The sequence below is a fragment of the Carassius carassius genome, chromosome 14 (assembly GCF_963082965.1).
Source record: "Carassius carassius chromosome 14, fCarCar2.1, whole genome shotgun sequence".
Classification (NCBI taxonomy): Eukaryota; Metazoa; Chordata; class Actinopteri; order Cypriniformes; family Cyprinidae; genus Carassius; species Carassius carassius.
The window spans coordinates 30,131,957-30,204,045 of NC_081768.1; the positions used below are offsets into that span (position 1 = coordinate 30,131,957).

General features: G+C 40.6%; 2 protein-coding genes across 2 annotated transcripts; both read left to right on the top strand.

Annotated features, from left to right (window-relative positions):
• The first annotated feature begins 11,003 nt into the window (after positions 1-11,003).
• LOC132157546 (uncharacterized) lies at positions 11,004-19,162 on the top strand. Its single transcript, XM_059566920.1, has 9 exons — positions 11,004-11,035; positions 13,097-13,277; positions 13,395-13,500; positions 13,589-13,675; positions 13,758-13,907; positions 13,987-14,495; positions 15,721-15,920; positions 17,247-17,406; positions 18,889-19,162. Exons 1-9 carry the CDS (start codon positions 11,027-11,029, stop codon positions 19,038-19,040), a joined length of 1,554 nt encoding a protein of 517 aa, XP_059422903.1. The 5' UTR covers positions 11,004-11,026; the 3' UTR covers positions 19,041-19,162.
• Positions 19,163-23,407: 4,245 nt separating this feature from the next.
• Positions 23,408-35,051, top strand: LOC132157473 (tumor necrosis factor alpha-induced protein 3-like). The gene is made up of 9 exons (XM_059566830.1): positions 23,408-23,649; positions 24,483-24,819; positions 31,189-31,379; positions 31,620-31,761; positions 31,895-32,065; positions 32,155-32,335; positions 32,552-33,435; positions 33,726-33,925; positions 34,004-35,051. Exons 2-9 carry the CDS (start codon positions 24,513-24,515, stop codon positions 34,262-34,264), a joined length of 2,337 nt encoding a protein of 778 aa, XP_059422813.1. The 5' UTR covers positions 23,408-23,649; positions 24,483-24,512; the 3' UTR covers positions 34,265-35,051.
• Positions 35,052-72,089: the final 37,038 nt, after the last annotated feature.

A 72,089-nucleotide genomic window follows, 5' to 3' on the forward strand; every position in this document is an offset into this window, starting at 1 on the left:
AAACGTGTATTCAGTTTTTCCAATGTAGCATGCATTAAGTAAACCAGTTTATAATACAATTACAGTGAATTGTTATGAAGTACATAAATATGTAAATGTATCTGTAGTATACTTAGCACACACAAAAAATTATTTACATTTAAGTATTTATTTTTCACTATAGGGACATTACACTTAGGATTGATAATATAGATTTTGTAATATTTATGTGTTACGTTCATGGACTTTCTGTTCCCTTATTTGGTCATCTTCCTTTTCTTGTTTTGTTAATTGATTGATCCCCACCTGTCTCCAGTTCCCTCATTACCTCCTGTGTGCTTAAATATCCTGTCTGTTTAGTTCTTCTTCGTCCGTGATTAAGTTAAGGTATTGTGATGTAATGATGTTAATGTGTTGTATATTGTCTGTTATCTCCTTCGATGTTCATTAAACTCCTCTTTTTGATTAAGACCCTCTTCGAGTGCTTTATTCCTACGTTAGCATAAACCCTTACTGTAACATTATGCCGTTGTTTGGATATTTGAGGAATTGAATACGACTGGAGTCACAGTGAACTGTATATGCTCTAAAAGATGTTCCTTTAAGGGTTCTTCACAGTTCTGTTCAGAACCACATCATCCTAAAGAACCAGTTTATGATCAGATGGACTTCTGCGTTAGATTTGATGAGGCTCTTTATTTTGTTCTTGAAATCTGAGCGTGTTAAAGCCGCTCCTAACTGGTTTTCTGGAGCACATCGGTCCAGCAGATGCTCCACAGCTAAATCAGTTCAGGCTTAAAATGTCTAGACAGTTTCTCTTCTGAATTTGTGTCTGGTTTCCTATAATAATCATGCCTTTTCTTTGCTCTTTTAAAATATTGGATTTCTAGAAAAGTACTATATTCACATTAGTAACTTGAATTATATAAGAAATAGGCCTACTTACAACAATAAAAACTACTTCTAAAGCATCAATTAATCTTAATGTTAATTTCAACATTTAATAACACATTATTAAAATCATAATATATAATATTAGTTAATGGACATGAGCTAACTACCATTAATAGAATGATTCAAAACTGTAAGAAATGTATACTCATTAGTTAATGCTTTACTGAACTTAAACTAATGGGACCTTACTGTAAAGTGTCACCTGAATTACTGCAGATTCGGTGTATCCTAGAAGTGTGAAGCAGCTACAAATGTTTATACACATATTTCGGTCACACTTTATGCTAAGATCCAATTCTCACCATTAAAGGTTTACTCCACCCCAAAAAGCAAATGTAGTCATTAATCACTTACCCCCATGTCGTTCAAAACTCACAAAAGCTTTGTTCATCTTAGGAACACAATTTAAGATCTGGGAGACTTGTGACTGTCCCATAGACTGCCAAGTAAAATACACTGTCAGGATCCAGGAAAGTATGAAAGACATCGTCAGAATAGTCCATCTGCCATCGGTGGTTCAACAGTAACGTGATGAAGCGACGAGAATACTGTTTGAAATGAGTAAAGAACACAGAAGAGTGTAAGCTGTCTGCTTTTAGCTCAGATTCTCCAAAATGTGGAGAGACACAGAGGAGACAAATTGTTGAATAAAGTTGTTATTTTGTTTTCTACGTGTACAAAAGGTATTGTCATCGGTTCATAACATTACGGTTGAACCACTGATGATGTCTTTCATACTTTTTCATTTTGGGGTCGAGTATCCCTTTAACAAACAATTACTTTTGCCTCATTGAACTCCTAATTTGCTGCTTTTGAATAGTTAGTAGGGTAGTTGTTAAGTTTAGGTACTGAGCAGGATTAGGGATATGGAGAATATGGTCATGCACAATATTTGCTTTATAAACAGACAAAATGTTAATATTAGTAAATAATGAGAATTGGTCCCTATAATTAAAGAGTTAACGTATTTCTACAAAATATGACCAACTCTAAACGAAATGAAGAGGTATCAGTGTGATGAAGACAGCACAAGAGTTTGAGATGATAGGAAGCAAACATCTCAGCAGGGACGCTCGCTCTCGTGTTATGTGTGACCTGTGTTCAACAATCCCTTTCTATACGACAGACAAGAATGAGCAAGGCCAGCTCTGCAACTGAAGCATATGAAATTGCATTATTAAAAACCGTATTCCCAAAGCTTTGAGCGCGCGGCTAAAGAGTGGAGGTCAGCGGAAACTCCAGGAGTGTGGGCTGTATGTGAGGGCAAAACTGGTATTGTTATTCATTCAGGTATTTGGTGGACAAAAAGATCAATTATAATATAATATTCATAACTTATACAAGTCATCTTTGGTGTTGGCATTATTAAATAATGTCATTTTTATTACTGGAGCTACAATTTTCATTATGTGTTGTGTGTGTTATTTACATATATATATATATATATATATATACATACATATATATTTAAACCATTTTATAATTATAATTTCACTGTAAATGCCTGTAAAAAGTATTTTTCTGCTGCTTTTAACTGATGCAGATTTTGAGAATATAGCAAGAATAATGGGAATAACAATATATATATATATATATATATATATATATATATGTATGTATGTATGTATGTATAAAAAAAGTACATTACAATTGTAAGAATTTTTGGGGAAATATGCTTGTCATGAAAATAATGCAAAACAGGCTTGATTTTCAAATAATAAAACTGTGACCAAAACATGTTTTTGTCACACTGATACTTAAAAGTTCATGTTTATGATAAAATCTAACAAAATAACTACCATTTATAATTCATAGTATAAATAATACTTGACGGTCAAGTTTTTCATTTTTTTTCATACTTGATGGTCAACTTTTTTTCTTATTTTTTTTTTTTTTTGTTCTTTGAATATAATTAACTGCAAGCTTGGTTGTAGTTCAGAAACAGAACAAGCCTTTGCTGCCATCCAGTGTTATCTGTCATGAATTAGATCTCTATTGAGCTCCACAGTCCTGTCACTAACCTCAGTGCTCTGGAAACTACTGAAACTAAAGAAGACATGGTTTAATAACTGCAGAAGCATGAAAAGATGCGATGTTTGTTCACAAATCTGAATTCTTAGATGAAGTTTGGAAATGAAAGTGGCCAAACACAAGTAATAACATTTTCTCTCAAGAATTGCTAGTATATCACAACGGCAAGAAATGCATTGATTTTAACTAGAATATTTAAGGACAAAAAACTGAAATAGTATTTTCTTGTAAAACATACTCCAATAACCTGTTTTATTTTGGCCAATTTCCATGATCAGCACTTCCTTCTGTAACTACAAACGACAACAGCTTGGTTAATTACTAATCTACCATGTTTGTTTTCAAGTATCTTTAGCCAAAATTTAAATTGATATAAAATTAAAAATGCTTTCATTATTATTATTTTTTGTTTATGAATAGATTTAATTGTTATACCCTTGCTACAAAATCAATCTTATTCATTTAAATATGACAACACATCATATATATATATATACAGTATATATATATATATATATATATATATATATATATATATATATATATATATATATATATATATATATATATATATATATATATATATATGTGTGTGTGTGTGTGTGTTTTTAACTTAGAAGTTAAATAAAGATAAATCACAACCTTTTATTTATTTACTTTGAAAGAATGAATGAATGAATGAATGAATGAATGAATGAATGAATGAAGTGTGATACATTGCTGAAACTGTTAAAAAAATGTTTAAAGTGTATAAACACACAGTTAAAAAAAATGTATTTACTGGTAATTACTGCCAGAAGTTTTTCCATACATTTTACAGACACATCTGTTAACCCTAAAACACGATGCAATGTAGCGCAGACTAAAAAATACTGGTAAAACACCTGTTAAAAATAAAATAAAATTCCTTATGTGTTAATACAGTATATTGTGCCCTGTTTCTACTCTCGTTTTTCTTTAAACAGTGTTTTTACGTGTATTAAAACTTTATATATATTGCTACTACCTCTGAGCTTCAGTTTTGTCCTGTAAGTATTCCCTTCAAGGCCTGTTCTGAGACTCGGTGTAATACCGCTCTGACCGGGCAGGGGGCGCTCTATCTGTGAATCTCTGAATCAGCTCAGCGGTGAGAGATCCTCCAGATGGAGCCAGACATCTCCTGATCCTTCACTCCAAACTCAACCCTCCTAGATTCTACAACATGCACCTTATTATATTAATGTGTAAGATCGTGGGGAATCTAATGCTCACAATGACCTATGCATCTAGAAAAGTGAACAACAATAATTCTTCCACGCTTTTGTTTTAAAAGATGAATTTGGCTTGTTATCTCAGAATGATCCTGCAGTGAGTCCTGATGTTATGAATATAGCTGATATGCACAGGATATGATGTAGGATATTCATGAGGCCAGAGAGGTGAAGTTTAGCAGTGCTCTGCTGAAGCGTCTCAAAATTAGCACAAATACATGATAGTTACATCACAGTGCTGTAGTTTTGAAGTCAAGTTGATGATTTATGAAGACAAACCAGGAAATATATGTCTCTGTGCTGCTGAAGCCTCTTCTCTGCTCTCTCAGGCTGTAAATAACCTTTGTGGGAGTTTCCGTTGACAGATAAAATGAGTTCATATTAGATTAAAGATTGGGGAAAAAAAAAACTGGGACAGGAAGAGCTCACCGCAAACTTATGTGTGTCATGTTATTAGGCTGTGGGCCAGTCTGTGCTGAATGTGGGATCAGGTGTATTGGAAAAACATCAACATTTTTTGCAGTATTGAAGATTATTCATGGCATATTGATCAGAATATGCCACAGCGCCATGTAGAAACACAACCAATCTTCAGACGCGAGAGATTTAGCTCAGGACTCACAATCAGTGCTGGGAAGGAAACACGTTACTCCATTTAAAATCTAACAAGTAGTGTGACTATTTCAATTACTTTATTAACTGATTACACCAAATATTTTTTACTGTTAATTGTTTTGAAACATTTCAGTGTCTTTCATCATTTGAATTAAGATTATAATCATTCAATTTTAAAGAACAGCCCCCACAAAACCAGACTTTATCTCCTCGTTTTAGTTTGAGATCGTTCTGAGGTTAAATACAGGTTTGAAATCATGCTGTTGTGGATAGAGCTGTGACAGGAAACACTGGAGTCGAACAGTTCATCTTACACATAAACCATAGTTATCACAGAAGCATGTGTCTTATTCAGGTGTTGTTCTCCTCGTCTGTCGCTCTCTGTCTACTGGGAAACTTTTGAGTGATGTAATGATGACATTTCAGTAAGGGAATGCTTCAGGGGCACAGCTGGAAACTTATGGCTTTCCAAAAAGAAAAAGAAAAAGAAAAACAAAAAAAAATCCCTCTATTGTGTAAAATCTACGAAATCCACCTCTGTGTAAAGTCAAACAAAATATTAATTAAACAGATCATTTTTCTATCTATCTATCTATCTATGTATGAATAGATTTCAACATAAATCATTTCAGTTTAACTGATATGTTGAGTTTTAAAGAGTCAAAAGTTGAAAAAAGCCCCAGCTGGTATTTTCAGCAGTGAACAGTTGTGTAACTTCTTTAAATCGAGAGATTACTGTCAATGTAACTGACTGCGCTGATGGAATAACCTTGATTCTTCAGCTTCCTCAGATTCACACACCGAGGAGGGATTTCTGCACCTCAGAACTTTCCTCATTGGGACACATCATGTGCAATTTACACAAACGTATGTTTCGTTCCCGTTAAAGTCGGTTTGAGCCAGACACTGTGAACTTTTCTTCCCTATTGTGACATACAGTAAAATAAAAGCTCCTCGGAGGTTGTTAAATGTGACTGACGGGCTGCGGGATCGAAAACTGTCTGGCCATATGACAAGCATAAAGTCCCACACTTTCGAGAAGACTGAGGACATTTCTTTATACTTTTTATTTGATTCGATTAAAAAAAAACTGGAGTTTGTGCACCGCTGCATGGTGTCAGTGAAATGAAAACACATCAAAAGTCCTTTAAATATGTGAAAAATATATTGGTTATTTCAAGATGCCTTTATTATGTTCTAAAGCTTTTATGGCTGAAAAATTATATTTTATCATTTATAGTTGATGCTGTAGAGGGTATTGTATTACATGAAACGAATATAAATATCTGTCAAACAATAAACGAATTCAGGGAATGTCAAGAGATGGAAAGGTATAGAGAAAGTAGGTCAGTGCTAGTTTAGCATGAACGACCCTCGTAGGAAATGAAATATTAGTCACTCTTCATTGCACTATTGCTGATGGGAACTTCAGATCTTCTTCTCTTGAACGCTGAGTTGAATCTTGAGTTGTAAACTTTACTCCCACATCGTTTTCATCAATCATATGCTCAGGTTTCTGCTCAGGACACACAGTATTTGGGTCATTCTACAAAACAGCTCTCTCATAAAGTGTAAATATATATATAAATGGTTAACATGTTTATTTTTACATTCTCTTTTTGCATTTGTAATTTTTTTTGACCCCTTCTACTCATTTTAGAGAATTCGGTTACAAACTCACCGATGTCCAGTTCATGTGTTTTTTATACATCTATATCTGATACAGCTGTATCTAGTATGTTCATCATCTGTCGTCTTAGAGCTGCAGTGGCACATTCAGAACCTGACTGCGGTTCTTGCCCTAAAGGTGAAAAAATGACAGAGTCACCATAGGAGGGATTCACAGTCCTTAGACGTTTTGGTGAGGGCTCAACAGTAGACATGTCAGCGCAGTACTGCTGAAATTCAGTGTCATTTTCTCTGAGATTTTTCAGTGCACCAAGACATCCCTGCACAACTTCAGCTGCACTGCACAAATCAACATGCTGAGACTGTAGGATGGCATTAGCTGGTTTTAAAATGGCAAGAAGATGTATCAGAAATTTGCCAAGTTTTAAAAAATGGCATCGTTTCAGCTGAGAGAGAAGCCCGGATGATTCTTTTGCAAGGTCAGCTGATGCATTATCATCATTGGAAACCTTAAAAAGAATGTCAAGAATGACTTCCTCATTATCCACCACACATTTTGTGACTTCATAATGACTTGTCAAGCGGATTTCCAACAGTCTTTTGAGATACGGGCAATTGTATCTCTGAGAGACAAAATGATGCCTGAAAAAAGAGTGCAGGGAGCCTGACAAGTCAAAGAATCTTAGCACAAGGTTCACTTTGTATCGCATGTATGACAGTGAGGTGAAGCTGGTGGTTATAGCAGTGGATGTAGGAGATATGCCTGCCCAACCTTTGTTGTAATAAAGCCTGATCACCACCTCGCACCCCACTCATCACTGATGCTCCATCATAACACTGGCTCATTATATTATCAGCACTGTATCCTGATTCAGACAAGTGTTGTAATATTTCAGTAGTGATGTAATCTGCATCAAGCTGCTGGAGTTCTAACAAGCCAATCAGATGTTCCTCTGGCACAGCATTGCACACAAAACAAATTAAAATGGACAAATTTTCAGTGTTGCACCGGTCCCTTGTGCCATCACTTTTCAAACAGAATGCAGCTGAATCAGCAGTGTCATATTTCTGTTTCATATTTCACATTTTGTGGGATACCTGATGTAATGTCAGCCAGGTATTTATCTTTTTCCAACGTGTGTTTAAACAACTTGGCAAAAAGCCCGGCAGCTAGGCAATCTTCCTCACTCTCACATGTTTCACTATCCCCGCGTAGTGGAAGCTCATTGACTGCTAAAAACTTCACAACACCTGCCATGCTTTTTATGTAATAGCGATTCTTTTCTATCTGTTGGGGGCCGAGCAAACCCAGTCAGCAAACAAATTTGGCCCAGATTTGGCATGTGTCTGGCGCAGCTGGCATTCATCCGGCACTGGCATACAGCATGTGGGCCAAACATGGCCCGGATTTGGCAGAGATGGCACTGGATTTAAGACGGCACCCAAGACATGGGCCAGATGTCAAATGGAGTATTTGGCCCAGATGTCAAATATAGATATGTGGGCCATATATGTATGGCCGATTCTGAGCCACATTTAAAATCCTTTTCAAATATTTTTGAGTAAAATCCCAATATTTTCCCATACAGAAAGGTAATATATTCACATATATGTGAAACACTGTAAAATATATTGAAATACATTTTGAAAATATATTTTTAAAATGCATAACATAAGCTCATGTTGCGTATTTAATTATGTGTGTTTATATGTAAAATTATATTGATGCCTCATGACAGGCGATTATATGATGTATGATATTATATCTTATATTGTAGAATAGTATATCCTGATATTATATATGACTGACTTCAAACAATGTTTTGCATTCACTGCTTTCATATTCTCATTCAGTTTACAGTTTGATGTAGCTCAATCCACTTAAACAATACATGATTAGGTTTCAGGACATTTTATTTGACTTTATGTACTACTCAGTAAACAAATTTGGCCCATATTTGGCATGCGTCTGGCACAGCTGGCATTTAACCCGGAACTGGCATACAGCATGTGGGCCAAACATGGCCCGGGTTTGGTAGAGATGGCACTGGGTTTAAAACGGCACCCAAGACATGGGCCAGATGTCAAATATAGATATGTGGGCCACATAAGTATAGCCGATCTTGACCCACATTTAAAATCCTTGATTTCCTGCACATTGCTAAATAACTACTTAGACCACATTTTTTTTATGCCATGTCCTGTACAACAGTGGACTTTTCATAATTTAACATTTTCCCACTGTCAATTCTATGAGATATATGATTAAATCCTGCATTCAATATTATATTATATTATAATATTCAAAGTTACTCTATGATAATTTCTGTTACCAGTTGGTTAATTAAGATGATCACAAATTGAACATATATGTGATTGAAAGAGATTAAATATATTTGAGAAATGATAGAAACGTGTTGCCATTTATGACAGATATTTCTCGAAACACAGCTTCCGCATGAATCAGTGGATTAGTGTCAGTTAGCCCAACTTGCGCCAATCAGGATTTCAAAACCCCGGAAATGCGAAGCTGACCTATCAGAGCAAAATTGGCCGAAAGGCGCAATTATCAAATGCAGTGCTTCATGGGATTGTAGTTTTATTTACCCATTTGGCTTTAACACATAGTCTCGTACTTTTGTATTTTTTACAAATTTTCTAATATTTTTATTTCGGATCGAATATTGTACACGTTGTGATTCAAGTTTTAGCGGGTTGTTATGATTCATGGCTTATAACGCTTTAAAGCAACAAATCTCCAAAGAGGAAAAGTGAATGAAAATACTCCAGGAACCAGTACGTCGAAAAAGTGGGCGGGCGCTGCAGTCTTGCACACTGCACAGACTTCAGAAACGGTCAAGCACTGAACCGGGGGAAAAAAAACGGGAACCGCTGTGTCCATTTCTATGGGAAAAAGCCAGCAGAGTTGGTAAGTGAAAACTTGTATCATTAAAGTTTAATTAAGCCCGTAATAGGACTTAAGTAAAGTTTTAATTAATTGATGTGTGAACATGCTATCGAAATTGTAGTAAACTGTTTTTGCACGCCAATTGTTTAAACGCAGTTTTAAATACAATAAACTAACATGTCCATAAAGTCAGTCATTATGTTATGTCACTTAAATGTAATCATCTTTGGTAGATGATGCAAGTTAGGGTTGCATGTTATGGTATTTGTGGTTGGAAAAAATTTCTGTAAAACTATACAGTATGGCCCAAAAGTTTGGAAACATTGCTATTTTTAATGTTTTTGAAAGAAGTTTTTTCTGCTCATCAAGCCTGCATTTATTTGATGAAAAATACAGAACATTTTTTAAATATTTAATACTTTAATATATTATTACAATTTAAACTTATTGGTTTTCAATTTATTATACTTTAAATTATCATTTATTTCTGTGATGCAAAGCGGAATTTTCACGATCATTACTCAAGTCTATCACATGATCTTTTAAAAATCATTCTAATATTCTGATTTATTATGAGTGCTGGGAACAGTTCTGCTGCCTAATATATTTGCTGAATAAAAGGTTAAAAATAACTGCATTTATAAAAATAAAAAAAATCTTTTTTATGATCACTTTTTATCAATTTAACACATCCTTGCTAAATAAAAGTATTTATTTATTTCAAAAATAGAAAGAAAAAAATTACTGACCCCAAATTACTGACCAGTAGTGTATATTGTTGTTACAAAAGATTTATATTTTTAAAACATTTGCTTCTTTTTTATTTTTATTTTTATGTTATTTTAGTTTTTATTCATCAAAGTATCCTAAAAAAGTATCACATGTTCAGAAAAAATATTAAGCAGCAGAACTGTTTCCAACTTTGATAATGAATCGTCATATTAGAATGATTTCTAAAGGATCATCTGATAGACTGGAGTAATGATCCTGAAAATTCAGCTTTGCATCAGATAAATAAATGATAATTTTATGTATAATAAATTGAAAACCAATTATTTTAAATTGTAATAATATATCACAATATTATATTTATTTTCTGTATTTTTGATCAAATAAATGCAAGCTTGATGAGCAGAAGAAACTTCTTTCAAAAACATTAAAAATAGTAATGTGTCCAAACTTTTGGCCCGTACTGTATATTAAATGTTAAAATAAAAATAAAATTGTTCAACCAATATTTTGGAATTTGTCATGTTGAAATTAAATAAATGCTCGAAAAAGGGGTATTGTTCTTTTATTCTACTTCACTTTGAATATATTAAGTAATAATAAGTTTTTTAAATGAACTAAATAATTTGTAATTAAGTTTTGAAAATATACAGTATACTGCATCCTCAATACAATCTATGTATTGAGTTTTAATGATTGTTTTTAATTAGTGGTTTTAGTTAATCATCAAACTGCTAATCATTTCATTGTTAAAGCTAGTTTGCTTTCGCGATTACAACTGTATTGTTACAGACTTTTTTCAGAATGCAAGCAGAGGCTGAAAAAAACTTCTCTTTTTCTGGTATTTAATTATAGTCCATTAAAAACAAAATAATATGTCTTTTTTATTTTTTATTTTTAGGAGGAAGAAAAGATTCTGTAAAGTCACGGTATGGATAAGGTATGGAAGTACAATGATAGGAGCAATTCCAGAAGAAGGGCACGAAAACTAGTCAGTGAATTGATTGACGATGTGGAACATAGGGAGGGGGAGGTGGAGGACGATTCGGAGTTAAGTGTTTGTGTTGATGCTTCGGGGGAATCAGACATGGAAATTAGTGATGAAGCAAGTGACCAAGTGAATATTGAAGAAGATGTTGAGGATAAGGAAGTACATGAAGAGGCTGCAGCTTCTGTTGAGGACCAGTCTGATCTTCGAGATCCTTGTAGTCAGAGAGATTTGCAGTGTTCACTAGTAGATTGGGCAATTGAATTTGGAATTTCATTAATTGCTTTGTCAGCACTTCTTACCATTCTCAAAGTCCATCATTCCTCTCTGCCTAAGGATGGAAGAACGTTGCTGAAAACAAAAACAAGATACAACATTAGCAGTATAGCTGGTGGTGTGTTCCATTATTGTGGAATTCTGAATTCTTTTAGGAAAATCCTTGATAACGTTTGGCATACTGTGGCAGACAAACATGTCTTCAAACTACAGTTGAATTTTGATGGACTACCACTCTTCAAGAGTACTAGTACACAGTTTTGGCCGATTCTTGGTTTGCTGCAAGGTCACACTAAGGCACCAGTGTTGATTGGACTCTTTTGTGGTACTTCAAAGCCAAATTCTTTGGCTGATTATCTTCATGATCTGGTTCACGAGCTAAAAATGTTGAGGGATGGGTTTCTGTTCAAGCAGAAAACATTCTTTTTGAATGTTGTTTCTGTTATGTGCGATACCCCTGCCCGAGCCTTCATCAGAGGTGTGAAGTCACACACTGCATATCATGGATGTGACAAGTGTCATCAAACAGGTGTCTGGAAATCAAATCGAATGACATTTCCTGAGGTGAATGCAAAGCGCAGAACTGATGAGAGTTTTAGGCAAGCAACTGATGATGAACACCACATTCAGCACTCACCTCTTACAGACATTGGCATTGACATGGTCACTTGTTTCCCTCACGATTACATGCACTTGGTTTGTCTGGGTGTAATGCGGCGTCTTTTAGACTTGTGGATCAGCACCATCGGTCCCTTGCACTGTCGCATATCATCCATTCAAGCTTCCATGGTGTCAGATAGACTTCTTGCACTGAGAAGTTACATTCCAAGTGAGTTTGCTCGAAGGCCTCGGGCACTGGCAGATCGATGTAGATGGAAAGCAACAGAGCTACGCCAATTTTTGTTATACACTGGTCCAGTTGTGCTGAATGGTGTTTTACAGCCTCAAATCTATGACAACTTCATGCTTTTGTCTGTAGCTGTGTACATTTTGGCAAGTCCAGAATTTTGTATGGAGATGAATGACTTTGCAAATACTCTGTTGCGTTCATTTGTTGAACACTTTGGCCAGCTTTATGGTGAAGAGTTTTTGGTTTACAATATTCATGGCCTGGTGCACCTCAGTGAAGATGTCAAAATCCATGGCAATCTAGATCTAATATCAGGATTTCCCTTTGAAAATTTCTTAGGAAAACTCAAAAAACTGGTACGAGGGCCATGCAATCCTTTGACTCAGGTGATGCGTAGATTGTCAGAGATAGAAAATAGCAACTACAGTTGTGATGTAGAAGAGGCCATTCAAAAATTGGATAAAGAACATACGGATGGGCCAGTACCAGAGTGCTTCTCGCAACAAGCTCATCAATTTAAAGTTCTTGCAATTGATGATGTAGTTGTGAAGCTCAATGAGAGAGATTCTTGTGTCAGAATTGACAATAAGTTGGTTTTAGTCCAAAACATTGTTGAGGATAAAGGTGCAGTATACCTTGTGGGCAATGAATATAAACAGGTGGAACACTTCTTTAAATATCCTATTGATTCAAAAGAGTTGGGAATTTACGTGGCTTCCAACCTCTCCACAGATGTCAAGTGTTTCATGACAGGAAAGAAGCTGCAGAAGTATGTGAGATTGCCATTCCGAAACAAATTTGTTGTTGTTCCACTCCTGCATCAAGAGAAATAACTCTGAAGATGCTTGTGTATAATAGTTGGCTAAGGAACATTCTTGTCTCTTTAGATGTTTCACATTGTTGTCTTTGACAAGACAAATGAGGTTGAAGTTGTGCCTTCAGTCTGGATTAAAAATGGAGAGTGCATGTGGCCTCCAAATAAGATAGATATAACAAAAGCTGTGAAATCACAGGAGAGTCCTGGAGATGACTGGAAGCCCCATAAGGCCAGAATTATTTTCACGTCACGTGAGTTGTTTTGCCACCACTTTCTTCAAATTGAATATTTATAAAAAGTTAAAAGTAATAAGTAATAGTTAAAATCACAGTTTTACTTTGTAAATTTGTGTGATGCTGTTTTTCCAGATGACTATAAGGAAGCTAGACGTAAACTACCTCTTGCTGTTGATCACACAGACATTGATCAGACCGATGGAGGAGACTCACCAATTACATTTCAAAGAAAAAGAATGTAGGTTTGGTTTTGGTTTGTTTGTTTAATGTTTTGCACCACATTTACAAATAAAAGCCTATCTTGAAATTGATAAATGTGATCTTAGACCCAAGAACATTCTTTTCCCTGGAGAAGACGACGACGATGATAATGCGATGGAAGAGCACCTGAAAGAACCAAAATCAAGAAAAGGGTAGGAAGCTTCTGCTTTTTATAATGATAATGTATTTTATCACAGCAGATAAATGACTAAGACATTTTGTACTTTTAAGCAGAAGGTATTCTATACCCGATGCTCCGAAAATTGCTAGACATGCCAACAAATTAGACACAGGAAAGCCAAACTGCCCTAAGATCTTCCACAGTACTCTTGACCTCCGCAATGATGAGATGGAAGGCATTAAAGGAACAAAGTCCAAAAAAAAGTAAGAAACATCAGCCTTTTTAAATTACAGTGCATTTTATCACAGCTGTTAAAGGACTAAGATGTTTGGTAATTTGCAGGAGGTATGCCTTACCTAATGCTCCAGTGATCTGTAGGGAACAGATTTCTCCTGCAGTAGACAACCTCCACCTTAGTGGCCAAGGCAGAACTGACCTTCGTCCACGCGATCATAGCAGTCCTGATGTTAGCCCACATGGCCAAAGCAGTCCTCACCTTCGTCCACATGGCCAAAGCAGTCCTCACCTTCGTCCACATGGCCAAAAGAGTCCCAATCTTCTCCCAAGTTGCTACAGTCCTGACTTGTATGCAGATTGCCACAGCACTCCTGAGATCCACTCAAGTCAGCAGACCAGCATTGCTATGTTATCCTCAGGCTGGAATGTTCTCTCCGAAAGTTGCACATCAAGTAAATCAAGCACTGAGACCCTTTTAAGCCAGGCCAAGGTTGAGGTCAGAAGACCAGCCCATAAAAGTGAAGAGATCCATAAAAAAAGGCACTCCGAACCTTCAAGGCTCCCTCAGCCACACCAGACCACGGACATCGAGCAAACATCCAGTCACCAAATTTGTGAGTATATTAGTGTTTAGCCCTTTTCACACAGAGAATGCACTGATAGTGTGTCATGGGATTAGCCTCAGGATTGTCTGATTTTGCTTAATTCACATTGCCAGTGATTTTCCGCAATCTTTGCTAGAGATGTGCAACAGTGATCGAGTACTCGGCCGTGACAGCGATGATCAATCATGAAAACGATGATCGTGGAAAAAAATTCTGATTAGTTACAGCAACACTTTGGGTGGCACCATGAGCTCTTATTGTTTAGCTTGCAACAGCATGAGGTTCAAATTATAGACGTGAGAAGAGAGCAATGCATGGCTTCGAAGTCACATAGTGATATCTAGGGGTTGGCTACATCTAATTAATCTAATATAGGGTGCATTGGGATATTAACATTTATTAACATGCTGAATGCACTGAATATTACATGTTTAGTTTCATGCTCAAGTGTAATGCCCGACAATGATTGAGTTATTTGAGAAGGTCATATTGCTCTCTCTCTTGCATCTCTCACTCTCTCTCGCTAGTGCATAAATTAGTTCACTGGCATATGCAGCCTTTTGTACAGATACAAGTTGTAATGTTAACATCAATGTTATGTATCCAAGTTATCTGATTAATATCATAGGAAGTGTCATAGAACAGGTTTCAGATTATTGGCATAAAGTCAGCTTTACCTCAGGCAGCTATTCTTTTTTAGATGCTTCTTTTTTAATAACATTTCTGCATCATAATCATAATCTAACTGTTATAATCATGTGTTCATGTTTGATAGACATGTTTGCATGTCATATTTTTATATTTAACATTCATTTTCATAACAGATTTGTATTATCTCCATTACGGCATTGCCCCTCCACTGAACAAGCCCCTCCCCCTGAGTACTCGATTAATCGATTTTGGAACCTATCGATGATCGAAATTGCCAAAAATGCCCATCCCTAATCTATGCATGCTCAGTCATCTGCACAAAACACTTCCTCTATAAAATTGATAGCTATTTAGTGCTCCCTTGCTTGCTGTGTCCCATGTGAATGCATGTGTAATGTTGTTTTTATACTTATTAAATAATGTCAACACCAATAGTGTTTTGGTATATAATTGCAATTTATAGGTTTCTGAATTTAAATTTTGTTTAAATGTAGACATTTTATGTTTTCTATAGGTGTGTGGCAAGTAAAATTTGGACAACAAAAAAACGAATCTGTCTGTCTTTCTCTTTTTTTCCTCTTAGTTCTTCTTCGTAATATATTAACAAAACAGGAGATGCTTATGGACCAAATGCGAATTATCATGAAGACCCTCCAGTGTATGCAATCAAGTCAGGAGACAGAGATAGGCCTAGATCGAAATTTGTTGCCTCTCAAAGATCTCACTTCTCTACAGAGCATGGAGGGGAACCTGCGGAGTACTCCTGACCTCCATAAGCAATTGGTATGTGAGCATTTCTTTTTATAACATTAAATCCTAGTTGGCTGGCTTTTATTTTCTAAATAAGTTTCTTTTTCTCTCATTAGCTTTAAGTGATAGGTCACCCAAAAATCAAAATTATTGGTGTATTCATTTTTTTCACCTTTCAGATTAACAGAATTTGTTAGTTTGGTTAGTTGAAGCCCCAAAAAAGTAAATCCTCCATCCATCATTACAGCAACCCACATGGCTCTGGGGTGTTAATAAAGGCTTTCTAAAGTTAAACAACAATTTTTTTTTTTTTTTTAAACTTTATAAACTAAAACAAACTTTATTTTTTGGTGGCCTAACTGTTTAAGCAAAGCCATGAAAGCCCACACAATAATGAACACTGGATGTTCTGATCACACTGTTGTAATCATATTGTTTGTAAAAACTATGACTAGATGTTGTATGGGGCACACAGCGGCTCCGTTTGCATTGTTCTGCATGTTTATAAAAATGTATAGGGTGAAAGGTTCATAAAAGAAAAAAAGAAAAGAAAAAATTGGTACAGTGAAAAGTGCAGATTTGGATTTTGTTGGATATGTAGCCTGAACCTAGCTGCATGTTGTTTATCATTGGCTGACTCATGAGCTTCCCCTTTACATAACATAAGTCATCTATGGCGATGCTCATCTTTTGTTCAGCCCAATGGTCAGACTGACACATCTGCTAGATAAATATGCTTTTGAGGGCTTTAGACTTGTACTTCTGATGAAATTAAACACTGACACAATTTTTCATTTTTAATACTGTAAAACTGCTTTCCATTATGTAAGACTATATATATATATATATAAACGCAACATGTTTCGAAGTCCAGCTTGTTCAAATGCTGTATAAGGTAAAAATATTTTCTTTCCAAACTAGTGTGTTTGTGATAGATAATGACATCTGAACTGATTATAATAACAGTTCAAAGTTTTCAGCACAAGGTGAAAAATAAGGTGGATACTGCTGATCATTTCAAACTTTTCAAACTTCTTTTTGACACTGAACGAACAAAAAACTTATCCATGCGTACAGGGCCTTAATGAAAGCCATCTTCCTTAATAATTTGCATCTCTGCTCTCCTTTTTCCCACAGTAAAATGGCAGTGACGCACAAAGGAAATGGTTTACAGTAGATTAGCCAGAAATTGTAATGTGTGAACACCTAAACAGTTTCTCGGGAGCACACAATAGTTTTTTTTTTTTTTAAGAGAGATAATTTTTGGACCAATTTCAACTATAATAATCTTTGTATTTAGTGATTGAAGTTCTAAAATATTAAACCACTGCTTAAAACTAATTACATAAATGATTTCAGGTAAACACACTGGCTCTTAAAGGTGGGGTGGACGTGCAGGAGTCTGTTTGGAGAATCATGCATGGTCTGTTTACCAACTCCTTGGCGAGGAAAGTTAACATGAGAGGATTGAATGGAAAGATTAGCTTCCTACGCCTACAGATACGAGATGTTGTGATTGGTAAGTTGCCTTTTATTCCCAATATGTAAGGAGTGAAACTATTTCCTTATGAAATCAATTCCTTGTGAATCCAAAACTCAGGAACTCTTGCAACACGCATGACATCCAACAAAACAATAAACTTTCTAATCTGACGGGAAGATTTGGGAGAAAGACCATTTTCTCATCTGTCCCTTCACCCATCCTTAAAGGAACACTCCACTTTTTAAAAAAATAGGCTAATTTTCCAACTTCCCTAGAGTTAAAAAGTTGAGTTTTACCGTTTTCAAATCCATTCAGCCGATCTCCGGGTCTGGTGGTGGCACTTTATAATAGTTCATTTACATGGAACCATAATCGGAACCGGAAAATTTCAAACAATACCCAACCCTACTTATGAAGATCCGTATACTGTAATATGTTGAATTTTGACATTGCCAACCTTTAAATTAAGGTGACAATAAGTAATAAACAGTATTGAGCATTGAGTAGTTGAGTATTTAAAAGTATTATAATCACCATGTATTCACTGAGTAAGTTACAGAACTGGCGAGTTTGTGTCTGTGCGTTCACTGTTCAAAGAGTGAATTTCTGAGCAATGTTAGGTCCTTAATAAACGAATAATGAATATGAATATGAAAGTATCAGATTTGCAGAATATTCAAATATCTAAATTAACATACAATTGATTTTTGTGATCAGTTTTTAATTATTAATTTTGCCTAAATTAAATGATCACTTGAAATTAGAGTCAGATTGAACATGGAGTTAGACTAAAAATGAAATTAAATCCTGAAAAATTTAGAAGCGCAAGTAAAAGACAAAATATACATTAAACCTTCGACCAGGCCACTGGATTCCTTTTGTGGCTGGTGGGTGGATCCTTACAAATATAAATTGTCATTTATACTTTTAATATAAAAAAGTTATTTTAATAGATTTTAAGTAATAGTTTGAAAGTGGAATTCTTTTTGAAAAACTACACTGTCATGCTGTTTTTAATTTGATTATGCAGTGCTTCATTGGATTGCAGTTATTTTTATAAAGCCTTCAATTACACAGTATTGTACCTTTTGTCTTTTTGTCCAGTTTTCAAAAAAAAAAAAAAAATTCCTTCAAATCAAAGTTAAGTGTGGAGATTGACCCCACAAAGGTTTTTTTTTCTCTTTTTCTCTCTTTACTTAAATTTTTAAAGCATGAATGGAAAAAACTAATCTGGAACCAGCATAGTTGAGCATGAATGCACTATATTAGAGATTAAGAAAGTGAAGGAGGGAGAGAACATTTTATGTATATGGCTCAAGGTTGCATAACAAAAACATACACTGAATTAAAAAAAAGTAAAAATAAACATCTTGAATGATCTTTCACCTGTAGTAGACAGTCAGAATTTGAATTTAAATCTGGGTTCAGTTTTTGTTGTAATATTGCATTTGATTCAATATCCACATTACCTGATGATGAATAAGTTAATTATACATCATGTGTGCTTGTGTTTTTCAGCGGCTGTGAGACGTAACCGCCTAACATCCGATGCCACAGAGAAAGACATTGATTCCACCGTTAAAAGATGGTTGTATCTGGCCCCAGACAGAGATGGTGGACGGAAAGAAAGGATGAAGAGCAAAGTGCATAAGGACAATATGACTGGTTAACAGGCTTTAGGCTTGGATGTTCAAAAGCTCTGTCCAGAGTTCAACTTGTTCAGTGACAGAATCATGACTGTTTCAGAGTCATTTGAAGAGTTCTACTTGTTCCTAGCCATAAACGTGGACGTTCAAGTGTTTTGTGAAGTGAAACTTGTTGATGAAACATGTTCTAGTGTTATATGTTTAGTGAATCTTGTTCGTGACCAGAAACATGGACGTTCAAGCACTAGGCAATGAAACTTGATGATCCAGTAACATTTAAAGTGAAACATCATAAACCAAAAAAACGGCACTTGTTTTATTTTTGTTTTTATTTATTTTTAGCTGAACTGACAGAGGAGTGTCATTTTAGAGAGGAGTTTGTACAACGGAAAAATGTCATGATGAAAAAACAGATGCCAATGCTTTGATGTTTAACACAATTAAATATTTGTTCAGAATACTGTCTTGGTGTGACTATTTATCTGGCAGGGGTGTGTAAGTGGCTTGGTTATGGTGGTGTTGAGGCTGACGTGGAACTCATCTGGTCCAGCGTATTGGAGTTATGGGTAATTAACTTGGCAGAGACTTGGTCCAGTTATGGCCCATGTATGGCCTTTGTCTGGAATCCAGACCTGGTCCACACTAGGACTGTCATTCATTGCGGTATGTGGGCCAAGTCTTGTGGGCCAGAGCTGGGCCACAGAAAAATTGGATCATGCTCAGGTGTGGCTCAGTTTTGGGCTTTCTGGTTAAAGACTGGTGTTGATATGGTTTACTTAAGGTTATGTTTTGATTCCAATGTTACATTTTGATCTGGCCCAATTCTGGGCCAGTTATGGGTAATTAACTTGGCTAAGACTTGGTCCAGTTATGGCCCATGTATGGCCTTTGTCTGGAATCCAGACCTGGTCCACACTAGGACCGTCATTCATTGCGGTATGTGGGCCAAGCAAAAGCTGGTTGTGTGGGCCGGAGCTGGGCCAGAGAAAATTTGCTATGTGGGAACATGCTACGGTCTCCCCTGACACCGATCGGCGGCAAAACTCTGTCCATGAGGTCGAGGCTTGTAAATGAGCTTGGCTGCACGCATGTTTTTGAAGACCACGGTCACGTTCTAATGCTGCTTTCCAGTTTCGAAAACCTGTAGAAACGAACGTGTCATTTTCAGAGAAAGCAACACCGAACACTCGACAGGGAAAACAAAAGCATGCATCGCGATCTACAGAATATTCAAGCCACGGCCGTGGCTGATACCAAGCAGCCGAAAAACATCTCTCTCTCCCTCCAAAAAGAGTTCGGGGGTATGATATCAGAACCGGCTGGTAAGGATTCGCCCATCAATCATATGCTCAGGTTTCTGCTCAGGACACACAGTATTTGGGTCATTCTACAAAACAGCTCTCTCATAAAGTGTAAATATATATATAAATGGTTAACATGTTTATTTTTACATTCTCTTTTTGCATTTGTAAATTTTTTTTGACCCCTTAACAGATCTTGTATCAATGAAGTAACTTTAGATTTGATAAAAAGGGGCAGTTCTTTTAAAATAACTATTTACATCAACTAAAACAAACGTGTTACAAACTAAAAATGTTAATTTGTTCTGAAATGCTGTTTTTCTTAAGAATAATTCTCACAGCTGTTAATATAGTATAAAATTACTGATTTTTGGCCATTGATATTTTGTACATTCATATTTTTATTTTTTTTATATATTTTATTTACATTTTTTTTTTTTTTTAAACCACACAATAGAGATTGTATCAGTTTAGTGACTTTAGATTTGAGGAAAACAGGGCAGGTCTTAAAAAAGATCTACTTCTGTCACTATAATATTTACAGCATTAGCTTTCTACTCATTTTAGAGAATTCGGTTACAAACTCACCGATGTCCAGTTCATGTGTTATTGCTTTTTCATGAGCTAAAAGCACAAGGTTCTTTTTCCTCTCATGAAGCATTGTTCGGAACATCTATATCTGTTTAAATAATTTGGGACAGAATTGCTGCATTTTTGAGTGGGTGTATTTGTGCTTTTGACACCATCGGAAGCTGCTGATGAACTCGACTCATCCATTTCTCCGACCTCATTGCCGCAAACGAATGAGGAGGTGGTAGCTGTGTCCTGGTGAGCTAAAATTGTTTTCTTTTGTCCTTTCGGAACAAGAAACCTGTACATGTTGTATTTTATTAGGCTACTATAGTGTGGTAATTGAGTTCACTAATAGTTCTAATAAAATGAATAGGCTGTTACTGTGGTTTATTGCTTTATAATTCAGCACGTCTGTTTACCTCAAAGGTTGCGAAGTGAATGAGCTAAGTCTGTCTGTCGCGGAGGGGGAAAAAGAGGGGGTTGGGAAATTAGAAAATAACGTATTATCTGGAGCTGAATTGAATATCGCACTACTTTTGTTGTACACACTGTTATGTGGTGTGGGGCCAGGGTGGGCCAAGCCTCTGATTGGGTGGGCCAGGCCCACTCTGGCCCCCCCGTGGAGCCGGGCCTGTGTCGTTCCAACATCGATGAACACCGAGCCGAGCCACATAATGACTCGTTCATGAGTCAAGAACCGGTTGCATCGGTTTTCAGATCACCAGTAGTTCTTTCGGACAGCTCGATTCAATAAACCGGTTGAAGAAAACGGTTCACCGGTTCTTTTGCGCTCGACGTAATGACATCATTGGCGATGATTGCCCTTGATTCAAGCCTTCGGTTTACCAGCGCACATAACACTAGCACAGAATCAGTTCAGAATCAATCAGCAAACGAATCAGTTCGGTACAGACGCTCTGTGTCAGTCTGCTTCACGCTGAATCACACATGCGCAGTATCATCAGCTCCTCGGTTCTCGAATCGGACGCGTCTGACAGAAACGGCTCTTGACTCGTGAACGACTAAATGTTTTGTTCGTTATCCGGCTCGGCTCGGTGTTCATCTTCATCTCTCTCTTCACAGCAGTTCAGTCAGTGTACTGTTTGGGTAAATGAATAACTCCGGGGTATTGGTTTGTTTGAACTCAGAGGGAGTGTCAGCCACATTAAACAAGTTAACAGCTTAAGTCATTTGTGGATTAATGCGTATTAGAGATGCGAACCGTTTAAAACGATTCAGTTCGATTTGGTGAACTTGTTCAAAAAGATCCGGTTACATCGAATGATTCATTCGCGAACCGGATATCACAAACTGCTTTGTTTTGAACTCTCTCACAACAGACACGGAAGAGAAGACAATGCTGAATAAAGTCTCTGTTATTTTTGGACAAAAATGTATTTTCGATGCTTCAAAAAATTCTAACTGACCCTCTGATGTCACATGGACTACTTTGATAATGTTTTTCTTACCCTTCTGGACATGGACAGTATACCGTACACACAGCTTCAATGGAGGGACTGAGAGCTCTCGGACTAAACCTAAAATATCTTAAATTGTGTTCTGAAGATAAACAGAGGTCTCACGGGTTTGGAACGACATGAGGGTGAGTTATTATTGACATAATTTTGATTATTGGGTGAACTAACCCTTTAATATGGCAATTACAACCAGTAACATATTTCTCCTTTTCCGTTTGCTGTTTTAGCAAATACACACAGTTTGATGTGACAAAACATACAGTATACATACTGGGTTCAGACTTGTTACCAAGATTTTGTATAGTAAACTATTTAAAAGCCCTGCTGAAGAAAACAACAGAAACCATCACAGAGTTTGTCATGGTTTTAACTGGTTATAATGGGACATGTATTGGTTTGAATGGAAACTGCAATGGTCCCTGTGAGTCTCTTCTGTAATCTGTCCACTAAAACCAGTCCTGATGAATATGTCCCAAAACACTACAGGAAACCATTTATAACAGTTTTAATGGTTAAAAGTTGATCCATTGCTTTCACAGTGGAGACCATTGGAATTTCTGTGATGGTTTCTATTGTTTTTTTTTCAGCAGGGTGTGAATATTTGTAGCGTTCAGTTCTCTTTCTAAGAATAACTTTAGTTTCAGCTTGTGGAATCAAGTTAAACAGTCAGCTTTGTTACCGTCAACCCTGTTTCCTCTCGGAAGGCATGACAAACATGAAACTATATTCATTTAATAACCCTACTCTGAAAAAGTCAGGTAGAGAGGCCCTTAAGTAAAACTGCAAACCCACTGACTAAGACTGCTGCGTTTCGTGTAATGCACATTCATTCTTTACATTCATCAAAAGAAAGTAAAACACACACACAGGTGTAAATCGCACAGGCTGGGACTTCCACAGCTGGGTTTCCACATCTCACCTAACTACCAGTGTTATGGGTGTGGCAAAACAAGCGTCGAGCTTGACGTCATCGAGCCCGACGTAACGTAAGCGTAACGCCGCCGTTCGCCTCCTAGCGGATGAGACGATGATAACGCTTTTTATAATGGATTGTGAAAGTGGAAAGTACCTTATGGAAATCCCCACTGGCTTTTATGTACTGCTTACAGTCGAGCTGAACTAGAGTAAAGACTTGGCCGTGTTTTGGACGCGTCTCGCGCGAGTAGTGAAATCCAGTGGATCTCTAAGAGCGCTATGGACGATTAAAGTGGACTGAGTGAAGTAGCAGTAAAGCCTGAGCATCTTATGGGCTTTGTTGGTGGATACCGACATATTGAACAGGTAAGAGTTGCGCCCGTTCACCCTCGCCTCTCTAATATCGTGTCAGACTGAATCCTAAACCGAGCGAGACCGATTTCTCCCGCTTTGTCTCTCGCTTAAACGGCTGTCTGTCTGTCTGTCTGTCTGTCTCGAACAGACGGACTCGGTCCTGAACGTCGCGGATTTGACAGCCATTGTTTGCGAAGACGTCACTTATCGGCGATTTAAAACATTAAACGGAGAAAACGTTCTATTGTTGCCATGGGGACACATCGCTTCCTTTCGAGTGTTACAGTGTTGCATTGTCTAGGTCTTCTGTCAACTCAATTACGTAATTCGAGCGTCAGCTACTGATGTTACAATATTTGTCCGCTCGGGTCTCTATTGTCCCTGTTGTGCTTTGTGTTTAATAAAGCTGTGGACGTCGCGTTAACGCTGATAACGTCTCGCGCAAGAGCTATTTAAGGGAACACTGTCGCTTTGGCGTTCAGAATAAGTTGTCCCTGAAGAACCTCGGCAGCTGAGACAAATAAATGGTGCCCTTGCAGTCAATGGCATCTCAACGCCGCCAGGTTCCAGTCAGCTTGTCTGAGCCCATCTTTAGGCCATTCTGCTACTGCTAGAGTTTTGGAAATTTCATTGTGGGGGTGGACTAATAAAGATCTTTGCCTTTCACTCATATGACCTCAAGAGCCCTTTACCGTGAGTCTGGAATACACCATCAGCTTTCAGGGGCCACGCTCGTCGTTTCAGTTCTTCACCTTTATGGTGGAGGGGAAATTCTTCTCTGTAGCACATGGTCGTGGGTTGAGCGCCTCTGACAATGCTGTGTTTGTTTCATGTCTTCTTTGCAGAACTAGATTGGTTCCCCACTCCAGACTACCATGTCTCAGGGCCAGAACTTCCTGCCCAAGTTCCTGTTTGTGAGTAACCTCCTGAAGGCCGTGAAAATCAGAGAGCGGGTGCCCAACGATGTGGTGAAGCCCTCGGCCAGCGGCGGCTTGATCCATCACCTGCGCAGCATGCACCGCTACACGCTGGAGATGATCCGCATGAGCCAGTTCCCGCAGGCCTTCCGCGAGGTCATCCAGGCCGCCATCTTGGACCGGGCCATGCAGAGCTCACTGGAGCAGGAGAAGAGGTTGAACTGGTGCCGAGAGGTCAAGAAGCTGGTGCCGCTGAGGACCAACGGTAACTATGCCGTGATTTTATCAGCTACAAGTAGCAGCTTTCTGTGTTGCGTTACCTTTGAATGAAGTGTTTTCTTCTCAAATGGATTCCTACTCCCGTGATAAACCATTTGTGTCGATTTATGTTAATGATGCATTATTGGTCTGATACACTAATACACAAATTCTTCTAATGAAATGGTCTGTAATAAGTCTGTTTGCAATAGCCCGATTATTTATATATATATATATATATATATATATATATATATATATATATATATATATATATATATATATATATATTAGGGCTATCAATCGATACAAATGTTTAATCTAAATTAATCGCATACATTATTTTTCTTGTGAAAGTATAAAATATTTCAATTCAAATGAATCAATGAATAATAGTGACATAAAAACTCTTTTATTATTATTTTCATTGTTCAAATAATGGCCACAACAATCAACGATATGACCCAATATGCTAGGAAAATAAATGTAAAAGTTCTTCAGGAAGAAGATTTTTTCCACTGTACAAACAAGGCATCTTGAAGATGACGTTGACTGCTAGAGTTGGTATCATGGGACGTGCTATGTCGTACCTCTGGATTAACGTTAGCTCCTGGATGCTTGGCATTGATGTGGTAGGCTACTTTATAGTGGATGAACTCCGGTGATATGCAAATTCCTTGCTTGCTAAGGTCAAAACGGAATGGATTAATCTGCGTTATTTTTTTTTAACGCGTTATTTTTTTTCTCTGATTAATTTATCGAAATTAACACGTTATTTTGACAGCCCTAATATATATATATATATATATATATATATATATATATATATTAAGGCCTGCACAATTAATCAAATTTCTAACTGTGATTCCAATTATGGATGCCACAATTATTTAATCGTTCAAAGCGGTAATAAATCATTCACACTTATGTTAATCTGTGCCTTAAGATGCGTTTTTATCTTGAGGGTTTTCCCCGTTATTAGAATTTTAGTTTTAGTATAACATTGTAATAGTGTTCATATATTTTTTTTTTTATCATTTAAAAAAAAAAAAAACAATCCAATGTATTGTTGACCTTTGAGGCTTATGACAAAAGTCATAATTGTCGATTATTTGCTTGAAATTGTAATTGTGATTATTAACTACAATTCGCACAATTTCAAAGATTGATGTTTATACCCTTGTTTAATGCATCTGCTGCCGTCATGTACATCTCATCTGGTGTCTTTATCGTACTCCGCAGCTGTTAATAAAGCCATACCAGTTGACCACTTAAAAGAATACGTGCTTTTTTGGCATGCTTGGCACATGAGGGCTTCACGGCAGACGGGAAAGTCCTGCCCTGTCTGTCACACTGATGTTCTTCCCCCTTAATTCTACACACCGTTTGACTGAAGGGGCCGTGGCGTGATGCAGGGCTCTCAGTACGGAGCGCTTTATGACTCTGACGTTTCTCTGGCTCACTCAGGGTCAGGACGCTCTGCTCTTCTCTTCTCTTCTCTTATGAGTAATGCTGCGAGGGAAACTTCTCTGTACTTGCCATTGTTGCTCCATTGTACAGTCACTAGTTACTGTAACTGAAATTAAGTAAATGCAGATTTTACGAACATTTGTCCGAAATAGTCCGCAAGCTAGCGCTGTGTCAGTATTTTATACCGTATAATGCTTCATTTGATCAGGTCTAGTTCCTGGTAGTGGATATTGTCTCATTCTTGTATTCTGGTCATTCATTTTTTTTTTCTGGACAGCACAGATTTTTCCTCATAATGAAACAGGAATTTCCTGTTTTAAGTCTTTAGGGATTATGAAAGCGTCAGACTGGAACATGATGGTTAAAACTGATAGCATTGATATGACCCTTAACCGAATACAGAGGGGAACTGGAGTAAATGTAACCCTCAATAAATGTAAAATCCCTAATAATGGCAGTAGCTTTTTTTGAAGCAAGTTAACTAAGACTTAAGTTTTAGTTTTGTAATTTGACTTAAAATAAATAATATCATAACTGTAATCCTCTAGGAATGGGGTATGGTTGGGTTAGGTATATGTTTCTTTGTCTCAGTTTTTTGGTCTGTTAAAGTAGGGATACTTAAAAAGTCCTTCCACGTGAATGTAACAACTTCCCAGGTCAGAAAACGCATCTTTGCATGATGAGAGATGTTGGGCTGGTGTTGTATTTTACCGTCGTTATGCATTTATAAAATGTCTCTTTAATCAGCCAGTGCGATCAATAATCTGGTGTCACTATTAAAGCGGAGGATATGTCTAAATGTGCTTGTGTTTTGTACATTTACATTCATTCATGCATTCCCTGGGAGTCGAACCCGTTATCATTGCTCGTGGCATTGGTCTGCTGTTTGCTCTACAGGAATACATTGTTTTGATTTCCATTAGTGTGTATTTAAATAAATTAAATTAAATTTATGCATTTAGCAGACGCTTTTATCCAAAGCGACTTATCAATTTTTACCTATCATGTGTTCCCGGGGAATCGAACCCCAACGCTTGATAACGCAATGCTCTACCACTTGAGCTACAGGAACACTATTTATATTTACAACCTGAATTCCGGAAAAGTTGGGACGTTTTTTAAATGTTAATAAAATGAAAACTAAAGGAATTTCAAATCACATGAGCCAATATTTTATTCACAATAGAACATAGATAACGTAGCAAATGTTTAAACTGAGAAATTTTACACTTTTATCCACTTAATTAGCTCATTTAAAATTTAATGCCTGCTACAGGTCTCAAAAAAGTTGGCACGGGGGCAACAAATGGCTAAAAAAGCAAGCAGTTTTGAAAAGATTCAGCTGGGAGAACATCTAGTGATTAATTAAGTTAATTGATATCAGGTCTGTAACATGATTAGCTATAAAAGCTTTGTCTTAGAGAAGCAGAGTCTCTCAGAAGTAAAGATGGGCAGAGGCTCTCCAATCTGTGAAAGACTGCGTAAAAAAATTGTGGAAAACTTTAAAAACAATGTTCCACAACGTCAAATTGCAAAGGCTTTGCAAATCTCATCATCTACAGTGCATAACATCATCAAAAGATTCAGAGAAACTGGAGAAATCTCTGTGCGTAAGGGACAAGGCCGGAGACCTTTATTGGATGCCCGTGGTCTTCGGGCTCTCAGACGACACTGCATCACTCATCGGCATGATTGTGTCAATGACATTACTAAATGGGACCAGGAATACTTTCAGAAACCACTGTCGGTAAACACAATCCGCCGTGCCATCAGCAGATGCCAACTAAAGCTCTATCATGCAAAAAGGAAGCCATATGTGAACATGGTCCAGAAGCGCCGTCGTGTCCTGTGGGCCAAGGCTCATTTAAAATGGACTATTTCAAAGTGGAATAGTGTTTTATGGTCAGACGAGTCCAAATTTGACATTCTTGTTGGAAATCACGGACGCCGTGTCCTTCGGGCTAAAGAGGAGGGAGACCTTCCAGCATATTATCAGCATATTCAGTTCAAAAGCCAGCATCTCTGATGGTATGGGGGTGCATAAGTGCATACGGTATGGGCAGCTTGGATGTTTTGGAAGGCTCTGTGAATGCTGAAAGGTATATAAAGGTTTTAGAGCAACATATGCTTGCCTCCAAACAACGTCTATTTCAGGGAAGGCCTTGTTTATTTCAGCAGGACAATGCAAAACCACATACTGCAGCTATAACAACAGCATGGCTTCGTCGTAGAAGAGTCCGGGTGCTAACCTGGCCTGCCTGCAGTCCAGATCTTTCACCTATAGAGAACATTTGGCGCATCATTAAACGAAAAATACGTCAAAGACGACCACGAACTCTTCAGCAGCTGGAAATCTATATAAGGCAAGAATGGGACCAAATTCCAACAGCAAAACTCCAGCAACTCATAGCCTCAATGCCCAGACGTCTTCAAACTGTTTTGAAAAGAAAAGGAGATGCTACACCATGGTAAACATGCCCCGTCCCAACTATTTTGAGACCTGTAGCAGAAATCAAAATTGAAATGAGCTCATTTTGTGCATAAAATTGTAAACTTTCTCAGTTTAAACATTTGCTATGTTATCTATGTTCTATTGTGAATAAAATATTGGCTCATGTCATTTGAAAGTCTTTTAGTTTTCATTTTATTCAAATTTAAAAAACGTCCCAACTTTTCCGGAATTCGGGTTGTATACACTATATAGTATTTATTTACTATTACAGTTATACTTTATTACAGTTTCACAACATATGAATTATGATTGGTCTAATTGACATTGATAATCAGTCCTAACAAGACAAAGATGTCTAAAGCCAAATCCCAAGGCTTTTAGGTAAAATAGTTTACTAGCTTAAAAAACAAACAAGTGTTGAAATTGCTTTTTCAGCTTGGGCCTGTATAGTGCATCTGATCATAAAACAGTGAAGTAAGAGAAGTGGACAGCGTTACCATATGCTTATTCATTTCCTTGAGGCCACGTTCTGCTCCTGTGACCAATGTTGCTGAATTTGATGACATGGATGTGGTTGAGTAGCAGATGTAGTTTGTGCCCACGATTCATTTTCTGTTCTTTTATTGTTTTAGGGAAGCTACATTGAAACTGTAACTTCCCAAATAACAAGCTCTCTCATCATTTACGGTAAAGTTTTTAAATAAAGTCAAGCTACCTCTATGAAAAAGATTCTACAATGTTAACTAGTTACAAAAAGTAGCTTACTACTTTGAAGGTGTTTAAAGTGAGAAATATTGTTAAAAATATGTAACTCTACTTAAATTTGAGTTACATATGCAGAAACATTTCATTTAATAAAAGAACAATTTAAATGGTGTATAGAGACTTATTGCTCAAGGACTCAGCTGATTGGAGGATATTAAAAGACCAAATTATTTTTTTTTCTCGGACCGGACATTGCTGCACATATAGAACTGCATTCTCAATCAATGCAACCTTCAACTGCAACTTGATGGAAATTTGTTAGTGGAAAAACTGCTTATTTTGAAAAGTGTTTCTGAAAAATGAGTTAGTTATTGTTCTAATTGCACTACTTTAAGAGTGTTTGGCCCTGTAATGTTGTTAATTCAGAGTTTGATTTGGAGGTGTTTTGGAGTTTGTATTGTTTCCCTCTACGGTTTATGGGTCATATGGAAACGTTCTCTTGTGTAACAAGAAGCAAAACAACACGGTGTACAAATAGTTTCCAATATAAATAAAATGTAACCTGTAGACCAGTTAAATCCTCCTTCTACTTAGGAACATTTGGTCTTTGTGTTGGTTGCAGGTGTAGACACAACCCTTGCTTTTAGACAATTACGCAGGTTTAAAGAACCGAAACTAGATCATATGTTCAGACTTCCCTTATTGACCCTGGAAATGGCACGGACTCAAACATTCCTGTAGAGCATCGCCCCTCCTCTCTGGAAAGTCCAAATGCTTTATATCATGGCTCTGGTGTCAAGAGAAGACAAGGTAAAGACAAAGTTGAAGTGAAGCCCTTACGGCGCTTAATCAGAGAATCACATACTAGGGAAATTCCTCACAGGCTGTTTCACACAAGCACGCACACATGCAAATGTGCACGAATGCACTAGCACACACATGTTGCACAACATCAGAAAGAACACCGAATCTAGGCCATGAGCACAGCTCTGCAGTGCATGCTCTTTGAGTGTTCAAGTTTGCTTCACTTTGATCAACAGTTACAGGTTACTGTGAAGTTACTGATTTACAGAAGAGTTTTGAGATTTTAATTTTTTTTTTCTTAGCTTGACATGTCCAAATTGCTTTGTGTGTAATGAGGAGTTAATTTCAATGCTTTTGCAGATCAGATACTGTCTCATGTCTAAAATGCATGCACTCGGATGAAATGGATCTCTTTAAACTGCTTTTAACACCTCCGTGGAAATCCCCTGTATTGCTTTTATCTCAATCTTTATCTTGTTTCTTGACAAATATGGCTGAAATAACCTTTTAATTATAAAGATATTGCTGTCAAGGTACGCAGCAATAAAGCAAAGATTGTATATGTAGTTTTTAATTTTCTTAGTATTATTTTTTTGTTGCTATGTTGCGCTGTTATGACAGTCTAGATGATGTTTAAACAGGAACTGCAAGTTTCATAGCCTTTTTGTGAACGCATAAATACCTCCATCACAAATTTCTATGACCTGTGTTTTTTTTAAGTGCACTTCGAAGTGAAATTTGTCTAGATTATAATGCATATGTTCGGAGATGGTAGACCAACTAATGTATAATGGCATGTCTGCATGTTGCCATGTTTGCTCATCCAGAAACTGAGGAAATTTGTGAGGAGAGTAACGACCTCATTGCACCACAAGAACTTGCACAGTCCCAAGCCCTTCACTGGCGACTGTCCTGAGCTCAAGTCTGTGTTTTTGTGTCATTTAGGTGATGGGAACTGCCTGCTCCACGCAGCCTCTCAGTACCTGCTGGGGGTTCAGGACACAGACCTGGTGCTGCGAAAGGCTCTTTACGCAGTGCTGAAGGAGACAGACACTAGTAACTTTAGAGTGCGCTTTCAGACAGAGCTGCTGCACTCTCAGGAGTTCACTCAGACTGGCCTGCGATACAGCACTTTGGTAAGCACTTCCCCTTTCACAGTGAGCATGTAAAACTGTCATTTTGTGGCATTAACAGCCTGATAAATCCAGCTAAAAAAGTCCACGACTCGACACATTCAGTTTTCAATGTATTACCATTAGAGATGTTACTGAACAAATGAAGGATTTCAGAATCCCATTACTCCTCATTGAACTTTTTTTTTTTTGCTATGACATGGTTAAAACTCATTAATATTTGTAATGTTTTTTGTTTCTCAGAACTGGGAGGAGGAATGGGTGAAGATTGTAGAAATGGCTTCTCCGGTGTCCAGCAGTAATGGCCTACAGTTTGACTCATTAGAGGATATTCACATCTTTGTGCTTTCAAATATTCTGCGGAGACCAATTATTGTTATTGCAGGTATGTATCCATATACAATTATGTGTCTATAAGAAGCGTTTCAATCGAATTACACAAAGATTTGAATGATTTGGACACATGAAGTCCTTTAACATGACCATAATATATGACCAAGTTTTTTCTCTCTCGACAGACCAAGTACTTAGAAGTATGAAGTCTGGTTCGTCCTTTTCACCCCTCAATGTCGGGGGCATATACCTGCCTTTGCATTGGCCTCCAGGAGAATGCTACAAATATCCCATAGTGCTTGGCTATGACACCCAGCACTTTGCACCTCTGATCACAATCAAAGACAGCGGCCCAGGTATGCCACCAGACATCGCACTAATCCAGAATGTGTTCCTACTACTTGGCCCAGTGCATTTAAATAATTGATGTTTGTGACCCTTTCAGAGATCCGTGCTGTGCCACTGATAAACCCTGGACGGGGTGGGTTTGAAGATCTCCGAGTGCACTTTCTGACAGAAAAGGAGCAGCAACAGAAGGAGAAGTTGCTGAAAGACTACCTAATGCTCATAGAAATCCCTGTCATTGGCCTGGGCTGCGATCCCACACAGATCATCACTGCAGCAAGGTATGAGCTAAACACACTCTTTGGTGAAGTCTTGCTGGTTAAGCGGCCAGATCCGAGCAACCAAACATTGCAGTTGTTTCCTGAATTGTTGTACTAAATTATACTTTTGATAAAACATCTGATAAATATATGAGCATTTCCTAAATGTAACTACAGAAATGTGGTTGTGGGATCTTACGGTGTTCCTTTTCAAATCTTGAACTCTTCCTCCATCAGACTGGATGAAGGCAACCTACCTGAGGACATGAACCTGATGGAGGACTATCTACAACTGGTCAACCATGAATATAAGCGCTGGCAAGAGGATAAGGAGTCATTATGGGCCCCCCAATCCCAGCGTCCCCCTCCCTTCTCAGTCTCCCAGCTCTCTCTGATTGAGATCCGCTGTGCCACTCCCCGCTGTACCTTCTACGTCTCGGTGGACACTCAACCCCACTGTCACGAGTGCTTCGAAAAGCGACAGGCGGGTTGTAAGCCAGAGGCTATTTCCACCACAAATCAAACCTCGTCCTCGGACCCTGAGAGCCGAGGGAGGCTGGAGCGCTCCGTCCTGCCCAGCCCACGTTCTGCGCCCCCTACGGCCCCCAGTCTAAGCCTTTACAGTGAGACTCATGCCATGAAGTGCAAGACGCCCGGATGCTTGTTCACTCTCAGCGTGGAGCATGACGGGCTGTGTGAACGCTGCTTTACGGCAAGGCAAAACCGATCAGCTGCTAATGGGCCACCGCAAGGCCCCTCTCACGGCTGGTGGGCGTCAGGCAGCCGGGAGCGAGAGAAGGAAAGGGAGAGAGAACGGGAAAGGGACACCGAGAGGTGCGTTATGTGCCGACAGGAGGTGTTTAGGATATTCAACGGTCTTTGCCCACCCTGCATGCAGAGAACTGCCGTTTCTGAGATGGGGGACACCCAGCAGCAGGAGCCCAGAACCGAGGCCTCAGTATGGGCAATGCACCAGGAGACGGAGCGCACTGGCACAGCCGGCAACACCTGGCAGACGCCCGCGGCCCGGCAGTGTAAACGCTCCGGCTGCCAATTCTTTGGAACAGCGGAGAAGTTGGGATTCTGCACTATATGTTATCTAGACTACCAGACCAATCACCGTAAGTGCAGCTCTTATGCATTCACTCACTTCTTCTTGTAACTCAGATGAAATATACCTTCTGACTGTAGGGGTGTCCAAACTCAGTCCTAGAGGGCCGGTGTCTTGCAGAGTTTAGCTCCAACTTGCTTCAACGCACCTGCCTGGAAGTATCAGGTGTGTTCAAAACTCTGCAGGACAGTGGCCCTCCAGGAGCAGGGTTGGGACGCCAGGACGCCTGTCCTATTGGGTATCAAGTCAAGCAGAGAAACAAGTGTGTGATTTTTATAATTTTTGTTTTTGTTTGTGCAGTGGCCACTCCCGCTCTTGTCCAGCCCAGGCACACATCCGAGGCGGGCTTCCAGAACTGTCCGCGGTGCCGGGGTCAGGGCTGCGGCGCCGAGGGAAAGGCAATGCTCGAGGGTTACTGCAACAAGTGCTTTGTGAAGGAACAGAGTGCCAGACTCAACCAAGCTGCTAGCAGGGGCTCTCAATCCCCACCTCTCGTCACGGTAAGTGTCCTTACGTGCTGGTTTTGTTGCTGTGGGGAAGTTTTGGCTCTTCTGACGAACTCTGTTGTTTCTATCCAGCGGGCCTCGAAACCACGTCCTCCTCCGATGCTGTCCCAGACACAGTGTCGGCGCAGCGGCTGTAAGAACCTGTCCCCGGGCTGCACGGACCTCTGCCCGGACTGCGTCAGCCGCGGCCAGCGAGAGGGTCGACGAGCACAGGCGCCCAAAGAGAAGAGCAAACAGCGCTGCAAGACGCAGGGCTGCGACCACTACGCCAACCAAGAGAAACAAGGCTACTGTAACGAATGTGACCACTTCAAGCAGATTTACCGGGGCTGACAGAACAGTTCGATGTTAAAACGTGCCCAGTACATCGCACATCCACGTGCATGCTGGTGAACTCTCTTACACGAGGAACTTTTTGCCCAAAATCCCCCACCTACATTGGGCAGGGCCTTAAGAGCCCGGTGGTGATGTAGAATTGGTGAATACCTCTTAAATGAAGTTTTGGTCATTTGTATCACGTGTTTAGGACTGTCGTGAGATGTTAGCATACAGAAACTAATGATACACAATGACGTCTAGTTACACACACCCGTGGCGTCCGCTGTTTATGTCGAACAGGGTAATTAATCGCAAATGTTTGTTGAAAAATTGAGGAGAGCATGTGTAAGAATTAACAATTTCAGATTAGTGACAAAATCAACCAGAGTTAATTTACTGAAAGATGTGTCAAATCCGATGTACATCGCCACTGTGGACTGCAGGAAGTACTGGAATAAGACGTACAGGGTATGCAGAGACCACCGAAGGACAGCATTTGATAGTTTCTTCATAAAGTGTAGGTTAAGTGCCAATGAGAGCTTGCTAAGCAGAGCTCGACTTTCATTTCCTGCTGCACCATCTGATGTCTGCAAGCAGCACGGATCCGTTGCCTTCGAGAATGTTTTTGTTTACCATTTTCACAAGTCCTTCTTGCTCTTGAAACTATTTTTCACTTTTGCTTGCCTTGTTAAACTTCATATGACGTGGTCTGTTCTATTGAATGGATATGTTCATTTCTCTGTGGCTGAAAAATTCCTTAAGTGCAATGAAAACCAGATACTTGACACCTCCCCAATGTTTAGAGCAGATGAAATTAAAATAAGCTGAAGGGAACGGCCGTGCCAAAAAGAGATGGTCAAAAATTCTGACAAGAAAAAAAAAACGATGAGATGGCAGAAATCCCCGTCAGGATAAACAGCCAGGCGAAAACGAATCAATCTGAATGTAAACGCCCAGGTCCTAGATCTGCGAACTCCCCGTTCGCCGTTCTCGCCCAGCCACTTTCTTTCGGTTGCACTACTCTCCTTTAATCACACAATGCCTCAGTCTATTCTTTGCATACATTTATTATGCACAAACTGACATTCTCTATTTGAATATTTCTGCAATATCTGCACAGACGTACCGAGAAGAGATAGAGTCGGCTCCTGTGGCATAATTTATAAAGAAATAACTGTCTGTGTTAAAAATTCCCATCCTTGAAGTCCAATGTTGTGCGAGCACATTTAGCTTCGTCTACTTGAGAATTAGATTCATGTGGGCCTATACACAAATGTGCTTCGGATAAATGATACACACGAGAAGAATCTGCAGTCGAATCAGAAATTCAAGAGTGTCTACTCTTCAACTACTGGATCTGTTCAGTCAGTTCAGATCATCACAAACTTGCACAATACTAAATAAGCTGCTCTGGAATTAGGAACGGTACTTCTGACATACAGTACGTAGTGACATTCCAGTTATAGACCTAGAGGAATATAGATGACAAGATAGAAACTTTGTGCAACCTTTCATATAGAGTATTGTATGAAAAGCCTTGTTTTTTGGTTTGTTTGGTATTTATTCACAGCAAATATTAACTGTAATGTGTTTCAAGAATTATTTATAAGTGGTCCTGGAATAAATTATTTTTAATAGAAAAACATTAACATGTTTCCTGTCTCTGTTTATCTTGATTTGCTTTATTTCAGCTTGAAATACATGTTATAACAACAAACACAACGCAGTTTATTATGTATTAATACACTAACAATGGTGTTGATATTGGTAGCAAAACAATAATATATGTGGGATTATTAGCAGAAATCATAGCATGTGTCATACTCGCAGGGACAGTATGCTTGGAAATATTTCACGTCTTTGATAGCGTTCATTATGCGACAGCCACCCTATAACAACTTTGTGCTTCTACTTTTAATATAAAACAAAGTCTCAGCTTTCAAAATCTGTCAGTTTTATAGCTAAAATGTGTTTTACAATAATGTTATTTACACTCTTTAATGTGGCATGACCGATTGCTGTATTCATGAATAAGTCGTCTTTTCAACTATTATGAGACACTAGTTTCATTAAATTACACTGTTTTCTTTGTGGACATCTATGGTATAAAACACTAAACGATTGGAAATAATATTAAGCATCTTCCACTCATTGATTGTAGCATGTAATTGTGAGTAATTTATGGGCTGATTTTCATTTTTGGATGAACTAACCCTTTAATGAAACATCTCATTGTAATCGGAAAGATGATGGATGCCGCTTAAACTGAAGCGAATACAGCGATCTGTCACGCCACATTAAAGAGCATGACAAACACTTTATTGTAAGATATATTTGTTGTATTTAAACTGACAGAATTTGAAAGTGCTCCCAGTCGGGCCCGGGCCATTTGCTTTAATTGCTATGATTTAATTCTTGAAATTTTGATTTTATTCTCAAAATATTTGCACCTTATTTTCATAATTTCGACTTTATTCTCACAACATCTCAAATTTATTCTCATTTTTATTTAGAATATATATATATTTTTTCTTTTTTTTTTTTTTTTTACATGGCACTAAAGTGCTGTTGTAGTGCTTAGACCTCCATACAAAGATTTTTATAATTGCTAATTAATATTTTTTAACTGCAGGCACTGCACTACAATACAATCTCTATGAGTTGGTGGGAACAAACATAACAAACTCCGTGTGGTGCTTCTTGTTATCGCAGCTTGCCGTTTAGTTATATATATTTATACACATGCTCTAAACAAATGTAACATTTATTTATTTTTCTCACAGTTTTAGCTCTTGCACTGTATACATAAATTGTGAATTATGAAAATAATACAAAAAAAGTTTTAATGTATCTTGTAGAAGCTTGCAGAAAATATAGTTTGGTTTGAATCATCCTCAATCTTCAACTTTTCCTTCGGTTATTCTGGGATACATCATACCGGAGCTGCCACTGGTTAATGCAACACTCAGTAATACGTTTAAAAATATATATGTTAATATTAATACGTATTGATATTGTGTACTATACAAATTTGTGTAGTATCATCTCTGACTGGTTCTCTAAATTTAGGAGTCTGTAAAACCTCGCATAAACCCAAGGTGAATTTTCTACCATTAGAACCAAACTATTCCGTCACAGGAAGTTATGTGGTTTGAGTTACAACATCGCTATCTTTTTTTGCCAGCTTAAAACTTTGTGGCTCTTTCTAATAATGTGATTCTGAAAGTCAACTCACAGCTCTTTCAGTAGCCCACACTCAAACTGCTCGAGAAGTAGGCAAGCCCCAAACCCCCCAGGAGCTCTACTGACTCACAGCTGGAAGGAAAGAGTGCACAGAGGAGGGGATATTTGTGACATTTGAGCGATGCGGGGGCAGCGACGCTATAGTGTGGGAGGAAGGTTAACGCATAACCTGTAGTGCAGCTCTCTGAAAATAGCATGCTATGCAAAGTGACACGCTAAAATGTGCAGCCTACACACTATCTCCCTGTCACAACGAGAAACGAGACGTTATAGCACACTTCCAAACATAAAATCAGGGTTATTAGAATGAAGTAAAACTACTTGAAATAATATAAACTTTAACTGAAATTAGACCTTTTGCTAGCTGACAAGGAAATGTATATTTACAAATCATAATAAAAAAATCAAACTTGCTAAAATGTAAAATAAAAGCTTATTCAAAATATGAATAAAACTATGATAGTATCTCGATGCTAAAATAACACTGTTGCTAACATATCGAAATAATATGAGTACGAACAAGCCTTTTATAAAAGGGTTACATAATCAAGTGTTAAATAAGTTTTCAATTAAAACTTTAATTAATACTCTTTATTAATAATGTGTATTTTAGAATGACTGAAATGCTCTATAGCCTGATCCAGATGTTGTCAATAAAGTACATCATATTTTGCTTATTTCTATAATGTTACAATCAACTCTTCATTCTATTTGTTCCAAGATAACACGAAGAATCGCATTAACTGAATTTTTGACCGATTTGTAAGCAGACAACATATATTCAATATGAATCATTCCAAAACTGCAGAATTTTAGCGTGAAACTGAAATAAAATTGCCATGCCCTTGAAGTGAAATAGGAAAACAGAAGCACAGCAGGATGAAATGGATCGTACAGTCTATATTTGTCTGGTGGACTGCAGAGGGAATTCCAGGATTGATCATTTACAGTGTGTTTGACTCGATCCCATGAGTCATCTGTGTACAACAGGAAAACTTCCAACATGATCTGTCACCTCAGGTACATTCCAGAAAAGTTTCCTGAAGGCCGTGGCTCATGACAGAAGCCACACCTGTCTTTGTGATTGTTGTGCTTGCTCAGTTATTGTATAGTTCAATGTTTAACCATGAGTGTAATAAAGAATTCACTGTGTATGATCAGAGTTTCTATAGCATCTGTCTCTTTGGAGTGAGCTGGTCAGAAAGCCTCGGTCTAGTCGGGTGATGTCAAATTCAGCGAACAAAACTGAAAGTGTCTCACGTGTCTAGCGCCCGGGAGGCTGATACTGGGAAGCGGTGTGATTTGCATGTTCACGTCATGCTGCGAGCCCTTCAGTGCCCTGACTCATCCTCTACCAGCGATCTATAGGATGGATCCCGTAAATTTCATCATCACATAGTTCTGATCTCAGCAGCTCCACAGAGCCGCTGCTCAGGGGTTGCCCCGAAAAAACTACAGTCTTGAGTCGGAGTCAAGTCAGTTAAAACTGCAAGTGTGTGTGTGTGGACTCAGAGAAGCTATAGGAAACATTCAAGGGGAAATCTCTTTTTCAGGTGTTTTTTTTTTTTTTTTTTGTAACTTTTCAGTAAGTTATTGTTTTGACTCATGATTCAAAAACCCACTCACCCTTCGCACTAAAAAGCTAGACAATGTTCAGACAGAGCTCAAAACATTCTGAACATTTACAGCCATTGTATTTCATGGAATCTATATAGATTTTGAAATGTCTATGACCTGCTATAACTCAGGAACAGTTGAAAAACCCTGCTCTGTTTGAAGACCCTTCAATTGCTCAGATAACCACAAACTGGATCTCGATCAGGTCATAGTAAGAGACTTTGAAAGTAAAATGATAGGTGAATTTAGAAAGGGATTTTTTTTTCTTTTCTTTATTCTGTTAAAGTGATACGTCTATAGATGAATGACATATCGCAAGTCCTCTTTATTGGTTTATCTAAAATCTTATATTGAAAAATGCTCGGTGAGACAGGATGTGCACTACAACTCATCGCTGAAGTGTGTTCTTCCTCGGTCACAGTGTGAAGATGAACTCAGATACAGATATATTACCGATCTCACACTCATTTGATCTGTTTATTTATTATTTTTTTTATTTAGTTTTAAGGTAAGTTATGTCCACTTTCTGAGTTAACTGGAATTCATATCATCTGTATTTACCTTAAAAATGTTTGTGTTTTGTTCATTTATTGGCACAAACACCAAATCACAAATCATCTTTGTGCTCGCAGCAGCAGGTTGCTTGTCCATCGACGTAAGTTAAGGGAAAATAAAAGTGGCATGTTTTCAGCAAGTCAACAGGTAGATCACATGATCAACTCCAGGACTGGAGATGTCTGCCATCTAGTGTTCAATGTGTTCACCTTTCTTCAGACTGATGGATCTATCTCCTCTGGTAAAACTCGGATATCTAGATTTGTTTTAAATTTTTATCAAAAAAATATATTCTTCTGCATTTGATAATCTTGCTGCTGATTCCTTTTTGATAAAGTAGCTCCCTTTATTCCTCAGATTTCGGAACACAATAAATCAGTTTGTGATATGCCACTCACAATGAGAGAATTGGATGATGAAATATCAAAGTCCCCTGTAAATAAATCTCTGGCCCTGATGATCTACCTTTTGAATCTTATAAAGTCTTCTGGGGTCACAATAAAGGGTTAGTTCACCCAATAATCAAAATTATGTCATTAATAACTCACGCTCATGTCGTTCCAAACCATTGAGACAGAACACAGTTTAAGATATTTTAGATTTAGTCCGAGAGCTCTCAGTCCCTCCATTGAAGCTGTGTGTACGGTCTACTGTCCATGTCCAGAAAGATAAGAACATCAGTAGTCCATGTGACATCAGAGGGTCAGTTAGAATATTACTCGTTCACGAGTTAAGAGCCGTTTCTGTCAGACGCGTCCGATTCGAGAACCAAGGAGCTGATGATACTGCGCATGTGTGATTCAGGGTGAAGCAGACTGACACAGAGCGTCTGAACCGAACTGATTCTTTTGCTGATTGATTCTGAACTGATTCTGTGCTAGTGTTATGTGCGCTGGTAAACCGAAGGCTTGAATCAAGGGCAATCATCGCCAATGATGTCATTACGTCGAGCGCAAAAGAACCGGTGAACTGTTTTCTTCAACCGGTTTATTGAATCGAGCTGTCCGAAAGAACTACTGGTGATCTGAAAACCGATGCAACCGGTTCATGACTTGGGAACGAGTCAATGTTTTGTTCGTTATCTGGCTCGGCTCGGTGTTCATCTTCATCTCTCTCTTCACAGCAGTTCAGTCAGTGTACTGTTTGGGTAAATGAATAACTCCGGGGTATTGGTTTGTTTGAACTCAGAGGGAGTGTCAGCCACATTAAACAAGTTAACAGCTTAAGTCATTTGTGGATTAATACTTGTGCAAACCGTTTAAAACGATTCAGTTCGATCCGGTTACATCGAGTGATTCGTTCGCGAACCGGATATCACTAAACTGCTTTGTTTTGAACTCTCTCACACAACAGACACGGAAGAGAAGACAATGCTGAATAAAGTAGTAGTTTTTGCTATTTTTGGACCAAAATGTATTTTCGATGCTTCAAAAAATTCTAACTGACCCTCTGATGTCACATGGACTACTTTAATGATGTTTTTCTTACCTTTCTGGACATGGACAGTATACCGTACACACAGCTTCAATGGAGGGACTGAGAGCTCTTGGACTAAATCTAAAATATCTTCAGAATCAGAATCAGAATCAGAATGAGCTTTATTGCCAGGTATGTTCACACATACGAGGAATTTGTTTTCGTGACAGAGCTCCGCAGTGCAACATAACAGCGACAGAACAAAAAACACAATAAGGAATAAAAAATACAAAAAAAATACAAATAGGTGGGTAAGGATTGACAATATACAAATTGACAATGTATGGCAGGTATATTAAAAAGAGCATTTATGTATGTACATGTATATTATGTGGAAAATTTTTAACTGTACGCTAAGTATGTGTGTTTGGATAAATAAGTGTATGTGTATATAAATATAAATATAAGTAGTATAGTGTGTTCCATGTATGTACATGTATATTATGTGCAAAAGATTTACGTGTACGCTAAGTATGTGTGTTGGATAAAAAGTGTAGTGTATATAAATATAAATAGTTTAGTGTGTCCCACAGTTATTATCAGCTGTTCATAAGATGGATTGCCTGAGGGAAGAAACTGTTCCTGTGTCTGGTCGTTCTGGTGCTCAGTGCTCTGTAGCGTCGACCAGATGGCAACAGTTCAAAGAGGGAGTGTGCTGGATGTGAGGGGTCCAGAGTGATTTTAACAGCCCTTTTGCTCACTCTGGATAAGTACAGTTCTTGAATAGATGGGAGGGTTGTACCGATAATTCGCTCAGCAGTCCGGACTACCCTCTGTAGTCTTCTGAGGTCCGATTTAGAAGCTGAGCTGAGCCAGACAGTTACTGAAGTGCAGAGGATGGATTCGATGATGGTGGAGTAGAACTGTTTCAGCAGATTCTGTGGCAGGTTAAACTTCCTCAGCTGGCGAAGGAAGTACAACCTCTGCTGGGCTTTTTTCACAATGGAGTCAATGTGAATGTCCCACTTCAGGTCCTGAGAGATAGTGGTGCCCAGGAACCTGAATGACTCCACTGCAGTCACAGTGCTGTTCATGATGGTGAGTGGGGGGAGTGCAGGGGGGTTTCTCCTGAAGTCCACGATCATCTCCACTGTTTTGAGCGTGTTAAGCTCCAGGTTGTTGAGACTGCACCAGACAGCCAGCTCTTTAACCTCCTGTCTGTAAGCAGACTCGTCACCGTCCTGAATGAGGCCGATGAGTGTGGTGTCATCTGCAAACTTCAGGAGCTTGACAGAGGGGTCCTTAGATGTGCAGTCATTAGTGTACAGGGAGAAGAGCAGTGGGGAGAGAACACAGCCCTGGGGAGCTCCGGTGCTGATTGTACGGGTGCTGGATGTGTATTTTCCCAGCCTCACTAGCTGCTGCCTGTCTGTCAGGAAGCTGTTGATCCACTGACAGACGGAGGTGGGCACGGAGAGCTGAGTTAGTTTGGGCAGGAGGAGGTTTGGGATGATCGTGTTGAAGGCAGAGCTGAAGTCCACAAACAGGATCCTCACATAGGTCCCCGGTCTGTCTAGGTGTTGCAGAACATAATGCAGTCCGATGTTTACTGCATCGTCCACAGACCTGTTTGCTCTGTAGGCAAACTGAAGAGGATCCAGCAAGGGTCCAGTGATGTCCTTCAGGTGGGCCAGCACCAGTTTTTCAAATGACTTCATGACTACAGACGTTAGAGCCACAGGCCTGTAGTCATTTAGTCCTGTAATTTTGGATTTCTTTGGGATGGGGATGATGGTGGAGCGTTTGAAGCATGAAGGGACTTCGCACAGCTCCAGCGATCTGTTGAAGATCTTTGTGAAGATGGGGGCCAGCTGGTCAGCACAGGATTTCAGACAGGCTGGTGTAACACAATCTGGGCCTGGTGCTTAAACTGTGTTCTGAAGATGAACGGGTTTGGAACAACATGAGGGTGAGTTATTAATTACATAATTTTGATTATTGGGTGAACTAACCCTTTAAAACGGTGCCTGGGAGAGGACATGGTCGGTTCACTTAGTTTTGTTGCGGCCACGTCGTAATAACTCGTGGGAACGTGATACGTGATGTCATGGCCTCGAGATGCAGTGTTGAGGGAACAACAGATTTTTCTTGAGGCCATGAGTTTAATACGTAAACAAACCAATAAAGTCCGGTAGCCAAGGCATATGATTAATATAATAATTTAATAATGAAATATTTTCTATAATAATTTCGTAATTCAAAAATGAATCCATCTCTGATAATACGGGCTTGCTATTGTTTATGCATTAAACTCGTGGCCACAAGAAAAACATGTCGTTCCCTCAGCACTGCATCTCGAGGCCACGACATAACATAACGTTCCTACAAATTAATATCTCATGGCCACTACATTATGTTGTGGCCTCCACAAAACTAAGTGAACAGACCATGTCCTCTCCCAGACACCTTACATTAAGGATTTGCTTTTTGAGGCTTTAAAATAATGCATAGATCAAGGAGAACGACCCACTTCAGTGAAACAGGGTTTAATTGTTTTGATTGATTCAAAAGCCCAATAAAGATATTAAAGGTAACTGGAAACCTACTCTCCTTAATATAGATCCTTAATATAGATAATATAGAAGTATTTGTATTTGTGTTCTTAAAACTATAAATGATGATATTGATAGCTGTGTTTCTCTTTCCAGTGGCACTTCTCCAAGATGTTGTGTTAGCAGAATTATTAGACAGGGATGTCCCATCTCTCCATCTTTGTTTCTACTCGCTGCAGAATTAGTCAATTATTATGTAGTTAATGGCACTGTTATCAAAGGAATTCAGATTAGAGAGGATTAATTAATCATAAGTCAACTGGCCGATGATACATGCATTTTTTTTTAAGAATGAACGTCAAGTAAATTCGATAATTCAAAGTCTAAATAATTTTTCCAAAGCCTCTGGATTAGTAGTTCATACTAAAAAAAAGTCAAATAATGTTTATCCATGATTCTGATTTGGATGTTGTTAAATATCTTGGTACTTACATCTGTAAATCAGCCCAAGAAAGAATCTCTTTAAATGTCCATTATAAATGTCCTAAATTAATTAAACGTATATTCAGTTTGTGGTTACAAAGAGATCCTACAATTTATGGCAGACTTTTTTTTATCTAAAGCCGAAAGTGTTTCACGCTTTATTTATCCCTTTATTTATTTTTTATTGTTTTTTTTACCCTAAACCAAATTTTTTACATAAACTGGCTAAAAAAAAAAAAATGTTTGAGGGGGAATTCACTTTGGTTCAGGATTCCTAATGTGATTTTCAAGAGATGAGGAGATGTACAGTGTTGGCTTTCTCTCCCTATGAAGCATTCAGACTTCCAGAAGCAAGCTTTAGACTCATGGAAGCTAATCTTTAAACATCTTTTTCTCCATATTATCTGGAATAATCGATATGTTTTATCAGCACATAAATCTGTTTTCTTCTCTGATTGGTTCTCCAAGGGCATTGTGTTTATCCCAGATCTAATGAGCAACAATGGAGATTTTTATGCTTATGTTGATTTTATTAATGAATATGGGATAAATGCTAAATGCTTAAATATATTGTGATTTTAGTTTAATTATCCCTCAATTATTTATTCAAGAGGTTAATATTATGGATAATAAGTTTAAGTTTTTATAAATTTATTATTAAAAAAATATATAGAAATAAATTGTAACTTTTCTGATTGTTAAATTATTGTATATTTATTTGATTACCTTAAAAATGTTATTGCATCCCCCCATATGTTTTTGTTCTAATGTTTATCTGTTTCCTTTTGATATTGTTAATAAATATATATAAGAACCGCTTAGAAGAAATTTATGTTATTTCTTTATTATTATTATTTTTTTTTTTAAGTGTCACTTCCATAATTGTTTTGCTTTCTAAAAATGATGAAGTCTCGTGCATGATTGTTCATAATTTTAAGACATGATCTCAACGAGTCGTAGCATTCGGAGTCAGAAACCGATAAGATTGAATGTCCTGTGACACTGAAGACTGGAGTAATGATGCTGAAAATTCAGCTTTGATCACAGGAATCAATTACATTTTCAAGTTTATTAAAACCCCTTAACTGTCACTCACGTTTTTGAAGATAGACTTGAATCTGCATGATACAAACCTAAATTGTTATAATTCATGACTGAAAACATTTTGTAACATGATATTGATGTACCATTTACATGGTAATGCAATGTTTGATTTTAAAATGGGGTTTTAAAGGATGAATTTAGAAATGTTCAGTTTTCAGTCGATAAATAACTTCTGATGATTTCTAAAATGTGATAGAGAAAAAGGCAACAAAGAAGTCTTTTTTTTAAACAAAGGTCAAAACTCCTGTTGTAATTTAGATTTTTGAGGGTGCACTCTTGTCATAAATTAATCTATTACTTTTCCTACATAATGTTTAACAAAAAACATTGGTAAAATATATATTTGGGAGTCTTAGACCTTTCCAACGATACATAGTTTGTCAAGATTAGATTAGATTTGATTGTAATATAGTGAAGTAACCGTAGGCGTCCCGTATTCTGGACGGGGTGACAGTTAATTAAAGAACAATTAGGCTATTATTCACATGTGATGTGTGAGTTGTGGACTTATGTGCTGATAGGCCAGCTGATCAATGCTTTCTCTTTTTGTGTACTGCTTATTTAAGTCACTTTTCAGAAGTTGTTAAAAGTTTAAAATAGCTGAATTAGTTGTTGTTGTTTTAACCGCTCATTCAGGCACAGTGGTATCTGCACTAGATCATGCCTCATGACGTGAGAGCTCTTTCAGTTGTGTTCTTCAAGAACTATTCAAATCAGCCCAGCTTCCTTACCAAATACAGCCTCAAACCAGTCAAGCAACGCGAGAGGACGATAGTAAACACTCCGTTAAAGTCAGTTCATCATTGATTCAGTGATGTCAACATCCAGCTCAGCTCAGTTCAGATAGTATCTGTGAAATCAAGTCGGCAATCTTGACCGAAATTTGGACTGGAAAAATAACCCAGCTCCCTTATTTTGCTAATATTTTATTTGACTGACATATGTAACAGAAATAAATAAATATGAATGTTGTGTCAAGAAGTTCCTAAAGAGGACAGTGCAGTGTGGCTGCTGAGGTGGATCCTGTAAGAGTGTGTGCCGGGGGGTGCACCTCTAAGAGCACATGGAGGAGAAATGTATGGAGAAGGTCTTCATTGACAAACTAAGGACTTTCAGCTATTCTGCTCAAATTCAACCCTGAAGACACAACTGGTTATCAGTCTTCTACTACTGCAATTACAGCTGCTGTGCTGCTTCTACTATCGCTTTGCTAAGCTTTTATAAGCAGAAGAAAAATAAAAACAGTAAAGATGAGTGGTCCTTTTACGTCCTTCAAAACTTAAAGGGATCATATGAAGTTGCTAAAAAGAACATTATTTGGTGTATTTGGTGTAATGCAATGTGTTTATGTGGTTTAAAGTAAAAAACATTATTGTTGTTTCTCTTATCCTTTCTGAAACAAACAAAGCTCATCGTTCTGAGAAGGGAGGTGTGCTCTGATTGGCCAGCTATCCAGTGCATTGTGATCGGCTGAATGCTAATGAGATGTTACGCCCCTTAACACTGTGATGCCTTGTCAAGTCAAGTCACCTTTATTTATATAGCGCTTTAAACAAAATACATTGTTTCAAAGCAACTGAACAATATTCATTAGGAAAACAGTGTGTCAATAATGCAAAATGACAGTTAAAGGCAGTTCATCATTGAATTCAGTGATGTCATCTATGTTCAGTTAAATAGTGTCTGTGCATTTATTTGCAATCAAGTCAACGATATCGCTGTAGATGAAGTGACCCCAACTAAGCAAGCCAGAGGTGACAGCGGCAAGGAAACGAAACTCCATCGGTGACAGAATGGAGAAAAAAACCTTGGGAGAAACCAGGCTCAGTTGAGGGGCCAGTTCTCCTCTGACCAGACGAAACCAGTAGTTAAATTCCAGGCTGCAGCAAAGTCAGATTGTGCAGAAGAATCATCTGTTTCCTGTGGTCTTGTCCTGGTGCTCCTCTGAGACAAGGTCTTTACAGGGGATCTGTATCTGGGGCTCTAGTTGTCCTGGTCTCCACTGTCTTTCAGGGCTGTAGAGGTCCTTTCTAGGTGCTGATCCACCATCTGGTCTGGATACGTACTGGATCCGGGTGACTGCAGTGACCCTCTGATCTGGATACAGACTGGATCTGGTGGCTACGGTGACCTCGGAATAAGAGAGAAACAGACAAATATTAGCGTAGATGCCATTCTTCTAATGATGTAGCAAGTACATAGGGTGTTATGGGAAGTGTTCCCGGTTCCGGTTTACCTAATTAATGCAGCCTAAAAATCCTTTAACAGATTTGGATATTTGAAGCTTATTAGTATGTTATGTGTAAGCCAGGTTAAAGAGATGGGTCTTTAATCTAGATTTAAACTGCAAGAATGTGTCTGCCTCCCGAACAATGTTAGGTAGGTTATTCCAGAGTTTAGGCACCAAATAGGAAAAGGATCTGCCGCCCGCAGCTGATTTTGATATTCTAGGTATTATCAAATTGCCTGAGTTTTGAGAACGTATAATGTAATTATACGGAACGGATTATAATGTAAAAGGAGCTCACTCAAATACTGAGGTGCTAAACCATTCAGGGCTTTATAAGTAATAAGCAATATTTTAAAATCTATACGATGTTTGATAGGGAACCAGTGCAGTGTTGACAGGACCGGGCTAATATGGTCATACTTCCTGGTTCTAGTAAGAACTCTTGCTGCTGCATTTTGGACTAGTTGTAGTTTGTTTACTAAGCGTGCAGAACAACCACCCAATAAAGCATTACATATATATACTACATATATACTTTTGAGATGGAAAAATGCAGTTTTACAAATGCTAGAAACGTGGCTTTCTAAGGAAAGATTGCGATCAAATAGCACACCTAGGTTCCTAACTGATGATGAAGAATTGACAGAGCAGCCATCAAGTCTTAGACAGTGTTCTAGGTTATTACATGCAGAGTTTTTAGGTCCTATAATTAACACCTCTGTTTTTTCAGAATTTAGCAGTAAGAAATTACTCGTCATCCAGTTTTTTATATCGACTATGCATTCCATTAGTTTTTCAAATTAGTGTGTTTCACTGGGCCGCGAAAAGAAATATAGAACTAAGTATCATTAGCATAACAGTGAAAGCTAACACCATGTTTCCTGATGATATCTCCCAAGGGTAACATATAGATCGTGAAATGTGGCGTCCCTAGTCCAGAGCCTTGAGGTACTCCATACTGCACTTGTGATCGATATGATACCTCTTCATTCACTGCTACGAATTGATAGCGGTCATATAAGTACCATTTAAACCATGCTAATGCACTTCCATTAATGCCAACAAAGTGTTCATCCTCACATATACCATTTTTCTCTAAGAATGAATATAATTGTGAGGATACCACCTTTTCTAGTATCTTGGACAGAAAAGGGAGATTCAAGATTGGTCTATAATTAACTAATTCTTTGGGGTCAGGTTGTGTTTTTTTGATGAGAGGCTTAATAAAAGGTCAGTTTGAAGGTTTTGGGGATATATCCTAATGACAATGAGGAATTAATAATAATCAGAAGAGGATCTATGACTTCTGGAAGCACTTCTTTTAGGAGCTTAGATGGTATAGGGTCTAACATACATGTTGTTGGTTTAGATGATTTAACAAGTATACAATTATTCCTCTCCTATAGTAGAGAATGAGTGGAACTGTTCCTCAGGGGGTCTATAGTGCACTGTCTGATGCGATACTGTAGCTGATGGCTGAATGGTTACAATTTTATCTCTAAAAGTATCGATTTTAGAAGTAAAGTAGTTCATAAAATCATTTCTGCTGTGATGTTGGGAAATGTCAACACTTATTGAGGCTTTATTTTTCGCTAATTTAGCCACTGTATTTAATAAATAAATACCTGGGGTTATGTTTGTTTTCTTCTAAAAGAGAAGAAAAGTAATCGGATCTAGCCGTTTTTAATGCTTTTCTGTAGGATAGGTTACTTTCCCGCCAAGCAATACAAAATACCTCTAGTTTTGTTTTCCTCCAGCTGCGTTCCATTTTTCAGGCTGCTCTCTTTAGAGTGTGAGTATGCTCATTATACCATGGTGTCATACTGGTTTCCTTAACCTTCCTTAAGCATAAAGGAGCAACTGTATTTAAAATGCTAGAAAAGAGAGAGTCCATAGTTTCTAATTTTAATTTTATATGAAGCACCATTACTTCAAATGAGTTATACTTGAAGCCTGCCCTATGAGAAATCCTGAAAACGTTTTTATAAATTGAAGCAACACCTCCCCCTTTGCCTTTTGGACACGGCTCATGTTCATAACAGTAATCTTGGGGGTTGGACTCATTTAAAATAATGTAATCATCAGGTTTTAGCCAGGTTTCTGTCAAACAAAGCACATCTAGATTATGATCAGTGATCATATTATTTACAAAAAGTGTTTTTGTAGAAAGGGATCTGATATTCAATAAGCCAAGCTTTATCATTTGTTTATCCATATTGCATCTGTTTCTTATTTGTTGAACCTCAATTAAATTGTTAATCTTATTTTGGTTTGGATGTTTTGTGTATTTTCTAGTTCAGGGAACAGACACAGTATCTACGTATAGTGTGATATCTAGGTTGAAAGAGTCTCTATGTGCTGAGAATTAGCTGACCTCTGTGACGTGAGGCAGCTAGCAGACGGTCGGTTTAGCCAGTTTGTCTGCTTCCCGACCTGGACTTTATGCCATATTTCTAGAGAGAAGTGCGGCGCCACCCCAGGAGGGATGAAGACCATCTCTTTTCAACAGGTCAGTCTGCCCCAAAAGCTCGTCCAATTGTCTATGAAACCTATGTTATTCTGTGGGCACCACTTAGACATCCAGCCATTGAGTGATGACAATCGGCTATGCATCTCGTCACCATGGTAAGCAGGGAGGGGACCAGAGCATATTACAGTGTCTGACATCATGCTTGCAAGTTCACACACCTCTTCCATTGTTATTTTTAGTGATCTCTGATTGGCGAAGTCGAACATCATTAGCGCCGGCGTGAATAACAATCTTACTGTATTTACGTTTAGCATTAGCCAGCACTTTTAATTTTTTTTAAACTTTTAAATTTAATGTCAGGCGCTCTGGCTCCCGGTAAACATTTGACTATGGTGGCTGGTGTCTCTATATTCACGTTCCTTACAATAGAATCACCAATAACTATTCACTATTCACTTTCATCAGGTTTCTCAGTGGGTGCATCACTGAGTGGGGAGAACCTGTTTAATGTTTTGATCGGAACAGAAGAGCAGTGTTTTGGCCCATGACTATGCTGCCTCACTGTCACCCAGTTGCCCTGCTGCAGGGGCTCTGTTGCCGGAACCAAACAATGTACAGGAATCCCTAAGCTAGACACATCCAAAAGCCATATCTAGAGCCCTAACATTCTTACTGTCCTCAATTAAAGTTTGGATGCGTGTCTACTTCTGAAATCTTCTCTGTCAGCCTAACTATTTCCCTGCATTTATCACATGTGAATCCCTCATCTGCGACAGAGAAAGATAAACTGTACATGTGACAAGAGGTCTAAATAACAATAGCAGGAGAAGCCATTACTCACCGTGCTTGATGAAATATTCTTACCACAGTTGTTTAATGAACTTTAATGAACAGAGAAAAACTGGAGCGGGAGAGGAGAAAAGAAAACAGCGATAGGTTTGAATGAAAACGCTAATGACAAGCTAACGAGTGCTAATGCAACGCAGGTGCACTGCACTAACGGATATAAAATAAAAGTGAACGATCAAAATTAATCTGATAAGATTGATCGATAATATCAGAAATATGGTGTTAATTAAGTTATATTTTATCACTTTAAAAAACAGAGAGTGATAGTAAGATAAAGATTCTAGAGAAGAAAAAAAACAGCTACAAAGAGCTACGATCAGCTCCAGCAAGGCCAGCAAGCTGGAAGCAGAGAAAACACTGTCTAACAGTGACACCCACAGCCAGGGTGTGTTTGTGTGTGTGTATGTATGTGTGCTCTTGTTTTTGTGACATATCAGGACACAACTGTAGATTATATCGATGTTTACTTGTTATCTATCTTGTGGCTGTCTTCAAGAGATGACGTAGGAAGTCTAGGGGATGATGGGCGGAAGACGGAAATAAGAGAACGTTGTGTATGGTGAATAAAGTGAGACCTCGGCTTTACAAAAAGTGTCAGTCAATCTGTCTATACACATCCACATGGTGTCAGAAGTGTGCCTGTAGTGACGATGGCACAAGGAATTCGTAAAATTGACCCCCTCATCTTTGAAGAAAATATTGCAGACAACTGGACGAAATTCAAGCGCGAGTGGCGCATTTACAGCAATGCCGGTCTTTCAGCAGCGACAAAAAAAGTGCAAGCGTACACATTCCTGAACCTCGCTGATCCCGATGCCCAAGATAAATATGACACTTTCACTTTCGTGGAGGAGGAGGAGGATCCGGAGGATTTAGAGGTACTGGTAAAGAAGTTTGAGGAAATCTGTGTGCCTGTAAAGAACATAATTATGGACAGTCATGCATTCAATACAACAAACCAGAAGCCACATGAAACAATCCAGGCGTACGTTGTCACGTTTAAAACACTAGCCAGAAAATGCGAATTTGGCACTCTGCATTACAAACTGATAAGAGATCGATTAGTATGTGGCATTCACAATGACAATATCCGCACACAACTGCTGAAAGAAAAAAATCTAACTTTAAACTCAGCTGTCGAAATATGCATGCTACATGAGTAGTCTGAAAAAGGCAACAAAGAAATAAAAAAAGAACCAAAGAAGGACAGCGAAGTTTGTGCAGTGCAATTTTCTACATGTTTAAACTGTGGTGGCCAGCATTCATCCGACCGCAGCAGCTGTCCAGCCTTCAACAAGCACTGCAAGGCATGTGGAAAATGGAACTACTTCTCTAAATGGTGCAGAACAAGCAAAACACGCACCTACAACAGACCAGGACAAGGTCCATCTCAGCCAAACAGAGCACCCCACACCATACACAGGGGAGGACAGACACACAGAATAAGTGAACTTGATGCATAGATTGCATATGATCCAGCAGACTTTTTTACTGTGAAAGTGTAGAGGTGCCAGCTGATAGAGGAGAGATATTTACCATCCTGTCCACTTACAACACAGGGAAGCAACTTAAGGTGAAGATTGACACTGGAGCTCGGTGCAATGTACTGTCCAGAGGTGTTCTCCAGCACATCGACCCAGGCGCTCATATTGATCACAGCCATGTTGTCAACCTTGTGGCTTATGGTGGTCAGATCATAAGGACTTTAGGTGTCACTGATGTAAACTTCACATGTGGCACACTACAGTTCCATGTCGTTGACAGTGATGTAAAACCTCTATTGGGTCTTAGAGACAGCATCAAACTAGGCTTTGTGCAACTTGGCCCGAATGTGCACGCTCTCCAGCAGGGGGCCCCTGAGCTCACAGTGTATAAAGACCTTTTTGACTGCAGCACAATAGGCAAACTGCAAGTAGTGTATCACATGCGCCTAGACCCCTCTGTGCACCCTACAATATGTGCTCCCAGACGAGTGCCATTGGCAATGAAAGACAAAATAGTCAATGAACTCAACAGAATGACTAAACTGGGAGTCATTAAGCCAGTTCAGGAGCCCACCGAGTGGGTGTCTTCTATGGTGGCTGCACGTAAAAAAGATGGTGCTGTGAGACTGTGTATTGACCCTGTACACCTCAACAAAGCCCTCCTCAGACCACATCATCCCATGAAAACAGTAGAACAGGTGATCGCTGACATGCCAGGAGCCAAGGTGTTCAGCATCCTTGATGCGAAGTGTGGTTTCTGGCAGGTGCCACTCAGTGAGGAGTCATCAATGCTGACCACCTTCATGACCCCGGCGGGCCGATATGCCTTCCTCCAGATGCCATATGCAATCTCCACAGGAAGTGAAGTCTTCCAAAGGTGCATGGAGCAGCTCTTTGAAGGACAGCCATGCGCCATTGTTGTTGATGACATCCTTGTTTGGGGCAGCACAAGAGAAGAGCATGATCTGCGCCTCCGGCAAGTCATGGACAGAATACGCGCCATAATTCTTAAGCTCAACCCTGACAAGTGTCATTTCCGGGTATCTGAGCTGTCATATGTGGGTCACCTTCTAACTGACCAGGGCATAAAACCTGACCCTACAAGGACAGATGTAGTCCATTCTATGCCAACCCCAGCAGACAAACATGATGTTCAAAGGTTTTTGGGCATGACAAACTATTTATCGAAATTCATCCCGGGTTATAGCGTAATCACAGCACCCCTGCGTCAACTCCTGCTTCAGGATGCAGAATGGAGCTGGCAGGAGCACCACATGGCAGCATTCACTAGACTTAAAGAACTCCTCACAAGTCCTCCTGTACTCCAGTACTTTGACACTCACCAGCCAGTGGTGTTATCTGCAGATAAGGTGTTATCCTCTCAGCATGGCCTGGGTGCTGTCTGTCTCCAGAACAACAAACCAGTGGCGTTTGCCTCAAGAGCACTTAAAGAGACTGAGTCACGCTACGCTCAGATAGAAAAGCAGCTGCTGGCCCTTGTCTATGCTTGTCAGAAATTCCATGATTACATATATGGCCTTCCAGTGACCGTCGAAACGGATCATCAGCCCCTCATCACTATTCTAAAAAAACAATACACTCAGCCTCTGCACATCTTCAGAGGATGATGCTTAAGCTGCAGCGCTATAACCTCAATGTCGTCTACAAGAAAGGCAAAGAGCTATACCTAGCAGACACGCTCTCACGTGCACACCTGCCCTCGACTGACTGGGCCGAATCTACTGAGGACTATGATGTCATGACAGTGGAAGCCCTCTCCTCAAGGTGAACTGAGGAACTGAGACGGGAGACACAGGCAGACTATCTATGCATGCGCTTATCTGAAGTCGTTGCTGTGGGCTGGCCGGACTCATCAAAGAAGCTGCCACATGACCTCAGGCAATTCTATGCAATAAGGGATAAAATAACCAAGATGGCGGCGGGTCCACACGCAGCGGCTTCTCTCTGTCCCGACAGAACGGTGTTTTCGTTTTTTTTGTCTTGTGAGTCGCAGTGTTTTTGTACGTTGTCGTCGCGTCTACCTGTCTGTAAGCGCAAATACAGTTGCGAGATTCTGCTCGATGTCGGCAGAATCGCATTTTTACAGTTAAACTCCGCGCACGCGAAACAGCTGCGGGATCTCGGTCTGCTACGGAGGCCTTCACCATCACCGACCCCTACTACTGCATCTCGCCCACAGTGGAGGCGCCACAAGCGGCGTGAGAGGAAGCAGAAGAGGGGTAAGTGCGGAGGTATCCGGGCTAGACTAACGGCTAACCCACACAAGCCATCTATCCCCACCATCGTACTGGCTAACGTACGCTCGTTGGACAATAAACTGGACTACATTTGATTACTACGCTCAACTCAGAGGACTGTAAGAGACTGTTGTGTTTTTGTGTTCACGGAAACATGGCTCAGCAACAGCGTTCCTGACTGCGCTTTTCAGCTCGACCAGCTGACGTGCTATCAAGCGGACAGAGCTCTGCAGGCTTTGTGTTTACATCAATGATGCGTGGTGCCGCGATACTGTTGTGATCTGCAAACACTGCTCACCCCTGGTGGAGTTTATGATTATTAAGTGCCGGCCGTGCTATCTGCCGAGGGAATATACTGCTATTCTGCTCATTTTGGTGTACATTCCCCCGGTCAACATTATCAGCAACAGGAACGACGCACTAAATGAACTGCTTTTCTCATCATAGCTGGGGATTTTAACCATGCTGACCTAAAGAGTGTGTTTCCAAAAATACACCAGCACATCAACTTTCCAACATGAGGTAATAAAATTTTGGACTTTGTTTACACCACACAGAGAGGAGCTTACAAAGCCCTCCCCCTCCCCCACCTCGGAGCCTCAGACCACATCACTGTTATGTTAATGCCTGCATACAGACCGCTCATTAAAGTGGCCAAACCAGTTTACAAACAGATTAAAGTGTGGCCAGAAGGATCATCAGAGGTTCTTCAAGACTGCTTCAACACAACTGACTGGGACATGTTTAAACAGGCTGCCACATGCAATAACACCACTGACCTCCAGGAGTACTCAGAGACTGTCACTGCCTACATCAACAAGTGTATTGATGATGTAACGGTCACAAAAACCATCACTCCAGGCCAACCAGAAGCAATGGATGACAGGGGAGGTCTGCAGACTCCTGAAGACACGGAACGCTGGCTTCAGAGCTGGAGATGAGGTGGGCCTGAGAACAGCTAGGGCCAACCTGTCCCGTGGCATCAGAGAGGCTAAGAGACAGCACTTCAGAAGGATAGCTCATTAATTCAGCGACAGCAGAGACACTAGGAACCTGTGGCAGGAGATACAGACCATTACGGACTACAATCCCCCACCACGGACCTGTGACAACAACATCTCTCTGCTGAACGAGCTGAACATCTTCTTCGCTCGCTTTGAGCAACAAAACAGCACCACTGCAAAGAAAACTCCACCTCCTCCCGGCGACCAGGTGATGACGCTGACCTCAGACAGTGTGAGGAGATCCTTCAGCAGGATCAATGCTCGCAAAGCTCCGGGTCCTGACAACATCCCTGGGCATGTACTGAAAGACTGTGCAGCAGAACTCACTGATGTCTTCACAGACATTTTCAACATCTCACTGAGTCAGGCTGTTGTTCCCACATGCTTCAAAACTACAACCATCATTCCAGTTCCGAAGAAGCCATCACCATCCTGCTTCAATGACTACCATCCTGTTGCACTTACCCCCATCCTCATGAAGTGCTTTGAATGGCTAGTCATGCACCACATCAAGTCTGCCCTCCCCCCTCCCTGGACCCCTTCCAGTTTGTATATCGGTCCAACCGGTCGACCAATGATGCCATCGCCACTGCCGTCCACTCAGCACTCACTCATCTGGACAAAAAGGACTCATATGTCAGAATGCTGTTCATAGACTTCAGTTCAGCATTCAACACAATCATCCCTCAACAGCTCATCTACAAACTGATTCAGCTGGGGCTCAACACTTCGCTGTGCAACTGGCTGTTAAACTTTCTGACTGGAAGACCTCAGGCAGTACAGGTTGGCAGCAACACATCCAGCATCATCACACTGAACACTGGGGCCCCCCAAGGATGTGTGCTGAGCCCCCTCCTCTTCACTCTGCTGACCCATGACGGCACACCATCACACAACTCCAACCTCTTTATTAAGTTTGCAGATGACACGACTGTGGTGGGTCTCATTAGCAACAAAGATGAGACAAACTACAGGAGTGAGGTGAGCCGCCTGGCCAAGTGGTGCAGTGACAACAATCTGTCTCTGAACGTGGATTGGTCAGCATTGGTCTGCTCACTACATCATTCAGCATGGAACTGACGTCATTCCACTACCTCATCAGTCAGTTAAATAAAATAACTGCTCTTGAGCCTATTGTCACTTGTCACTTTACTCAGACTTAATAAGGTATTTTTTAATAAGTGATTTTTTTGCACTAAAAATCTTTTATCTGCACTGTTTTTCACTTCATTGATTTGCACTATATCTGTCATTTGCCTTGCGCTGCTTTATTTAACTTTATTTTTAATTTTATGATATGCCTTTTTGTTTTTACATTCCCTTATTGTATAGTTGTATCTAAATTTTATATTTGATCTATATTTTTTTAGGCTTTAATGTTAATGTTATCTGTTTGCACCGGGGTCTGAGAGTAACGCAATTTCGATTCTCTCTATGTATGTACTGTACATGTGGAAATTGACAATAAAGCAGACTTGAACTTGAACTTGAATGAACTCACAGTTGATAATGGCCTACTGCTCCGTGGTCAGCGTTTTGTTATTCCCCACTCACTGCAACACTATTATGTCAGACAGCTGCATCAAGGGCACCCAGGCCTAGAAGCAACAAAGCGTAGGGCCAGAGAAACCATGTTTTGGCCCAGCTGTACATGGACATTGAACATGAAATCTCCAGGTGCGCTCCTTGTAGTGCCCTCAGACCACACTTAACGAAGGTGCCCCTTCAACTGCATGATATACCAGACTTACCATGGGCCCTTACGGCAGCAGACGTTTTTGAGTGGGGCGGGAAAGAACATCTGGTACTCGTTGACTCATACTCCGGCTGGTTTGAAATAGACCAGCTCCCAAACATTACCAGTGCGACCATTATAACCAGACTAAAGCACCACTTTGCCACCCATTAAGCTCCTCAGCAGCTAATGACTGACAACGCAGCATATTTCACAAGCAGGGAGTTTTAAAGAATTTGCCTGCACATGGGACTTCTGTCATGTCACCAGCAGCCCCCATTACCCTCAATCAAATGGGCTTGCTGAGAGGGCTGTACGCTCAGCCAAACACCTTCTAGAAAAATGCACAAGTGATGGAACAGATGTATATGCAGCACTGCTCAATCTACACAACATACCAAGGGACGGGCTGCCCTCACCAGCCCAGCGCCTGCTTTCTCGACGCACCAAGACCCTTATTCCCATGACCAAAGCCTTGTATGTGCCAAAGGTAGAAACGCAGGTCCAGGCAGCTCTAACACGTATCAGAAAAAGGGGAAAGACACACTATGACAGGTCAGCCAGACCCTTGGCCTCATTGCAAGCAGGGCAGACAGTAAGATTACAGACGGAAAGGGGATATGACAGAATGGGAACAGTAATGGGAAAAGCACCACAGCCAAACAGCTATCAGGTCCAGGCCGGAGATGCCACATATGTGAGAAACAGGCGCCACCTCCTACATACACATGAACAGTACACCCCACCTACAACAACAGAGGTCCCACTTAACACCAACAATGAACCTCTGCCAGAACCCTTGCCTAATGTCGACCAGCCACAGACAGAACAGGTACAGGAACCACCTGTGGTTGTCACCCGCTCAGGGAGAATATCAAAGCCCAACTCAATATACAAAGACTATACTACATAAGCTCAGACTGTTCATAACTCTCTTATTGCAGCAGCCCTGTTACTTGTGGCCGTTAAGGGGGGTTGGAAGAATGTTGCATCCTGTTCTGGTATGTGGGTTGTACACTGTTTGCCAGTTCCACTGTTCATGTACACTTTAATAACAGGTAAAGAAAGCTAAAGGGCTAACTATATAGTGCTAGCATATATATATATATATATATATATATATATATATATATATAGCTGTTCAAATCTTTTCTTGTTGTTGTTGTTTATTTAGTTGTAATTTTTTATTCATGTTAAACTTATCCAGGTATCTTATCAATTAGAAGGGGGATGTAGATTATATCGATGTTTACTTGTTATCTATCTTGTGGCTGTCTTCAAGAGATGACGTAGGAGGTCTGGGGGATGATGGGCGGAAGACGGAAATAAGAGAACGTTGTGTATGGTGAATAAAGCGAGACCTCGTCTTTACAAAAAGTGTCAGTCAATCTGTGCATACACATCCAAAACAACTGTGACATGTGACATGGGTATGACACAGGTATGACACAGGAGAGGGTGATTTATGAGGACATAACCTATGTCCACATTTTTCAAAACGCTTATAAATCATACAGAATAAGTTTTTTTGAGAAAGTAAAAATGCACAAAGTTTCCTGTGATGGTTAGTGTTAGGTGTAGGGTTGGTGAAGGGCCATATAATATACAGTTTGTACAGTATAAAAAAACATTACGCCTATGGGATGAACCCACTTTTCACAAAAACAAACGTGTGTGCGTGTGTGTCCTGGTGCGATGAGAGAGAACCAATAAACCCATTACAAACAAGGCATTTGTTGCATCCAGTGGGGACATAGTTGCTGATTACTGACTTATACTGTATTTTTACACAATGTGTTGAGTATGCATTTGTGATTGGAGAAACTACAAACAACAAGCTCTGCTCTACCCTGCTCTAAACTGCGCTTGGATCAATAGTGGCAAATTCTTTAAATATGGAAACATTCTAACAGACCTGTAAGTCAGAACAGCCGGCATTGTAGGTTCAGGAAACAGTCCTCCGTTAAATGCGTTTCACACACACTGAAACAGTGTGTTCTGCAAAAGTTTGGTAAATACAACTTATCCACTGATTTCTAGTTGTGTGTTGAGCTTTTGGAAGATCAAACAAAGCAGTCTCACTTCCACAATGAAACAGCGTCTCCACAAAATGGCAGCGAGAATAAAAGTAACTCCTTCTTTCTTTGCATGAACATTTGGGCAGTGTTATGCAAATCTTCCCACATCGTGATGTAGACATGTGCGGGCATGTTTAAACGAGACATTTTAGGAGGGTGTGGACAAGTCTTAACTATTATAAAGAATATATTTTTGGGTTTGAGACTTTAGTCTTTGCAACTTTATGGATCTTATCTATTTACAAACAGTGTAGGAGCCATTTATATATTCACCTTCTCTGGATAGGTTAATATTGCTATTATTATTCAAGCCACTGGGTGGGAGTGTTGCACTATGTGTTGCAATTAGTTAGGAAAGGGTGTGGATGGCGAGGAACACACGGTTCTTACCGTAGCCGTGAGCACTCAGGTTACCAACAGCACGACAGCACTTTAATATTCAGCACTGGGTGAAGTATCATTTTATGTAAATTATCCCTTTTTTACCTTCATAATAAACGGGAACACCACCCAAAGAGAGCTAATGTTTGGACTCAGAATTTTCTGTTACGCGTTGAGAACACCATGCCATCTATGTCGAGGCTTATAGCATAGCCTCAACAAACAGCTTGTAACACGCCAAAGAGAAAGAAAAATTTGAAATCGCAACATATGACCCCTTGAAAAGTTTGGGCAGAGCTGAAAGGAAGAACCTAAACAACTTGACCAGAGGTGGGTAGTAACGAGTTACATTTACTTCATTACATTTACTTGAGTAATTTTTTTGGGTACTTCGTTACATTTACTTGAGTACATTTTTTGGGTAACATAGTTTTGTGGTATATCTAAAAATACTTAAGTAAATTTACTTAAGTAAATTTTGCCGAAAAAAACCTGTGCTTTTACTTTGTTACTGTTGGCGACATTCCTCTCGTTACTTTATCTTAAAGGAGCATTTCAGCCGTGGGAACCTTGATCTTCATTGAAAGTGGGTCATATATGTAGTCGAAATCTATTAAAACTTTCGAATTTGGTGCCTTTTTGACCGAGTTATTACAGAAAGTAACTTTAGGGCTCATTTGTATGGAAAACCACAACTCCCACAATGCAACACATTTGCACAGCTCCACAAGCCACTCCCACTAATCCAGAACACCGCTGTTAGGCAATATTATCTACAAGACATTGAGGACACAGTTAGCGATGTATGGTATTTACGTGCCACAGTAGTAAACAATGCCACAGTAAGCTTTTTGTGCGTTAAAAAAGGTACTGCACAAACAGTTTACAGTTGACGTTACGTAACTTATTAACCGGGAATCAGCTCTGTGTCCGTAGGCGCACAACGAGAGCACAGGCACCACCAGTCCGCACCAGCTCGAGCACGCCCGGGCTCCTCGGACGCGACAGGCAGGTCTCCGGCCTCGGCTGCAGCCACCGCCTTCTGTTCCTCCATCAGCCTCAGCTGCTCTGCGCTATATTGCGGCTCGTATAGATAGCCACGAACATTTGTTTCGAGCAACAGACTTTCAAAATCCTCTTCTTCCATATCATGAGTTGTTCCTCCAGCCATTCTCGAAAATCTGACTCCATAAGCGCTTGTTAGCTTAGCTGCATAGCTTCCAAACAAGATGGCGGATTTTAATTTTCGTTTCTGTAAGTTTAGTCCCACCCACTGATCTGTAATAGGCCTGTAGGGTGAGTGGGTCCCACCCCCTGGAATAATAATAAGCTAGTGTCTGTAGTCTATACACTTTTCAATGAATTTTGACTTCCTGCTTATTATGACGCAAAATGACGATTTTTACGTCATAATAAGCAGGAAGTAAAACACTTAAATCCTTATTTCTCCCATCTCAGGGAAAAACAAAGGAAAAATCCATGATCATTATAATATATGACTGGGTTTCTAACAATACAAAGCTAAATGCAAATGGGTGAAGTGATCCTTTAATGCAATAAAAGTAATAAATGCTTAAGTTTATTCCAAAACGCGCATCCTAATTTTCTCTTGGCAATGAGCGATGCCCATTCGTAATTGATTAATTCTTTGAGTCAATTTTGTTCAAAGGCTTGATCAAACTAGCTGGCAAACCAGTGAATTGTTTTGTGAATCACTTTGAATGATTCGTTCAGTTCCCGTCGAGCGCGCTGAGCTTCTGAAGCGGTTCACTCAGAGTTGTAACAGAAAGTTACATCAAGAGCATTGAAGACGTGGCTTTGGATCTACACTCAGTTGAAATAAAATGTTCAAAGGCTATTGTTTGCTAGTGATGAAATCGTCACAGACTGTGGAAACTTAACACAAATAATTCTAATTTATTGATTTATTACCAGTTTATTATCAGTTTTGATGCTTAATATCTTTTGTATGGTAGAACTATCACTTCTACCACAAAAGACTGCTTTTTAAGTTATCTTCCTGATGTATCCAAATTCCTTAGCATATCCAAAACCTCAGAACAACTTGTGTCAGGGTGCGTACTAGACAGAGGACTCAGATGCAGAGTAGAGAAAAGGAGAATCTTTATTCTCACCACAAAACACAAAATAACATAAACAATACTAAAATGCTCTGGCGCACACAGAGATCTCCGAGCTGGCCGGAACACTGCGGACCACTCGCGCTGCCGGATCTCCGAACTACGGATCCTTTGACGGAAAAAACAGAAGGTGAGACTGATACTTAGAACCATACAAGACATGGGCAAAGACAAAACAATCTACTCACGACAACAGACAGAAAAGCAGAGACATATAAGGGAGTGGGGGAATAAGCGACAGGTGGGGAAGAATCAGCTCGTGATCTGCACAACCCCGCCACGATCAGCGCTGATTGCCCAGACCACGAGCTACCAAACAGACAGGACAACACAGGCCACAGGGGAAACTGAGACGGCACCCTGCACCGTGACAGTACCCCCCACCTCAGTCCCCGGAGGACTCACCATGACGCTGATGAAATTGATCAATAAGAGTGTGATCCAGAATATCGCGAGCCAGAATCCAGCATCTCTCCTCCGGACCATAACCCTCCCAGTCTACCAGATATTGATGACCTCTACCCCTACGCTGCACATCAATGAGCCACCGTACAGTATAGGCCGGCGACCCCTCGATGAGCCTGGGAGGCGGAGGGTCAGAGGTCAGGGGCTGAAGGGGGGAGCGAAAGGCGGGTTTAATCTTAGAAACGTGGAAAACCTGGTGGATCCTTCTAAACTGAGGGGGCAATTTGAGCCGTACTGACATCGGACTAAGCACCTTGGCGATGATAAACGGTCCCACAAATTTGGGTCCCAGTTTACGTGAGGGCAGTCTGAAGTATACACATACGTAAAGTGGGGGCTTAGTACGGTGACGGTACGCCGATGCCTTGTTCCTCTCGCCAGTCAGAGTGAGGGCTTCTCTGGCGATCCTCCAAGTACGGAGGCATCTCTGAATAAACGCATGCGCGGAGGGAACAACGGCATCGGATTCTTGAGAGGGGAATAGAGGTGGCTAGTAGCCTAAACACCACTGGAAGGGAGACAAACCCGTAGATGAGACCGGGAGGGAGTTATGCACATACTCTACCATGGTCAACCTGGAACTCCAAGATGACGGTTCACCAGACACCACACAGCACAGGACTCTCTCCAAATCTTGGTTTGCATGCTCGGCCTGACCATTAGTCTGCGGGTGATAACCGGACGATAGGCTCGCAGTCGCCCCCAGCTGTCGACAGAACTCTGTCCAAAACCTAGACACAAACTGGGGACCTCTGTCAGAAACCACGTTCACTGGGAGGCCATGAATACGGAAAACATGATCTAAGACCGTAGTCGCTGTCTCCCTCGCTGACGGCAATTTGGGGAGGGGAATAAAATGGACCGCCTTTGAGAACCTGTCCACCATAGTGAGAACTACCATCTTGCCCCTAGATGGAGGCAAGCCAGTCACAAAGTCCATCGCTATGTGTGACCAGGGCTGCGAAGGGACCGACAACGGCTGAAGTAGCCCTGCTGGGGGTCGATTGGATCCCTTACCTGAAGCGCAAATCGGACTGGCCGACACAACCGTCGAGCAACCTGCGCCACGGACGGCCACCAAAACCGCTGCTTGATTAACCTACAAGTACGAGTCGCTCCAGGGTGGCAAGCTAGACTAGAAGAGTGGCCCCACTGAAGTACGCTAGTTCGGACTGACTCAGGTACAAAGAGCAGACCCTCTGGGCATCCAGTGGGAATAGAAGCATCGCGTAGTGCCGCGCGGACCTTGGACTCCACCCCCCCAGGTGACCGCAGCCACAACCCGTTCAGGATGCAAAATGGCCACCGGGAGGGTGGGAGACAGCGCGTCAGGTTTACCATTCTTAGAGCCCGGGCGATAAGAAATGGTAAACCTGAAACGTCCAAAAAATAATGTCCAGCGAGCCAGTCTAGAATTTATTCTCCTGGCGGTGCGAATGTACTCAAGATTCTTATGATCAGTCCAAATGATAAACGGAAATCGCGCTCCCTCTAACCAGTGACGCCACTCCTCCAGGGCCAGCTTGACAGCTAGTAACTCCCTATTCCCAATGTCATAGTTCCGTTCCGCGGGGGTTAAACGATGAGAAAAGAAGGCGCAGGGATGTATTTTCTCGTCCGAAGTTGATCTTTGAGATGAAACTGCCCCAACCCCCACCTCCGACGAATCCACCTCCACAATGAACTGACGAGATGGGTCAGGGGTCGTTAAAATGGGGGCCGAAACAAATTGACTCTTAAGGTTCTCAAATGCAGCTTGGGCCTGCGACGACCAACAAAATTGTTTCCTTGTGGAGGTGAGAACATTCAATGGAAGGGCGATCTGGCTAAAGTTCCAAATGAACCGCCTGTAAAAATTGGCAAACCCCAGAAAGTGCTGGACCGCTCTACGACTATCTGGGGTGGGCCAATCAGCAACTGCCTTTACCTTGTTGAGATCCATTCGGATACCTTCAGGCGAGAGAATAAAACCCAGGAACGGAACCTACTGTGCGTTGAAACTCACACTTCTCCAACTTGACGAATAAACGATTCTCCAGCAGCCGCTGGAGCACCCGCCTGACGTGCTGGACATGATTGCGCATATTCTGGGAAAAAATCAGGATGTCGCCGATATAAACAAAGACAAACCGATCGACCATGTCTCAGAGCACGTCGTTGACGTGTGCCTGAAAGACTGCCGGGGAGTTGGAAAGCCCAAACGGCATAACTAAATACTCAAAGTGCCCTGTATGGGTGTTAAAGGCGGTCTTCCATTCATCCCCCTCCCTAATCCGAACCAAGTTATAAGCACTGCGAAGATCCAACTTCGTAAAGATGGTTGCCCCCTGAAGGAGCTCGAAGGCCGATGACATCAACGGCAAAGGATAATGATTCTTTAACGTGATGTCATTCAACCCCCGATAGTCAATACAGGGGCGCAACGCACCATCCTTCTTCTCCACGAAGAAGAACCCCGCCCCGGCTGGAGAGGATGAGGGATGGATAATGCCTGCTACCAGAGAATCATGTATATACCTCTCCATGGCCTCCCGCTCCGGACCCGACAGAGAGTAAAGGCGACCCTTAGGTGGAGAAGTGCCAGGAAGCAGGTCAATCGCACAGGCATATGGGCGGTGTGGAGGCAGAGATGAAGCTCGGGACCTACTGAAAACCGCTCTTAAAATCATGGTAAGCCTCCGGTACATCCACCAAGTTAATCAGCTCCTCCTGCAACACAGAATGAGACAAGACAGGGGGAAAAGCAGCACCCAAACACTGAGCTAAACAGAAAGGGCTCCAAGCCAAAATAGAACCATGGGCCCAATCAATATGAGGGTTATGTTTAACAAACCAGGTGTGACCCAACACCACTGGAGTGGTGGGCGAGTGAATGAGGTGAAATCTAATCTCCTCAGCATGATTACCAGACAAAGTTAATGTGTCAAACTGGGTGGTGTGAGTGAAATTAGTGAGATGGGTGCCACAAAAGGTCCTGGCAGAAATAGGTGTTGACGAGTTGCCAATCTTGAATCCATGAAGTCACCCTCTGCTCCAGAGTCAATCAATGCCGAAACCTGGAAAACAGCTCCCCCAAACTGTACTGAAGCTTGGAACTCTGAACGGCCACCAGGTGGCAGTCGAGTTGTAATGACGCTCACCATGCTCTCCCTTGCGTGAAAAGCGCCTTTTACCACGTGACCCGCCTCACCACAGTATAGACAGAGCTGATTATCCAAGCAACGGCATCGCTCTCCTATTGTCAGCCGTGCTCTCCCAATCTGCATAGGCTCCTCCTCCGGGAGGATGCGGCGTTGAGACATCGTGTCACATGCTGCTTCATACGGTAGAGATGCGCGGATGGGCTATTATTTCATCCGCAACCGCATCACAATACTCATCATCCATCCGCACCAACGTTTTAGACCAATTTTCAAAACCGCACCTGCCCGCCATCCGCTGATTGGGCGATGCAAGGCGCTGCTGATGACAGCCGCGAGACTAGAAAGCTCTCAGAATATCAGCAGTGAACTCCGTCTCCAATCGGCGCACAGGGACAAAAATAAATAAATAGACTAAATTAAATGCACTGTACAATATTTTCATTGTAGCCTAATAGAAAACGCATTTTGGCACATCATTTCAACATGCTGCTATAGCCTACTTAATGCCTATTTCACTTTATTTTTTGGCAAATAGATAGAAAGCTCTAAGTAAAGTCATTTACATTATAGACTAATAATGTTCACATTTGTAGTTGTCCATAACAACCCTAAAAACTTACCTGCTTGCTTTGCACATCTAATTAATGGGCACAGTTTTTCGACTATTTTTTATTTATTTATTATTATTATTATTTGCTGTGGATGTTATTGAGCTTGTAGAAATCGGAAACAACACCAATTCTGCGACACAGATGAACCTTTATTGATATCTCTATCAGACAATGCCTATTTTATATGCCAAAAGAAACAACAGGCAGTAAAAAATGATTAAAATAAATATCTTAATGTAGGCATAGACTATAGTCGCATGTTTTGGCAAACAGTTGAAAAAATAAATAAAAAACGTCATATCATAGCTAAGCCTTATATAGGCTCAGTCACCCCCACAAAATTAAATTAGAAAAATAAATATGCCATCCCTCTTTGAACGAACATAAAGTCTGACCAGGCTTAATTGCCTGTATGACAAGTCTATGCCCCAATAGACTTTTTCTGATCTTCTGTTTCCTTTGTTTTTAATTCTCCTTTTTTGAGTTTGTCACGTAGGCTACCTCCTTTGCCGACGTTGCCATCTCTGATAATAACAAGCAGTCGATCTGCATAAACTCGACTAGCCATATTACTGTCTGATGAAAATTTGACTATTTGAAAGTGTGCTCGATTTTTTTGGATGTAGGTATAGTCAGATAACAATATTTAACAATGTATACATATCTTTTTAATTTGATTGATTCAACCGCCCGCCACCTGCCCGAGTTTAATTAAAATATTTTTTTTCGACACGTCATCCGCCTGATCTGCGGTTTATCCGCGGAGTCCGCGGCTGTTACCGCCAACCGCGCATCTTTACCATACGGGACCCCGGTGACGGGTTCAACGGTGCCGAGAACGGAGAGTAATCCGGTCGTCGACCCAAATGGCGAGATCGATAAGCCCATCCAAGCCAGGCGGCAGCTCTAGTGAATAGATCTGGTCCTTCACCTGCTCAGCCAGGCCGTGGAGGAAGTGATCCCAGAGAGCTTTCTCATTCCAGCCGCAGGACGCGGCGAGCGTGCGGAACTGAATGGAGTAACCTGACACTGACTGCTCTCTCTGCTGAAGCACACCTTGCGCAGCTCCCTCCAGAATGCCTCAAACGACGCACAACAGTCATGCTTGCTGTCCCACATAGCCGTTCCCCACTCTCTCACTTGACCAACTAGGAGAGTGATGACGAACGCCACCCTGGATTGCTCCGTGGGGAAACAGGAAGGCTGGAGAGTGAAAGTCAGTGAGCACTGGGACAGAAATGACCCAGATGAGTTGGGCTCACCCGAGTATGGAGCGGGTGGATTGAGTCGCGGTTCCGCGTGGCGAGGGGCAGGTGGGACAGACGGGGCAGCCGAAGGGCTGACCTGCAGCTGGTCAAGCCGTTCACCTAGCCGGTTGAGTTGGAGAGCAATCTCCGAGTAGGCACGACGAGGAGCTGCGATTTCCTCCTGCTGTCGACCCAGAAGAGAGCCCTGCTGCTGAAGAGCTCGGCGCAGCTCCGTTTCCTTTGCTGAATCCATTTATGGTGAGTAGATTCTGTCAGGGTGCGTACTAGACAGAGGACTCAGATGCAGAGTAGAGAAAAGGAGAATCTTTATTCTCGCCACAAAACACAAAATAACATAAACAATAATAAAATGCTCTGGCGCACAGAGATCACAGAGCTGGCGTTACACTGCGGACCACTCGCTCTGCCGGATCTCCGAACTATGGATCCTTTGACGGAAAAAACAGAAGGTGAGACTGATACTTAGAACCATACAAGACATGGGCAAAGACAAAACAATCTACTCACAACAACAGACAGAAAAGCAGAGACATATAAGGGAGTGAGGGAAAGAGCGACAGGTGGGAAAGAATCAGCTCGTGATCTGCCCAACCCCGCCACGATCAGCGCTGATTGCCCAGACCACGAGCTACCAAACAGACAGAACAACACAGACCGCAGGGGAAACTGAGACGGCACCCTGCACCGTGACAACTTGATGATGTAACAGAAACTATGGACTCTCTCTTTTCTAGCACTTTAAATACAGTTACTCCTTTACGCTTAAGGAAGGTTAAGGAAAACAGTTTGACACCATGTTATAATGAGCATACTCGCACCCTAAAGAGAGCAGCCCGAAAAATGGAGCGTAGCGGGAGGAAAACAAAACTAGAGGTATTTCGTATTGCTTGGCGGGAAAGTAACCTATCCTACAGAAAAGCATTAAGAACTGCTAGATCCAATTACTTTTCTTCTCTTTTAGAAGAAAACAAACATAACCCCAGGTATTTATTCAATACAGTGGCTAAATTAACGAAAAATAAAGCCTCAACAAGTGTTGACATTTCCCAACACCACAGCAGTAATGACTTTATGAACTACTTTACTTCTAAAATCGATACTATTAGAGATAAAATTGCAACCATTCATCCGTCAGCTACAGTATCGCATCAGACAGTGCACTATAGACCCCCTGAGGAACAGTTCCACTCATTCTCTGCTATAGGAGAGGAAGAATTGTATAAACTTGTTAAATCATCTAAACCAACAACATATAGACCCTATACCATCTAAGCTCCTAAAACAGGTGCTTCCAGAAGTCATAGATCCTCTTCTGACTATTATTAATTCCTCATTGTCACTAGGATATGTCCCCAAAACCTTCAAACTGGCTGTTATTAAGCCTCTCATCAAAAAACCACAACTTGACCCCAAAGAACTAGTTAATTATAGACCAATCTCGAATCTCCCTTTTCTGTCCAAGATACTAGAAAAGGTGGTATCCTCACAATTATAATCCTTCTTAGAGAAAAATGGTATATGTGAGGATTTCCAGTCAGGATTTAGACCGTATCATAGTACTGAGACTGCTCTCCTTAGAGTTACAAATGATCTGCTCTTATCATCTGATCGTGGGTCTATCTCTATATTAGTTTTATTGGATCTTAGTGCTGCGTTTGACACAATTGACCACAACATTCTTTTGCATAGACTTGAACACTTTGTTGGCATTAATGGAAGTGCATTAGCATGGTTTAAATCATACTTATATGACCGCCATCAGTTCGTAGCAGTTCGTAGCAGTACTAGGGCCGCTACTCTTCACGCTTTATATGTTTCCCCTGGGAGATATCATCAGGAAACATGGTGTTAGCTTTCACTGTTATGCTGATGATACTCAGCTCTATATTTCTTCGTGGCCCGGTGAAACACACCAATTTGAAAAACTAATGGAATGCATAGTCAATATAAAAAACTGGATGACGAGTAATTTCTTACTGCTAAATTCTGAAAAAACAGAGGTGTTAATTATAGGACCTAAAAACTCTGCTTGTAATAACCTAGAACACTTTCTAAGACTTGATGGTTGCTCTGTCAATTCTTTGTCATCAGTTAGGAATCTAGGTGTGCTATTTGATTGCAATCTTTCCTTATAAAGCCACGTTTCTAGCACTTGTAAAACTGCATTTTTCCATCTTAAAAATATATCTAAATTACGGCCTATGCTCTCAATGTCAAATGCAGAAATTTTAATCCATGCATTTATGACCTCAAGGTTAGATTATTGTAATGCTTTATTGGGTGGTTGTTCTGCACGCTTAGTAAACAATCTACAGCTAGTCCAAAATGCAGCAGCAAGAGTTACAGCGCCACAGCACAAGGAGGTCACCAACCCAGTGCCACAGCACAAGATGGCCGCCAGCCCAGCGTCACAATGCAAGATGGCTGCCAGCCCAGCGCCACTGCACAAGAGGTCTGCCAGCCCAGCGTCACAGCACAAGGTGGTCGTCAGTCCCGCACCACTGCCCAAGATGGATGCCAGCCCAGCGTCACAACACAGGGTGGTCGTCAGTCCATCGCCACGGCCCAAGATGGCTGCCGGTCCAGAGTTATGGCACAAGATGGCTGCTTGTCCATCGCCTCTGTACCGGATGACAGCCACAATTGACCCTCCAGAGTCAAGTCAGGTTCCTGTTGACCTTCCAGAGTCGAGTCAGGTGTTCGTGGACCCTCCCGAGTCGAGTCAGGTGCTCGTAGACCCTCCAGAGCCAGGGTTAGTTAACGTTGACCTTCCAGAGTCAGGGTTAGTCACCATTGACCCTCCAGAGTCGATTCAGGTTTCAGTTGACCCTCCAGAGTCGAGTCATGTTCCCGTTGACCCTCCAGAGTTGAGTCAGGTTCCAGTTGACCTTCCAGAGTCGAGTCATATTCCAGTTGACCCTCCCGAGTTGAGTCAGGTTCCCGTTGACCCTCCAGAGTTGAGTCAGGTTCCCGTTGACCTTCCAGAGTTGAGTCAGGTTCTGGTTGACCCTCCAGAGTTGAGTCAGGTTCCAGTGGACCAGTCAGAGTCGAGTCACATTCCAGTTGATCCTCCAGAATCAAGTCAGATTCCTGATGACCTTCCTGAGTCGAATCAGGTGCCCGTTGACTTTCCAGAGTTGAGTCAGGTTCCGGTTGACCCTCCAGAGTCGAGTCAGGTGCTCATGGACCCTCCAGAGTCAGGGTTAGTCACCACTGACCTTCCAGAGTCAGGGTTAATCACCGTCGACCTTCCAGAGTCAGGGTTAGTCACCGTTGACCTTCCAGAGTCAGGGCTAGTTCCTGTTGACCTTCCAGAGTCGAGTCAGATGCCCGTTGAATTTCCAGAGTTGAGTCAGGTTTCGGTTGACCCTCCAGAGTCGAGTCAGGTGCTCGTGGACCCTTCAGAGTCAAGTCAGGTGCTCATGGACCCTCCAGAGTCAGGGTTAGTTCCTGTTGACCTTCCAGAGTCGAGTCAGGTGCTCAGGAACCCTCCAGAGTCAGGGTTAGTCACCGTTGACCTGCCAGAGTCAGGGTTAGTCACCTTGGACCTTCCAGAAACAGGGCTAGTCACCGTGGACCTTCCAGAGTCAGGGTTAATCACCGTTGACCTTCCAGAGTTAAGCCAAGTCACTGGTGATCTTCAAGGACAGAGTCAAGTCACTGGTGATCTTCAAGGACAGAGTCAACTCACTGGTGATCTTCAAGGACCAAGTCAAGTCACTGGTGATCTTCAAGGACAGAGTCAAGTCCCCGGGGTTCTTCATGGAAAAATTCAAGTCACCAATAGTCTTCATGAGCAGAGTCAAGTCAGCACCGATCTTCTGGAATCCAGTATAAACACCATGGGATTACCAGAGTTTCGTCACTTCTCTGTGGAACTACCCGAGCCTCTACACGGCTCTGATGAACTACCAGAGTCTCTTCTTGCCTCTGCGGAACTTCCAGAGACACATCAAGTCTCAGTCAAACTCTCTGAGCATCCGACTGTTCCTGTTGTGGCCACGGAGGCTACCCCTAACATGTTCTTGTTCTATGTTTCAGACTTGCCCAACCAGACTCGTCCTCCTGCTGGTCCGGCCGCACAGTTGTGGTGGTCTTCTGCTCCGCCCTGGTGACTTTCTGCCTCTGCCACAAGGATGGGGTGGTCTTTTGCTCCGCCCTGGGGGGCTTTGGCCTCAACCACAAGGATGTGGTGGTCTTCTGCTCCGCCCTGGGAGGCTTCCGCCCTGACCACATGGTTGTGGTGGTCTTCTGTTCCGCCCTGGGGGGCATCCGTCCCGACCACACGGACGTGGTGGTCTTCTGCTCCGCCCTGGGGGGCTTATGCTCAGACCACACGGTTGTGGTGGTCTTCTGCTCCGCCCTGGGGGGCTTCCGCCCTGACCACACTGTTGTGGTGGTCTTCTGCTCCGCTCTGGTGGGCGTCACGTGATGTCCTTCATGGACTTATGTTTTTTTTTTTTTTCTGTCTGTCTTCCTCCAATGGACCTGGCCCTCCGTCCCTCCCCCTGATCCTCCGCCGGTCCACCTCCCTCCTGGGTTTCTAGTCTGTGTCTGTCGTTCCGTTTCCCTCTAAGGACCTGGCCCTCCATCCCTCCCCCTTATCCTCCGCCGGTCCACCACCCTCCTGGACTCCTTGTTTTGTGTTGCACTTCTCTTGTCTCTGTTTCCCCATTTTACCTGGTTGTCTTTTCCCTTGGGTTCGGGTGGAGCATCTGGCAGCTGCTCCGTGGAGGAGGGGGTAATGTCACGC

Bases quoted from the DNA above. Each gene is read 5' to 3' on its own strand.
- LOC132157546 (XM_059566920.1), top strand. The intron at 13,676-13,757 runs GTAGGAAGCTTC...ACTTTTAAGCAG, and splicing joins GAACCAAAATCAAGAAAAGG to AAGGTATTCTATACCCGATG. The intron at 13,908-13,986 runs GTAAGAAACATC...GGTAATTTGCAG, and splicing joins GGAACAAAGTCCAAAAAAAA to GAGGTATGCCTTACCTAATG.
- LOC132157473 (XM_059566830.1), top strand. From the start codon at position 24,513: ATGTCTCAGGGCCAGAACTTCCTGCCCAAGTTCCTGTTTGTGAGTAAC. The intron at 31,380-31,619 runs GTAAGCACTTCC...TTTGTTTCTCAG, and splicing joins GCCTGCGATACAGCACTTTG to AACTGGGAGGAGGAATGGGT. The intron at 33,926-34,003 runs GTAAGTGTCCTT...GTTTCTATCCAG, and splicing joins AATCCCCACCTCTCGTCACG to CGGGCCTCGAAACCACGTCC.